The sequence below is a fragment of the Nuphar pumila genome, chromosome 2 (assembly GCF_984573655.1).
Source record: "Nuphar pumila chromosome 2, dmNupPumi1.hap1.1, whole genome shotgun sequence".
NCBI classification, from domain to species: Eukaryota; Viridiplantae; Streptophyta; class Magnoliopsida; order Nymphaeales; family Nymphaeaceae; genus Nuphar; species Nuphar pumila.
The window spans coordinates 125,857,344-125,929,432 of NC_143250.1; the positions used below are offsets into that span (position 1 = coordinate 125,857,344).

The 72,089-nt window shown below is 36.7% G+C and overlaps 1 protein-coding gene across 2 annotated transcripts; it reads left to right on the plus strand.

Moving 5' to 3' along the window:
- The first annotated feature begins 11,887 nt into the window (after positions 1 to 11,887).
- On the plus strand, positions 11,888 to 40,887 carry LOC149847029 (putative apyrase 6). 2 transcript variants are annotated; one of them, XM_089996753.1, is made up of 8 exons: positions 11,888 to 12,852; positions 14,108 to 14,220; positions 26,214 to 26,321; positions 26,774 to 26,828; positions 28,889 to 29,080; positions 30,322 to 30,419; positions 30,597 to 30,793; positions 40,351 to 40,887. In XM_089996753.1, exons 1-8 carry the CDS (start codon positions 12,192 to 12,194, stop codon positions 40,607 to 40,609), a joined length of 1,683 nt encoding a protein of 560 aa, XP_089852879.1. In that variant the 5' UTR covers positions 11,888 to 12,191; the 3' UTR covers positions 40,610 to 40,887. The 2 variants fall into 2 exon arrangements, with proteins under 2 accessions (XP_089852879.1, XP_089852880.1); XM_089996754.1 differs by lacking the exons at positions 26,214 to 26,321; positions 26,774 to 26,828 and having other exon boundaries at positions 14,108 to 14,203.
- Positions 40,888 to 72,089: the final 31,202 nt, after the last annotated feature.

The window sequence follows — 72,089 nt, forward strand, 5'->3', positions numbered from 1 at the left end:
TAGTTGGGATTCGAGAAAAGCTTTGATAAGGTTTAGAACAATTGGGTATAAGATGCTTTTGGATTTGAATATTAGGTTTAGTTGGACATGATTCATTAAGGCCTTGATTCAATAGATTTTGGGTATTGAGATTTTGGTCTTGGGTATTGGTTATGTTATAAGAAGGCTCTTTGTAGTTTGAATCAAAGTAGTGCAGGTTCAAGTTCAAATTGGGTTCATCTACGAATAGACCAAAAAATCCAAGATTGGCTTTTGAGGGATCCAATAAAATAAATTTAGGTCCATCATGAGATCTTGAATCCAAATCTTCTTTAATTTGATAGTCTTTAAGAAGGTTTTGGGTAAATTCTAATAAATATTTATCTAAATTGGATTCTAAATTAGTTTCACCTACTTGACTTTTGAGAATAGTTTTAGGAATAGGTAGGCTCTCTTAAACATACTGCTTTGAGGCTTTTTTAGCATGATTTGCAGGAACTAACCTGACACACATCAAACTTCGCATCTCCATAATTAGTTTGGATTGGTTATGTAAAACCCATAAATTTCTTAGAATTATAAATAAATAAAGTAACAACTTTATCATCGAGTTAGAAAGGTGTTTTAGGCTTTTAAATTCTATTTATTGATGTATTACATGTTTCATTACTCAATTCTAACCAATAAAGGTATAATTGGTATTTATAAAATTATTTTAGGCAATAACTATTAAATACATTTAATTTATACTCAAACATGTGTAATTGAGTGTGTCTATGATTTATCAAAGCGATTTCAGCATTTAATTAGCTCATGAATAAATTTTTATAAAAAGGGCATTTTGGTAAAAAATAATTCAAGCGGATATTTTATTTTAATATAGGGATTAATCAAAGATTTGTCAAAAAATACATTACTTTAATAGAGTTAAAATAGTAATTTTGTTTTAGCAAAATTTAGGAATATATTTAGAAATAGAAAATGGATTAATCTGACCCATCTTCTATATGAGCTTGGACCCAAATTACGATTTGTGTGGATTTTAAATAAAAAAATCATAGTTATTTGTATTGTACATTTGAAATAACATGAATATACTTAAAGATTTTATAAAAATATATATTTTTTAATATTGGATTTTTATGTGACCCGATATAGGGTTTTGGCGTGACATGGATCCAAACCATATTCGATTTGGACCCAATTTGGAGAGGCGCACATATGATCTATATTGAACCAAGTGGGGCCCATTAGGGCACTCAACCTCCCCTAGTCTTTTTTTTGCTTCCTCTATCATTCATCCAACCTCTCTCTCTCTCTCTCCCTCGTTTTTTGGAATTGAGCTTCCATTTTCACCCAAACTGTGTATCTCCCCTTCTACATCTTCTTCTCTTTTTTGGAATTGAGCCAGCCAAACACCTTGGGATTTGCACTATTGCAGTCAATCTAGCCCTCCACAACCCCCATTTGGTGAGTTCAATCTCCTCCTCACCTATCTTGATTCTCTTTTCTTTTCTTTTTGTTTTTTTAGAGAGTTTAATCTCTTTTCTTTTTTGTTTTGCATTGAACTTTGTGCTACATTCTTGGGATATGTGCCACCTACAACAATGTTCTTCTAGAGATTTATGCCTATCACCATACCATGGGATTCATGCTATTTTCAGTAGCTCCAGGAGCTCCAACAGTGGATTGACGCCAAGGCTAGTAAATCATTGCCATCACCTTCTTCGAGTTCTTCTTTCTTAGTTGATTTCCTCAAGGAAATTGATTTCCCTTGGGAATTGTGCTTCTTGAGAATCGTATGGCCTAGGGATCTGTGTTGCAACATGGAGTCTACATAGGAGTGTGTGCATACCAGTGGAGAAAATCCAGCTGGTTCTCTTTTTTCTGTTTGTGCAATTTGGAAAAATTTCCCCAAATCGCCTAAGTAGTGTCGATTTTGGTTGGTGTGGCATTGTATTTAGCCTTGCCTCGATTTTTATGTTGCTGCAGCTGTTTCTGTCAGTGGGGAAATGCTCTAACTGAACCCTCATCAAGTCATGTTTTGCGAATTTCTTGGTGTGGCATTCGCACACCAAGTGTTTGTTGTATTGCTTGAGAAGTGATCTTTGTAGTTTGCAAAACCCCAAGGATTTTTGAGTTTCGCTATACTCAATTTATGGTTCTACGAGGTAGGAACCCTTAAGTGAGCTTCTAAAATACTTATTTGGTTTGTTTTGCTGCAATCACACGTGTGTTATCATCAAATTAGTTATGCATGAAGCATAGTCTAAATTTAGCATAAATTAATCTTTGTATATGCTAAATTGCTAGATATCGATAATGTTAGATTAATTAGCAAATTGAATATATAATTAAAATGGTTTATTTAATAAAATACATTTTTTTACATGTTAAAAATTCTAAAATTTTTGTTTTTGTTTGGATAATTGTGTTGCAGGCTAAGTGGTCGGTGAAATGCTCAAGAGAAAAAAGATTTGAGTGCTATGTTAGGCACGCTTCAAAACTAATTATTTGGTGTTGTTTAAGCGTATTTAAAACTCAATTTTGATGTGATTTTAATATACGTTTATGATATGATTTTGATTGTGTTGTTGTGCATTTTAATGTCTATGTGCTTGTGTGAATGTGCATAGTTAGCGAGCTAACATGCATAACATATTATAAGTTTTGCGTAAGTGCTTGTGCATGTTTAATATAATGTTTTGAATATCGTTATGTGCACACACCCACTTAGTGGTGAATATCTAGGCATGTTATGTAAGCATAAATTGCCTATATTGTAATTCGACATCGCTATGTACACGTACCTACTTAGTTGTAGATATCTAAGGTTGTTATGTGTGCATTATTCGCCTACATGAAAATGTTTGTAGGAAATGCAAAATGTAATACTTATGCTAAGTATCAAAGCAGTTATAAGTCAATGTGCATTGAATAAAATGCAATGCATATGAAATTGAGTTAAGTGCTTGTGGTAAGTTTGTATGATGCGATGCATCATACAAATATTGAAAGAAGTTTAGAGATCATGTAGAGCATGATTTGTGTGTATAGGAATTAAAGTATTTTTCTTGTTGTGGTTTAGGAAATCATGCTTATCATGATTTTAGCATAGTGGAAATATAGTGCTTTTCTAGGTATACCTCAAATACATGTAATAGGTTCATGTGTGAACCATTATATTTGAGTGACCTATAGGAATGAAACATATCATGTTGATTTTATGTTGGGAATGTGTTAATGATGCATATGTCTTTGATTAGGACGTGTAAATGTATGATCGAAAATATGCATATACATGGGTCTATGCTCAAAATGCATTTGATTATGGGATATGTATTTGCATTTTGTTTTTTGATATAAATGCATTCTTGATCTATGTTGTATAGATGCAACGTGATATATGAGTATGTGCATATGAGGTTATGACATGCATAGGGAAAGATAATGTATATGCATTCAATTTTAATGTTTATATTTAAACATTTATGATGTGTGTACATCCTTGATTGAGATATATCTATCATTGGTTTTGTTGATATATGTAATTGCAGTTGTGTATGTTGCATATTCATTGGATTATAGTGCATGTCTGTTATTGGAGCATGAGTGCCTAATGAATGTGTTATCTAATCATGATTATGTGGCATAGTGCCTTGTGAGACAGTATGGTTTGTGAGGCGACCTGAAACGGGTCGGGCCTTTGTGAAAATCGTGAATGATGACTTATGAATTAAATAAATAAAAATAGTCTATAGTAATATTTGTGAGTTACAGAGTTTGCACTCACCTGAGAAAGTGTTTATGAGTTGCAGAATTCACACTCATCTGAGAAAATATTTGTGAGTTGCAGAGTTCACAATCACCTAAGATAATATTTGTGAGTTGCAGTGTTCACACTCACCTAAGAAAGTGTTTGTGAGTTGCAAAGTTCGCACTCACCTGAGATAATATTTGTGAGTTGCAGAGTTCGCACTAACCTAAGAAAGTGTTTATGAGTTGCAGAGTTTGCACTCACCTAAGAAAATATTTGTGAGTTGCAAAGTTCAAACTTACCTGAGATAATATTTATGAGTTATAAATTCGCACTTACCTCAAGAAGTGTTTGTGAGTTGCAAAGTTCACACTCACCTAAGAAAATATTTGTGAGATGCAAAGTTCACACTCACCTGAATTCATATTTGGGAGTTGTAGAGTTTGCACTCACTTGAAAATGTGTTTGTGAGTTGCAGAGTTTGCACTCACCTAAAAAAATATATGTGAGTTGCAAAGTTCACACTCACCTGAGATAATATTTATGAGTTGCAGAGTTCGCAGTCATCTGAGAAAGTGTTTGTGAGTTGCAGAGTTCACACTCACCTAAGAAAATATTTGATTTGCAGAGTTCTCACTCACCTAAGATAATATTTATGAGTTACTGAGTTTGCACTCACCTGAGAAAGTGTTTGTGAGTTCACAGTTCACACTCACCTGAGAAAATATTTATGAGTTGTAGAGTTTGCACTCACCTGAGATCATATTTGTGAGTTGCAGAGTTCGCAATCACCTGGGAAAGTGTTTGTGAGCTGCAAAGTTTGCACTCACTTGAGATAATATTTGTAAGTTGTATAGTTCACACTCAATTGATAGAATGCTTTGGGGACTGTGCCTCAGTAAGTTTATGGAACCTGACTTGTTTTGGTTGTTATGCAAAGAATGAATGCAAGTATTATAAACTGATATGGACTTGTAGGTCTTGATTGTTGATATGCTTGTGCATATAATTTACGCTGATTTGGTCATGAGATGGGTCATTGTTCTGATGTCAAATGAATTAACTAAATGCATATGAAATGCATGTGTGTGTGAGACACACTAAAAAGGTCATGATAATAGACCTGATCCTTAAACATGAAAATGCATGAGTGCATATTTTAGTCATGCAAATTGACTTGTTACTTCTGTATTTATTAAATATAGATTGCATGAAAAGCATGTAAATGAAATGTGAATGTCATATGTTGACTTGTCATATGCTTGATTTGTATATTCTTTTGTGAAAGGATGGTTGTAAATGCTTTAATTTAGGGTAGACTTGTATGTCATGTTTGCTTGAAAAGAATGCACGTATGACATATGCTAGAAGGGTTAAATGAGATTTTGGCCTATTATCTTTCTACAATTATATTTAATGCGATGAATAGTTTATTCATTTTGCAAATGGCTGAATGAATGATTGAACGAATGGATGAATGGATGTTTAAATGGGATTCCATTGACCCTTTATAATGATGAGAATTACATTATGATTGCAGTATTACAAACTTGATTTGTATTCTTTAAGTTCAATTTTGGGTATTTTGCAGGTACATTGTATTAACGCCTAAATAATTACAGATAGCATTATGGAGGATTGAGGTGAAGGACGGGTTGTGCGGCACTCGAAGGACACTCTTACCTTTCACAACCTCTAGGGGATCTTATCTTTGAATTCTGTGTTGCAAACTTGTAAAGACAATTAAACTTTTACTATTCTAGCTTATGCAACTACCCTTGATTTGGTTTATGAAAGACTTGTAAGAATTGAAACTTGTAAATATTTTAGAATAAGAACTACTCGGTGGATGTGCTTTCCATTTTATGTATGTGAATCAAAGTTTTATTACATACGACCTTATCCTTTTACTTTTCTTTTGTAACTCGCACAAAGTTTTGAACCTACTTGAGATAAATCATTTTCGCACTTATATTGTTAAATATTATTTTCTATTAAGGATTTCTATCTGTAATGAAATCTAATCGGGTTGGATCGTGAGTGGTCCTATATTGGACCTGGTGCTAAGAGTATAAGCTCACGCTTGCACTCAAGCAATTCATTTAGCACTTGGTACAGTTTGGTTATAGCTGTTATTAAATCTGTTGGTTAATTACAATTGGGGAGGTGTAAATCCATTAATGTATTATTAAAAAAAATGGTCTCAAATTTTCAATATATAAAGGATTATTAAAAGGTTAAATTTTGGGGGCGTTAAATGTTCAAGACCAGACCCTCCATCTTTTGGGGTCTAGATCAGGTTCATACCAAAATTATTATCCCCAAAACCCAATCCATGTTTCTTCCTACCCTATTCTATGTCTGATGAATCATCATCCTCCTGATCTGGTCCTTATATAGCATGGTAGTAAGAACCGAGTTGATGGAGTGAATTATCGAGAAGCAGAAAGATTATCCATAGTTCCCCCAGATGTTGAACCTGTACAAGCAAGATTAGGCAGCCCTACACCTAGAGGAAGACAAAAGCATTTGATTCAGACATAGATTATGGGGCTGAATGACCCACATATTAAAGGTGACTTATTGGATGAGGCTTATCATAGAGCAATTTCACCATCCACCCTGGTAATACTAAGATGTTCATGGATTTACAAATGAATTATTGGTGGACTGGTATAAAGAAAAAAGTTATTGCGTATGTATCTAGGTGTTGGACCTGGCAGCAGATCAAGATAAAGCATCAGAGGTCTGACGGTTTGATATAGCAAATAGAGATCCCTCAGTGGAAATAGGAAGTAATCATAATGAACTTTATGGTTTATTTATCGAGGACCCACAGGGGTAAGGATGCGATTTGGGTGATAGTTGATCGGCTCACCAAGTTGACCCATTTTCTTTTGATCAGAATTAGTCAGTCTTTCGAGAGTCTGGTAAACTTATATATGCAAGAGATAGTGTGATTGCTTGGTGTGCCACTATCGATTATATCAGACAGGTATCCAAGGTTCACATCCAAGTTTTTGGGACAATTGCAGAAGGCCTTGGGTATGGAGTTAAAGTTTAGTACAACATTTCACTCTCAGATAGAGGAACAGTCGAAGTGGACGATCCAGACTTTGGAGGAGATATTGAGAGTGTGTGTCGTGGACTAGAGAGTCGAGTGGAATAGACATGTTTTTTTAGCAGAGCTTGCCTATAACAATAGTTACCACACCATTATAGGGATGGTACCTTATGAGGCATTATGTGGACGATCGTGCTGATCACCAGTCTACTTGAACGAGGTTGGTGCAAGGACAGTTGACGCACCAATGGTGATTGATCATTACATTGAGCAGGTACAGAAAATATGAGACAAATTCTTGGCAGCTCAAAGCTGGCAGAAGAGTTATGCAGACCAATGATGTAGAGAGCTCATATTTAAGGTAGAAGATTTTGTTTTTATGCAAGTATCTCCTACTAAGAGTGTGTTCAGATTTAGTAAGAAGGGAAAGCTCAGTCTCAAGTATGTAGGACCATTTAAGATCCTAAGAGGATTGGCACAACAACTTACTCATTAGAGTCACCACCTCAGTATTCACAGATTAATAATGTATTTTGTGTGCCAATGCAAAAAAAATATGTACCTGACCCATAACACGTGATTTAGTACGAGGATATTGCGATTCTAGAAGATTTAATTGTTGAAGAACAACCTATTAAGATTGTTGATCATAAAGAGAAAGTATTGTGATCAAAGATCGTTTCCTTAGTAAAGGTGCATTGACAACATCACAGAATCGAGGTGTGCACATGAGAGCTTGAGTCTAGCATGAGGGAGAAATACCCTAATTTGTTCGAGTAAGTACAAATTTTGTGGACAAAATTTCTTTAAGGGAGGTAAAATATAACACTTGCGATTTTGTTGTAATTTTAACTTTTAAATTTGGGTTAAAACCAATTTTATATTCAGGCAAAATTCAAGAGTCTAAGCTATGTTTTGTATTCAAATGAGGTTCCATGAGAGTCTCAAAGAGGTCACGCCCAACTCAATAGGGTGCCAGGTACAATCAAGGTGGCCTACAGGTGTTCAAGGATGACTGAGGGTTATATGGATCTTGGATGGGTTTGGATCCAAACCTGAGTTCAGATCCAATATTGTTTTAGATCTTATGTTTAGATATGAATCTTTAAATTGATTTTGGATTTTGGATTTATTTGTTTAGTTCCTAGATCCAACCCAAATGAAGATTGGATCTGGACCAAACTTTTGGATCTGAATCATGTTTTGGATCTGTATTGAGTTTTTTGGATTTGGACACAAGTGGGATCTACTTTAGGTTCTAGAGACCTCATTAGGAGGGTCTTTAAAACCCTAGAGGACTTTTGAGAGAGTGGGACACCCCTTCTAGTGGGCCTCATAAGTAATTAGATTAATTAAATTAATTATGTAGTTAGTTAGAATTTTTTTAATAGAACTCTTAAGGATGAGCTTAGGTTAGAATGTCAAATGCATAAACCATGTATATTGCTGATTTTACGAGTTGATCCATGGTGGATCAGATTTGGAATAAGTTTAGTAAAAGGTTTTGTGTTTCTATATAATTTTAGAAGGTTATATCTTTGTTTCTAGCATGATTGGATGTATATTTGCTTTCTTGCGTATGTTTACAGTATGAATTATGTTTCTGTAAATTTATTTCATGTATTTTATGGTATTTTCACATGCTAATATCTTAAACTAATTATTTTGTGCAAAATCATGATTTGTTTTGATAGTTTAGATTTTAAAGCATGTATCATGATCATATGACGCCTCTTTATGACAGTAAATGGTGTTTAGATATTGTTCATGTATTGATGAATGATTAAAAATAAATATTCTATGTTTATGCTTGAGTTTTATTATTTTTATTATGATTTACATTATATTTTTTATGTTGTCTTGACTTTTCTTGATTGACTCATTACGGTAAAATAAATATAACTTTCAAATCAGAATACCAATGACCAAAACCTTTTATGAAAATCTTCTAAACATCAAGCGAGTGTCTCAGAAAAAAATTAAGCCTTATTGGTTGTATAAAAGTGAGGGTTATGACTGTTACAACTCAAGAAAAAAAATTTATCCTATGTGTAGAGCGATTCTTGCTAGTCAATTTTACAGAAAACTTAATAAATCAATAGTTTTGAGTTTATAATTGATTTTTGGATATGGTATGCATATTATATAAATAGATCTTAAAAAAATAAAATAAAAATATGTTTCATTTTTTGTAAATCTTGAGGACTCACACAAATCGTGTAAAACTTAAGATTCTGCTGCTAAATCTAGAACTAACACTTAAAAAGTCTAGTACAAAAAATCTAGAAAATTCATATTATAGAGTTTTTTGGCAAACTCAGATGATTCTGAAAGATAACAAGCAAACATTTTACCAAAAAAATTAGGAAAATGAAATCCCTCTCGGATTAGGTCTTGTGACTTCTTCTTTGGGAAGTAAGTTTTTGACAGGTTTTGTTAGAACAACAAAATAGTCTCGGGTCCATGAATTTCTATGATCAAACAGAATCATTTTTTTGAGATCTATCACTTAGATTTGAAACTACAATATTACTGTAAATTTTTATGTAGATATATTTGTTCATTTGGATGGTCGGTTAGACCCATGAACAACATGCACATTTTGATTTTATACCATTCTTAATCCTTGAATAATATCTTGGCTTGTGAACGTGTTTTACTAAAATCATATGCTTGCTTGTGATATGATATGATATGTTAATCATGCATATGTTGTATATAAGTATGTTGAATATTGGTGCATGATGATATATGAGACTGCATGTTACAATATGAGATTTAAGCATGATGATTGGATTATGTAGTGCGCATAAGCATGCATGCATTATTTTTATGAAATTCATGATTCATGCCAAATTGAAATGGGTCTCATGCATCATGTAGTGTGGTATGTGACATATGGTATGTTGTAAGTCATGTAAGGCATGCATACATGTGGCTTAAATGTGAGTCAGGTTCAATAGAACTAGGGATGCTAGTGAGCACCTAGTTAAGTTGTAATAAATATGATTATACATACCTTTAAGTTAAATTCTTAGGTATTCTTTAAGTTGAGTACGTACTTTAAGATACTCTTAGGTACTTCTTAAGTTGAGTATGTACCTTAAGTGGATCAAACGAGCTATCTTTAGTGCACCTCAATGACTTCAAAGGGTGTAGATTCTTGCCTTGTGAAGCAAAGAATTGAGCTTCCTATAGTAGAGCTCAGGGTTGTTGAGCCTGGTGCTAAGTGCACTCAATAGTGTAATTGAACTCAATATAAATAACACCTAATAGCTCATTTGTGTCAGTGACTTACTTTATAGAGGATTGGTGGTACACACGCTGACTGATAAGTTTTGAGGGCATTTACACCTCTTAGGCCCTTAGTCATCGGTGTAGGGGCTGAGGCTGACAATTTATTCTAGATAGGCAGTTAGGCTCTATAGAGTAAGAATCGATTATCTGAACTACAGTTAAGTCTCTCTCTCTTTTGTTTAAAGACCGCTTTAGTGGATGTTTAGTATGACTATTCAAATCGATGGGTTAATTAAAATAATAGCATAATAAACCCTCATATGATTGCTGACTCAATATTAGGTCCTGAGTGTGTACCCTTTAAGAAAGAAAAGAGAAACAATTCATTAGATTAGATTAACAAGTGATTAAATGATTCATTAAATGTTAGCATAAAATTCTATGCATGTCATGTATAATTTATATTTCATGCATATGTTGGCATATATGGATCTGTTTGATTATTATTTTTATTACTAATGATATGATGCAAATGAATTAATATATAATCATATATGATTAAATTATTATTGTTGTGATTATTAACTTTGTTGAGTTTATAAGCTATGACATGCTATGATTTTTTTGCCTTGAAAAATATGTATGCTTTGTGTATTTGCATTCTTTTCATGACTATGTGTAGGGTGTTTTCCTAGTTGGGTTATGGCAAATGATCGTATATTTTAATATTTCAAGTAATGAATAAGGTAGAAGGCAATGAGAGAAGGCTCAAGGTCACGTCAAGAGGGTCATATTCTTTTAGACGGTTAGTTAAACTAAATTATTTTATTTACTTTATTATTTTTTTTAGTCTTATAAACTTTGATATTTGGAAGATTAGTATTTGATTTATTGCAATTCAATTAATGGTTTGATTCAATTATTATAGCCTTATATGTGTGAGTTGTAAACTATAACACATCGAAGGTTTGAATCGTATTTAAAAGTGTTTCCACTGTTTTTCTAAAAATCATGAAAAAGAGATTTAAAAAAAAACTTCCTAATTTTTTTTTTTAAAATTTGGGGCGTTACAATATCGCCCAAACTTTAGGAGGTTTGTTTGTGCGAAGGGTAAACTAATCTTAAAGAAGTCAGATATTTGTAAATTTGGACTTGGAAAGAATTTCAAAATTTGTGATGCATTTTGAGAAACATGTTATTTTGCCATACTATATCATTTTACATTTTTAGTTTTGAGAAAATATATGGTGGTTCTCCAGCATGATACACTTTCTTGTTTGTATGGATCTAGCCATCAAATGATAGATTAAACTCCATGAATGTCTTTAGCATGATTTATTTACTATATTAAAAGGCTTTATTATTTTTAATTCCACACCAAGATTCATTTAGAATTAAAGAAAAATCAATTGCTCGCAATTCATTAAAATACTAGTGGTCAAGAAATTGTATAAAACTTCATGTATGAGTAAACTTTAACACATCAAAATAGTAAATAAAACAGGTTAAGCATGATCCCAATGTCAGATTTTGCATTTGGAGCGTAAATCTACCACGATCGTTTAGTTTTTAAGAATTTTTAAATATTTTACAAGTTTTTTAAACGAAATTTAATATTTTAAACGTTACAGTTCAACCTTAGTACTTCTAATGCATATGCCTTACATTTTATCAAAAGGTCTCATTCCTTTAAAACCCATCCACGTTGGACTCCTTCCTTAAACATACTGGTTTACGTTGCGTGCGTACCAACCCTACACATGTCTCATCAGTCACCGTTCATCTCCAGGATGAACGGGGAGAGAGACCAAGCACAGTACCATAAAATTGTCATCTTCTACCTATGGAAACTGTGAAACCGTGCAGTGCAGGTGCACCTTCGTCTTCGTTAGGGAGAGAGTGAGAGAGACGGAGAGAGAGGGAGCGAGTCGTCTCCCTCAGACCCTCCAATCGCCCCTCTCCTTCTCTTCCTTCTTGCCCTCAATCCCCTAATTTTGTTTTCTCTCTTCTCTTTCTTTCCGATCTTCATCTCTCGATCATGCCCTAGTGTTCAGGGGAAATGCCCTAAATTCGATCTGTTTTGTGTTCTCATTTTCGCCCTATTTTCTACGTTCCGCGATGCCCTAGGCCGCCAGGCGAAACCCCTGAATTTTGATGCGTAGATCCGTCTTGCACGCCCCTCAGACCATCACCTGCACCTCAGTTTCCGAGATGGAGCACTTCAAATTCCCGTCCCGCTCGACCCCCCCGAGTTTTCCTGCTCGATTCCAGCTCCTCCCTCGCGTTCCTCCAGCAAACATGAAATCCCCGAGCTTGCAGCCAACAAAATCTAGCGTTATGACCTTCGTCTCCGTCGCATTCTTCTTGTTTGGGCTGTTGTGCGTGCTGGCTGTGGTGTTCGCCCCCCGGCTCGATGTTGGGTTTCTTCAGCGGGGGGTTAAGGGGTATGGGATCGTTATAGATGGTGGGAGCACGGGCTCACGGATTCATCTGTTTGAGTTTCGCAACGATGGGAAAACACCTATTTTAGAATCTGTTTCCAAGGAGAATTTCGCGACTATGAGGACACAACCTGGTCTGTCGGCATTCGAGGAGGATCCTGATGGGGCTGGGAGGTCGATATCGGGGCTCTTGAAGTTTGCAAAAGAGAAGATCCCAAAAGAGCAGTGGGCGGAAACCGAGGTTAGATTGATGGCGACTGCGGGTCTGCGGAGGCTGAACTCAGAGTCGCAGGAACGCATATTGGACGCATGCAGAAGGGTCCTTGCATTGTCCTCATTTAACTTCAAGAACGAATGGGCTTCTGTAATTACAGGTCTGTCTATTCAGATCTTCTTCTTCTTCTTCTTCTCTTTTTCCTTTTTAATTTTTTTCTTCCCATTATTTGGTGCTGTTGAACAAAAGGTTCGACATGCTTATCGTTAACTCTTGCATAATCGAATGAATGGAGCAGAAACAAAACTAACAACCTCGGCAGGAGAGATTGAAGCCGATTCATGAGGAATCGTGATGAATTCAAATGTAATTGTGCATTATTTTGTGCTTCTCTAGTTTCCAAAGGCAAGAATGGTTATCTATTTTTAAAGCTCATCGGTATCATGAAATTTAGATATTCATTCTACTGTTTACATTCACTTGGGATGGCTGTTTTTTGCGATATGGGTATTCGTACATTCTTGCCAAAAATGAAAGAAACACGTTATCTGGTCATTGTAGTTTAAAAGTACTTTACTTTGGGATTGAATTTTTAGTATTAACAAAGAAGCCTTCTCTTTTTGTTAGTAGCTGTTATTGAACCTTTGTGTCATCAAATTTTTTTTTGCTGCTTGGTATGTTTAATTCCTCATTGAGTTGCTTTAATGCTATTCATTTTTTCTTATTTATTGTGTGAAAGGATGAGTATTTATTTCATAATGTTATTTCTTCTCCTCCAAGATTTAGTAAAATAGGCCACTTTTAATCAAACTAGTAGGACAACCCGCCTCACCAACAAGAGTGCACACACACACACACACACACACAGATAGATAGATATAGAGAAAAAAAATTACCTAATCTACCTATTAGGAAGGAGAGAGAGTAACCTTTATTATACCTACTTAAATGACACTTCTATTATTTGGAAAAATTACACAAGTGCTATGTAAGTAACACTTGGTTTCTTGTGATAAAAATACAAATGCCTTGACAAATTTCATAATTACATACCAAAAGAACATAACATAAGTCATTTAAAAAAAGATGATAAAAGATAAAAAATTTGGCATTGAATACCCTTGCATCTGCTTTTATATATTGTATGATATGAAAAGAAAAGGAGGTGGTATGCACATATGCTCTGACATATTTCATGATTACGTACCAAACAAATATATATATATATATATATATATATATATATATATATATATATATATATATATATATATATGTGTGTGTGTGTGTGTGTGTGTGTGTGTGTGTGTGTGTGTGTGTGTGTGTGTGTGTGTATTGCATTTTTGTAATGTATAGATGAGATATAATGCAAAACCTATTTGTATGTTAAAGGATAACTGTGTTGCTTGTTGCAGGAGCCGATGAAGGCATCTATGCTTGGGTTGCTGCAAACTACGCTCTTGGTACTTTAGGAGGTGATCCACATGAAATGACTGGAATCATTGAACTTGGTGGGGCATCTGCTCAGGTTTTACTTTACAGTTCCCCCAATTCTTTTTATATGCTGTTCTCCTTTAGATATATAGTTTTTTAATGTGCTTCTTTTTAGATGAAAGGTTTCTCTCAAGCAGAATCTTTTGTATTTTTTTTGTTCAGCAGTCGTAATTAGTGTCGAGCATTTGTATGGCAGTAGTTGTTGCTTTCATGAGAAACTACTAACACTCAAGCAGAGAGAGTGTGAGCACTTTTTGAAAAAAATAGAAGAAGAGAGGAGGAGAAAATAGTTGCAGCAAGCCCAGAACTCTCTAGATGTCATAGTGCTGGATGTTTCATTAAGCTTCTCTTATAATAACATCGAGTAGTTACAAACCAATTAGGAAACTGAATACATAACCAATTAGGAAACTTAATAGAAACTGAATAGGAAACAAAGATAAAAGATTCCAGCAACTAACAAAAGTCTTCTATAACTATGTCAAACACATCCTATCATCTATGTCACATAGGTGCAGGTGCGGATGCAGGTGTAGGTACGGGTGCGGATGCGGCACTCTAAAAAAACTTGGGTGCGGGGAGGATATATATATATATAATTTTTAACAGTTTTAAGTTAACACTACGTGTATTTGTGTGCATTTATGTATTTATATATATAATATAGATAAAAATGGACTTGATTGGGGTTAATTGAATCTACTTTTGGATAGAAATGGACCTCAGTGTGGTTGACTTCACTTAACACAAAGGAAGCTGTGTCCAAGTGTCGGGGTGTGGTGCCATGTTAGAAGAGTCCGTGTGACATAGCCTATCATGCTTCCAAAACATATTATGGATCTGAATCTGGATCTGGATCCATACCCAAATCTTGGTCACGTTCTAACAGCCCCTCTCAAGCTATACATAAGTGATGACCATGAATAGCTTGTTCTTGAGATACCAATGTCTCATCCTTGTCAATGCCTTGGTAAACAAATTCCACTTGATCCTTCCCATAAATAAATTGTGTTTGCAGTTCTTATGATCCAATCTTCTCTCTCACAAAATGGTTGTCAAGCTCAATATGCTTCATTCTATTATGCTGAACTGGATTTAATGAAATTGCAACAACACTTTTGTTATCTGAATATAAACACGTCTTCGAGATAGGAATGCCAAGTGTGAAAAGCAAATTCCTTATCCACGTCATTTCTTATGTCACCACTGCCATTGCCTTTATTCAGTTTTTGGGCTTGCCCTGGACAAACTTCTTTGTTTTTTGCTGCTCCAAATCAAATAGCCACCCAGGTAAACACTAACCAAATGTGCATCTTCTAGTTTTAGTATCTCCTGCCCAATATGCATCTGAAAATGCTATAATTTTCAATGAAATGATGGATAAACAATTTTCACTAGGAACCTTGTATACAATACCATCCATCAAAGTGTGGTTTGATACATCATAGGATCCTTTTGCCGCTTTCGTGTGAGGCACTCGAGGGGCACGCGTATAATGATAGGCTTGATTCACAACAAAAACGGTGTCATGCCCAGAGTTACCGGAAGCGCCTAGGTAAGTGGGGAAGCGCGGAATGTTGCGCTTCCGAATGCGTGGGGAAGCGCCCTTTTTAAATGGGAAGCACATTTCCCTTTAATGGGAAACACACTTCTCTTTAATGGGAAGCGCGCTTCCCACTACACTTCCCACTCGCTTCCTCCATTTTTCCAATTTTTTTGTATTTTTTTTTTTTAAATTTTTTTCGCTTCCCCTTCGCTTCCTAGGTCGCTTCCTAGACGATTCCCGATTCGCTCCTAAGTGGTCCCACACTTCCCGCTTCCTAAAATTTTGAAAGTACCTCACTTCCCGCTCCCACTTCCCGTATCGCTTCCCGCTCCCGCTTCCTCAACTGGCAACCATGGTCATGCCTCATAAAAGACAATTTTGTAGGGCAACAACGCGACTTTTGTAGATCTATGAACAATCTATGAGCATCATCTTCAATCAATTTTTTGTTCAAAGCTGCAGGTGTCCAAGAAGGTTTACAATCAGCCATACTTGACTTTTTGAGATGATCCCGTGCATAGTTGTGTTGAGATGGAACTAATCCATCTTTTCTTCTATTCATCAAGAGCAATCTTGAGTCTCAATAAGAGGACTCAAAAGTGAGGAAGGAGAGAAAATCATATTCCATTTAGAGAATCAAAGAATACAACCCTTTTAAAAGGGAACAACCTCTTTGTTACACTACAAGACAAAATACAACTAACTATAGAGGAATAACAAAAATACCCCTATAGATTAGAATATGTACACTTATGAGCGGTAGCACAAGACTATGAAAACTATATTACATGTCAACACTCCCCCTCAAACTTGGGATGATGTTAACAGAATCATTCCAAGTTTAGACAAAAATGTTCTAAAATGAGAAGGTGAAAGACTTTTAGTAAACACATCAACAACTTGCTCTTTGGCTCCCACATGTGAAAAAGATATTATGCAGTCTTTATAAGTACACTTGGTGAAATGACGATCAATTTCTATGTGCTTTGTCCTCTCATGAAATTCATGATTTTTGGTAATGTTGATTGCACTCATGTTGTCACAATAGAGAGGCATCTTCTCATGAATATTTGTGCCAAAGTCCTTCAGTAGTCATCTCATCGATATGAACTCTCTTGTCACCAATGCCATGACTCTATATTCAACTTCAGTTGCAGACAATGCTGCTCCTTATTGTTTCTTGCTCTTCCATGAAATCAACGAGCTTCCAAGAAACATGCAAAATCTTGATATAGTAAAACACACAAAATCTTGATGTAGATAATCTATCTCTTGTGGATCCCCCAAAATTAGCATCACAATATGCTCTAAGATCACATGAAGTAGATACTGCATTGTATCTCTCACATACCTAACTATTCTTAGAACTGCGGCCAGATGTACTAATCTTGGTGTACTCATAAACTGACTAACAAAATGTACAACATATAAAATATCTGGTCTGATGATAGTTAGGTAAACTATGCATCCAACTCATTGTCTATAAAGACTATAGAGTAGGATCTTCTAATGTTTCTCCATCCAAAGGCCTTAGTTTTGTATTTGCTTCCATAGGAGAGAATCCACTCCTTTTGTGTCCTCCATAAGTGTTCCTTTAGTTACAAGTTCTATGGCATACTTATGCTAGGCCAAATAAATTCCACGCCTTGAGTAAGCAATTTTAAGGCCTAGGAAGTATTTCAAAATCCCCAAATCCTTTATTTCAAATATTATGTGAAGCTTCTCTTTTGTCTCTGCAATCTCTTGAACATCAGAACCTGTAACAATCATGTTATCTTCATACAAAAGAAGTATACACTTTCGAAGATATGACGATGAAACAAGGCAAGATAATGATGGCTTTGTTCAAAACGCAATAGCTTCACTATTGAGCTAAACTTTTCAAACCATGCTCTTGAAGCTTGCTTAAGTCCACGTAACGCTCTCTTTAGCTTACACACTCTCCCTTCTGCGTAAGAGTATCCTTGAGGAAGAGCCTATTAAGATGAATATACTATTTTATGTATTATTTTTTAATACATATGTAGGGGTGGGCAACGGGCCAGGCAGCCCACTATGCTAAGCCCCCATGGGCTGGGTTTGGGCCATGATTTTGGGCCCGAGCCTGTTAGGTATTGAGTCGAAACCTGACCTGCTACATATGTGAGCCGGGCTCGGGCCAGCCCGATGGGCCTAAGCTATGGCACAGGGATTCAGCCAGCAGGGTGCCGCACCCGCGTCGACGCGAGTTCGGCACCGGGTGCGGTCAACCTGATCCTGGGTGCGTTGATTGCACCCAGGGTCATTTCGGTCCATTTTTTTGGATTTAAAAAAAAATTGCCCTACAAAATGGGCTGCGGAATTTAAAAAAAAAATCTGCTGACAGCTGCTTGATGCTGCTCTTGTTTTATAAAGGGGCAATTGTGTCCACAACATCTCACGAGCTTTGTTGGCATCCCAGATTCCCATGCTATTCCTGCCTCCAAACAATTAATTCGCAGCGTTGGAAAACACACTGTTAACTTGAAAATGATGATCCATCTTCCTAAAAAATTAAAACCAAAATTCAAGAGCCTTTTGAAGTCTTTATCCTTCAAGGCTTCAACGATCCAGATCCTTCTTCGTCAAGGATTTTCTCTCTCCATAATAAATGATAATGATGGTGGTAGCCTTGGTGGCTATTAGTATTCACTTTTCTCCTGACGAGATGTTGTAGCCTTGTGTAGACCTCTCTTTTCCATATGTCAAATCCAATAAATTTCTTTTAGCTGTCATCCGTGTTCAACTGTATATAAAATGAAATTTGAAGAACCCTAGGCAGTGGCGTGGCAGTGGAGCCGTAGGCCTCGTAAAGACTCTCTCTAACAAACCACATCAAACCTTTGCTAATATTTTTTTTCGTGAAGACCAGGGAATTTCAGACATGATTGAATCATGACAGTCAGCAGAACGCAACAGGCTGGGTCGATAACTGGACCCCGACCCGCGACGGGGGAACCTACGGTATACATATATATATGTATATATTACATTTTTGCCCCTGCCGCACCCCCGCACCCGGGTTTTTTGGAAGTGCCGAATCCATGCACCCACACCCGCACCCATGTGACATAGGGCCTGAGTTATTTATTAATTTTTGAATAATATAAAAATTTTAAAAATTAACTATTACATAGTAACTTGGATAACTATTACTATTTACCTAATTAGTTGCATGGTAATTTGCTATTTGTTAATTATTATTATTTACCTTATTACTTGTACTAATTAAGAATTAGGTTTTCGTGTTGTATCATAGAAATAAAGGGAAGTAAATGGGTTTGGGCCGGGCCAGACTCGGCCAACTTCATATTGGCCCGTTGGGCTAATGGGCCATGGGCTTCTCTTCAAACCCGAGCCCGTTAAGAACCGAGTGAAAACCCGACCCGTTAGTAAACAAGCCCGGTCCATTAGTGGGCCAGACCGATGCCATGTGTATGTATACGTATATATATATATATTTATCTATATTATATATAGTATCTAAGTCAACCTAGGTTGACTTTGATTAGCGGTTGGAGGCTAGTCCAACCGCTAGATATTCTAGCCGTTGGAATAGGTCCAACGACCAGAAAGGCTCTCATTTACTCTCTCTTCCCTCTTTATATATTGTGTATGTGTGAAGGTGGAGAGAGTCATGGGTAGTTTTAGGTATTTTGAGTGTATCTTGTAGTGAGGTTTTTATATATTTATTTTTATTTTTATGTATTTTATTGTTCATTATGAATGTATCATTTATTGACTAAACTTGTATTAATTTATATCTTGTTAGTATTCAAATTCATTTTGATTTGACATTTGAATTATGATATGGAATGCCTTGGGTTTCGTGCCACTTCATGACATGGTATCATAGCAAAGCATTTTGTTCGTGTTTGTGCTTCAAAAGAAAGATTTGAATTGATATGCGGCTTGGACTCGAGACTCGTATTCCGGTATGTATTTTCTTTGGAGTTTTTACTTTAAATATTTATGGCATATACTTAAAAATGTGTTTGAAATATTGTGGCTATGTTAGAAATGAATGTGTTTTGCATATGATTGCGCTATATTCATTCTAAGTTTTCCATCTACCTTTATTGGATTTGATTTGAAGCTTTGTTTTTCAAATCAATTCTTATATATAAACCCACCTATTTGAAAATTGATTTCCACGTGCTTATATGACCTTCATATGGCATTTGTTATTTGTCCATCACAAAATTTTATATATGATACATCATTTCCTTTTGGCCTTGTTGTTATTGGGTCGGAGTTAGCCATTGAGGCGAGTTATGTGTGCAACTCAACTCATCTTATTAGGCTGAATTATCAAGTTTATGAGTGTTGTGTTGACACTTGTCTTGGATTTGATTGATAGTTGATTGGCCTCTTGTTTCATGCTATTTTTGTTTAACCAAAGATGTTTGTTGGGGTGAGTTGTGTGTGTTAGATTTTCACCCGTACCTGTACGGAGAAAGAAGAGAGAGAGAAACGGAGAAGAGAGTGCAATGGGGTTCTGAGGCTGTCACGATTTCTAAAAAAGAAATCGTGACCTAACACTGTGTATTTATAATTTACATTACAGAAGTATTGAATCGGGTCTGGTGTATCCAGACCCGAATAAAAGGAAATGTTACATGGCTCGGGTCTTAATGTACTCAGACTGTACATAAGCATTACATGGATCGGATCAGATCTAGATCAGATCCTAATGATACTTTTTCACCTTTTTCACCCCCCCTCAAGTTGATCATGGCTTTGGACCATGAACAACTTGCCTTTAAGCATCCAAAAAAGATCCTTTGTTAACCCTTTGGTGAATATGTCTGCAACGTGTCTTTCAGTACTGACGAACTCAGGCTCAATCTCTTTTTCTTCAACCTTCTGTCTCACAAAGTGTTGGTCGACTGTGATGGACTGGATTGAATGACATGTTGATAGCACTTTGGTTGTCACATAGCAGGATAGAGTGAAAGATCTTTTCTCCTACTTCAGTTAGTAGATGTCTGATCCATGTGGTTTCGGCAGTAGCAACAGCCATGGATCTGTATTCAGCCTCAGTGCTTGATCTAGCAATAACTTTTTGCTTTCTACTGCTCCAAGAGACTAAATTTCTTCCAATGAAGACACAATATCCTGATGTAGATCTTCGTTCATCAGGATCTCCTGCCCAGTCTTCATCACAATATATAGTAAGTTCATGCTCATCCTTGCCATATGACTGTGGTGGATATATCAATCAATCCCCAATAGTCCCTTTCAGATATCTAAGGATCCTTTTGACCGCTTCCATATGTCCAGTACGTGGTGCATGCATAAATTGAGACACTTGATTGACTGAATAAACAATATCAGGTCTAGTGAATGTAAGGTACTGTAACATTCCTATTATGCTTCGATACCTGGTGGGGTCATCACACAGATCTCCATCATGAGCGCTAAGTTTTTGATGAAGCACACTCAGAGTTCCTAGAGGTTTACAGTCTTTCATGCCTGCCTTGCTGAGGATGTCTACAGTGTACTTGTGCTGAGTGAGTGTCAACCCATGAGCCTGATTATCAACTTCTACACCAAGAAAATAACACAAGATCTTTCATTTTGAACCTATGACCTAATAAGTTTTTTACTTCTTGGACGTGGGCTTCAGAGTTTCCTGTGATGATAATGTCATCAACATAGATTAATAACAGAGTGGTCACAGTCTGACTTCTAAAAATAAATAATGAGTGGTCCAACATGGAACATGAAAATCCATGTTTCTGAATTTCTAGTGAGAAGCTATCAAACCAAGAGCGAGATGCTTGCTTCAGACCATAGATAGCTCTTTTTAGTCTGCACACATGGGTTTTATAACTTAGTTCTTGATATCCAGGAGGTTGTTCCATGTAGACTTCCTCATTCAAATCCCCATGCAGGAATGCATTTTTCACATCAAGCTGACTCAACTTCCATCCATGTTCAACAGTCAGAGAAATAATAATTCGAATTGTTCCCATTCTCACAACCAGACTAAAAGTCTCATCATAGTCTTGCCCTGCTTCTTGGGTGAATCCTTTCGCCACAAGCCTTGCCTTATATCACTCAATGGTTCCATCTGGCTTGTACTTTATTTTGTAGACCCATTTACATCCGACAACATTTCTGTCAGGTGGTCTGGGAACAACTTTCCAGGTTCCACATTCATGCAAGGCCTACATTTCATAATTCATGGCTTCTACCCATTTGGTAGAAGTGGCTGCCTGATAATACATAATGGGCTCGTCCTCCTTGTTGAGAGCAGTTAAAAAGAGTTGAAGATCCAAGGAGAAGTTGTTATAGCTAACCCACTTGTCAATAGGGTGTCGTATGCAGTTTGATTTTTTGACCTCAAGAGTATGAGAGGAAGTAGGATCGACGATTGAGGCATGATTTGAATGCCTTGATGTTGTCGGTCTCTGTCTAGAATAGAAGATGCCTTTGTATCTACCCGGTACTTCCTTCGCATTCTTTGATCCCGACGTATCAGTGTTCTCAAACATCTCTTCTTCTTGCTGTACATAATCAGAGGAACATGCTTCGTTGGAGCCAGCAAAAAGTTATGAACTCAGCCAAGGATAGTAAACTTCAGTTGAGTTGGGAAATATATTCGTTGCTTCAGCTCCGTGATCAAAATTTCGTTCATCAAAGACAACATTTCTTGAGATTCTGATGCGTTTGTTGGTGGGATCATAACACCTATATCCTTTGTAGTCATTTGCATATCCCACCAATCTACACTTCTGGGCTGATCAATATGCATATAACAAACACATCTGAAAACACGCAGATCTTAATAACTAGGGTGAGCTCCAAAAAAAACAGTGATAAGAAGACTTATTTTCCAGAACAACCATAGGCAGTCTATTTATCACATGTACGACAGAATGGAAAGCTTTTGTCCATAGGTTGATGGGAAGATTACTGTCATGAAGCATACTTATGGCACTTTCAACAATATGCCTATGTTTTCGTTCAATAATCCCATTTTTTTGAGGGGTGTGTGGACATGATACCCTTCTTCCTATTCCGTTATTTTGGAGGAAAGAAATAAAATCACGGGATGAGAATTCTTCACCTCCGTCACATTGGAAAAATTTAATGGACTCAGAAAATTGATTTTTGACCAAGGAAAGAAAATTTTGAAACAAAGAGAAGACTTACGATTTTTTTTTTATGAAAAATATCCAAGTGTATCGAGAATAGTTATCAACAAAGATCAAATAGTATTTGCTCTCAGATCCAGAGGCAATTGGGGTGGGTCCTCATACATCAGAACAAATTATCTTAAAAGGTTTTGAAGCTCTCTTATTAATGGAATGAAAAAAAATACATGACTCTTGCATGAAAGACAACTGGAACACTTGTGATTGCTCTCATCCCCATTGAGACTTTCTTTTGGAATGAGATTATTAGAGACAAGTTTCTCAATAAAATGACTCCCACAATGTCCTAATCGACTATGCCATTAGAATGACTTATTACATTCAGAAATACTAAAAACATTAGCAGAAGAGGATGAACACGACTCTAATGAAGACTTTCCAATCAAGATGAACATGGCGGACAACATGACATGGAGCTTCTTCAAAGACATACATATTGCCTCGTCTCTTTCCTTCAACGAATGTTTTCCTCGTGCGTAGGTCCTTGACCTGCACAGAGAAGGGAGTGAATTCAACTGAAGCATTATTATCATCAATAAGCTTGGAAACAGAGACAATATTTTTCTTGATGTCAGGAGCATGAAGAACATCACAAAGGGTAAGAGTGGAATATGACATGGGAATGACAGTTTTTCCAATATGAGAAACAGTATGGTGGGATCCATCTCCAGTGACAATTTTACTTCTTCCAAAATAAGGAGTAGGGTTAGAAAGTTTACTCCGACCCGTAAAGTTGGGGTTGGGGTTGGGGTTGGGGTTGGATCTTAATCTTGATTCAGATCCTAATCACGTCCCAGATCCAGATCATGTCTAATGCGATTCTCAGATCTAGATCACGTCTAATGTGGTCTAATATGTTTATTATGTAAATTATGACTTATTCCTTAAATGCCACTTCACTCATTAATATGCCTTTGTATTTTATGTAGTTAAGGGTATTTTAGTCATAAAATATAATTTCAATTGTAAATTCAATATAAAATCATAGTGATAGACACAATTTTCCCATATTGGGAATCGTGTATGTTCAGCCCAAACTCTATCGTCATCTTTTCTCTCTGTAGGGAATTCAAAAACCCTAAATCTAACATTTCTAACCCAATTATCGAAGCAATTGCTGCATACCATAATTAGCGTCAATCGTAGTGTTTTGTATGATACGCCACAATATGTACCTTATCTATTTTATGTCCCGATACATACCTGTATGGGGTGTATCTTACAATAGGCAATAAGTGCAATTTATGCTAGTTTATATTCATTCCTAGAGAGCATAAGTGTGATTTGGGGGAGATTTCTTGTAAAAAAAAGATGGTGATGATAATCATCAAGGTTGCAAGTATCGTATCGTTACCTGTATGGGTCGAACCCAAAATAACACTATATCGTATCGTAAATGTATCGTAAATTTTTAATAAAAAATTCTAAAAATTAAAAAAAAATCTAAAAAAAATTAGAAAATTTGAGCATACATTATAAAAAAATCATCACATAAAAATGATGAATTGCACAAAATACAACCATAAATTCACATATGAAGGCAACTACATAATTTAAATTAATAAATCCTTTATGCTTTTTACTAAAGCATTTGCTCAATAAATTGAATACATTTTTTATCCTCTTGTGTTGCCCTTTGTTGGCTATTGTATTGTCTCTTTAGTGGACTTGTGTTTATGCACGTTGTGATTGTGATCTTGTAAGCCCTTAGTGGGATTGGTTCTATATTTTTTTGCTATTTCATTACAATATGTGGATAATATATTTTCAGTTCATGGTTGACTTCTTATTTTTTATTTAGCTGATGAATAAAGTTGTTGATCAGTACCTGTTTCCAGTATCAAAATATCAATATAGCTCTCAATTTGGATGGTCTGTTGGCCAAGGTCATGTCCCATGTGCGAAGATGTATGTTCTTCCATGCATGTTTCAGCAAAGGCAGCACACAATAGATGATCACATCATTTGATGCATCTCAAGCTTCTATCTCCACCCTTCCAACAGCTGGCTTTCTGTGTGGAAGTACTGATTCTAATCCATGCCTAGGTTGCAAATATTTGATGTGCAAGCCTTTATTGGATCTAATAGAATTATGGTTAAATTGTTGACTTGGTACAGAACTATAGTTTGGATTTAAGCATATAAGTTTGGCTGTGTCACAGCATGTTACAAAATATATTTGAACTTGATAGTTTAACTTTAATCCTCATCACACATCCTCATATTCACGTGTCTTTGTGACATAGCTGAAAGGAAGCCTATAGAGTCAGTTAGCTGATATAAAGGTTCAACCAAGTCAAGCTAGTTTTAGAAAGTCATCTCAGAATATGACTTGCAAATAGGAAGTTAACAAGGTCAAAATCAGCTCATGCCTAGGCAGATCTAGAGCGGAAGTGGTTGTGTGGGTTTAGGGGGTCTCTGGTTGGGGTTTGGGTCTACTCTCTTTGTGCATGTTTTGAGGCTCTTGTATTTCATTAGGTCTTGAACTGGATCTTTTCAAGGTTGGGTTGTCCCTATCTTAGGTCTTGGTTTGGATAGATTTTCTTTCATCAGTTTTGATCTCTCTCTCTCTCTCTCTATATATATATATATCTGAGATTCACATTAGGACACATATTATATGATTCAAAACCATTGTATGGAGGTTGGAAAATGCATTCATGAAACTATCCTCTAAATGGGTTTCACTTTTTCATTGAGTTTGTGAAAGTGAACTCATATCTGTATTCGATACAGTGCACTCAATTAGGGAGTTCAGTTTTCTATGAAAATGAATCACAATCTATGATGAAACAACTCCTTTGGTTTGTACAGAAATTTGGGTGTGTACTTGTTTCTTCCTCAGATTACTTTGGTCCTTGGCCTGTTTGGTGTATTCACTAATATTATAGGGAGAATTTTAGTCATTTGCACGTGCTGAGCATACTGATGTGATGCAAATTTCCTTTTCATGTATTAATAAAAGAAGATTATCATGTCCCAAAGCTCATGATGTTGTCCACCTTTTGTTGTCTCTCTCTACCCTTTCCATATTTTGTCTTGAACAGTTCAAGGTGGTCTTCACCATTTTGGACTATCTTTAACACAATGATTTATGTTCATGTGTGTCTCCAAAGGTTTTTTTTTGTTTTTTGAATTTATGTATGCCTAAAAGAGGAAAATGTCCATTCGTCATTTGAAATAGCAATATTTTCTCGAACACATTCTATCTGTCACTAAGAGTAGCAGTCTTTTTCTTGGACAGACATAGTATTTAAAATGTTTATGAAGTTTTGAAGTTTTTTGTTCATCACATGTCAGGTAACCTTTGTTCCTAAAGATCCACCACCTCCTGAGTTCTCACACATGCTCAGTTTTGGGGGAGTTACCTATAAATTGTACAGCCAGAGTTTGCTTCATTTTGGTCAGGTAACTTGAATGGTGTAGTTGCTTTTTCTTGCATTAGGTGCGCTCTTTTTGAGCTAGATGTTGATATTCTTTCTTTGCACAAGGGTTAGCATTGATTGAACTTTATGAAAGATGCAGTCGTGCACTACCTGCACATGAGTATAAAATGTCGTGACTGCCTGAATGGATGCTTGATTGGGAAGCCAAGCAAAATGAAACTTATTTGGGTGGAGAACAGAATAAAATAGGGGATCCACCATGGATTGACTAGAGATCACCAGATTTTATTTTAAACTAAAGGAGCTGCAGCATTTTATAATCAGAGTCAATTTTATCAATGTTAAGTCATCCAGTGCATGCATGCGTGCATGTGTGTGTGTGTCCTCTTCCTTCTTGGCATGTGATAATATCCTAACATACATTGTTGATGTTTGTTGGAAAAGAAGGCTTCATATTTGAATGTTTGCTTGCAGAATGTGGCATATGATTCAGTTCATCAGTTGCTTATTTCAAGAGATATGGTACAATGTAAGTGGCCTTCTAGTGCATGCTGCCAATAAATTGGTGCATGTTGATGTGCATCTTTGGTCTTTAATGAACTTTTAGTGAAATTCAAAAATTGGACTACCAAGAAAGGTTTAAACTATAAAGGTTGTTGCAAAATTCAGTTTCCTGTAATGAAATATTTTTTGTTTTCTTTAATCTTTTCATTTTGAAGACAAGAATCTTAATCAATTGATGGATGTTTTCCTTGGTTATTGCTTGTCAGTTGTCAGAGTTACTGAGCTGTGTGGTTCCAACATTTCAATGCTTCATGTCAGTGTACATTTTAGCTAATTATTCACATGTATATGTTTGTGCACATGTGGCTGTGCTACTTAGCTAATGGAGTGTTTCTGCTAACATTGGATATGACACTGTTCATGAGAAACTGTAAATGTGCAAGTTCAAGTGTACCTTCTAATAACTTTTGGATAATAGCATCAAAGTTTCCCTGTTTGAACTTTCACAAGGGAAATGTCCAACCAAATATGTTTTCATTCTTGCTTGCTATTGAAATGGATGGACATTGGGTGTGCACCTGATGGGCTTTTTGGGTACTTTGACCTACTGTCCAGGTTTGGCTGTCTGTGCAGCTCGAAACACAGTAAGACCCAGGCGTAACCTGGTCCAAACTGTAAACAGACCTTGGCTAAGGTCTGGGTAAAATAAATGTTCAATGGGCCCGATCAGCCAGTTCTGAGCCCAGCTGTGTTATCCATATATTAGGGGTTTCCAACTCTAGCTATAAAATAGCAATGCATTGTGCTTTTTAAAACAGCCTATCACATTAAGAGAAAAGAAAAAGACAGAAAAAAGTGAGAAAAATATTGCATTATGGTTTGTTACCTGAAATCTCTTGAAGTCCTTAGTCACAGAAATCCTATCTTGTATTATGTCAAGGAAGTTCTCATGCAATTCAATTGAATGAGCACTTTTGGTTTACTTGCTAATTTTTTGGCCCATTTGCGACTTTTGTATTCGCACAGATGTCCTGATCATAGTCACAAATCTCATTCTCTGGATATTCTCGACAAACGAATATCTTGGGAGATTTTCAAAAATCAAGGCTTTCTCGGGAAATTCTCGGTCATAAAAATGAAAATATTATATATATTTATTGAGAGCTCTCCCTCTCTTTCTCAAGAGAGAGACAGTAGGTTGTACTTCATAAGAAGAAAAAATACTCCCACATGGAAGGGATTGAAGGAGGGAGGGCCCTTTGCATGTTATAAAAGAGGGGCTCCTCAGCATGGTGGAACGTGAGCCTATGCTGCTGCCTGTCATGCAGCATTCAATGCTGACAGGGCAGGTTTGCAGCATTGAATGCTGTAATATTTTAAAAAAAGTGCAATGGTACCATCATAAACTGTCACGGGCTTAGAAGCGAAGGCCCTTGCGACGTAGCTTCGGGTAATCACAAACACGGAAAGCAAGCCTTTTAAGCGCACAAGCAACTCACAACACATGCGTAGGAGCAGAATCCAGGATGCAAGGATGCATAAAACTTCTTTTATAACATCTTGTAAGTAGAGTACATAAAGAGGGGAATAGAGGGGCCCGATACATGGGGTTCTTAAGCCAAAAGGCCATTTATGACACGAAGAGTGCCGAAGAGGTATCTACATCAGAAACAGAAAGCTGAAAACATGGCGGTCCAGAACGTAAACGATGGTACTCTTATTTCTCGCAATTTTTTAAAATACGCAGTAAAAAAGCGAGATATTCAGTTTAGGTGATATATTGAATATCTCATGTTTTTATCGCTAATATTTCGTTTCATGATTTTCTTGCATTTTTTTTCACGAGAAATTCAAAATACCACTGGGATTTGTGACGATTGTACATTCTGTATTTTAGCAGGACCAGTTATAAAGTGTCAAATGTTTTTCTTAAACCTTCCTGTATTCTATTTGGTTTAAGGCAGACTTACTTTTGATGCTCCAATAAATTTATGGATTTTTGGTGTCATTATCAAAATTTCTAATTTTGGAATCAAGTGTGCACCATTTCTGTTTAAAACATCTGTTAATCTTTTGCTCTCACAGATTCAGAATCTCTTGGAGAGATGGTCCTGAAAGATCCATGCATTCCTAGAGGATACATAGATACATTGAAAAAAATGGAGCTCTCATCTGCTGTGAAGGGCAACAATAATGATAAGCATGTCTCAGTTAATGCATTGGGAAACTTCTCTGAGTGTAGATCAGCTGCTCTGATGTTTTTACAGAAAGGAAATGGTAAATGATCACTCTTTGTATTTTGGCTTTAGCTCATTCTTCATGCAGAGTTATTGCATCTCCATTGAAGCTTTAGACCTCATATTCATTCTTTGATATACCTCATTTATCATATTCATCACTTGGCCTATGATCCATATTGGTTTCATTCATCTATAACTGTGTGTGAAGTTACATAGATCCAACTAAAGTTGTGGGTATCCTTTTGTTGCTATCAGATTTTAATTCTATAAATTGCAGAGAAGATTTTGACATGTATCTCTTCATTTTCATGCTTGATTAGTACTAGTTAGTGGGGCTGCACAACAAGCCGAGCTAGCTTGGGCTCGGCTCAGGCTTGACCTGTTGAAGCTTGGCTCGAGCTCATCCTATATATAAATGAGCGGAGCTTGCTCGGGCTCGACCTGTTGAAGCTCGGCTCAAGCTCGTCCAAGTATATAAATAAGGCGAGCTTGAGCAAGGACTTAGGCTTGGCATAAATAAACGAGCTGAGCTTGATCTGGTGATCGATCTCAAATAAGCTTGATTAGTCCAATTAAGCTCGGTTAGTGTACATATGTAAGGGAAAAAATAGCATATGTATAGTAATTGTTCATTAAATAAGCAAAAAAGGTGACTGTATCCCAATGGTTAAGGTGTCTTTCTGCTTTAAAAGTGGCGGGTGCAAATCCCACTCCCGCCCTGTATACTGCCACCTTTTTTGCCAAAGGTAAGCTCGAGCTTGACTTGATCTGGGTTCGGACAATGGTTGATCAAGCTCAGCTCGAGCTCGAGCCAAGCTTGAACAGCTGCTCTGATTAATGAGCCGAGCTTGAACATGCCAGGCTCGGCTTGTGTGCAGCCTTAAATAGTTAGTCACTCTTAGAGAAGTGATTTTTTTACTCTTCTAAACAGCTGGAATTCTAACACAAATATATCTTGGTTTTTGGCTTGCACAAGATTCTAAAAGCTTCTGCTGATTGTTTAGTATACAAGTTCCTTTAGCCCCAAGTATTTTTGCTGTTTGTTTGCATACAATATTATTTGAACATTGCAAGCCTCATGACTGCTTCTTGGACTTTTGTTGGTCTATCTGTGCACTTTTTACAAGTTTTGATCGAGTGACAAATTCTGTCTGTGAATGCTTTTCCTATGCTTTCTGTCATGCTTGATGTAGATATCATGTTGATCCTGTTTCGTTGCAGATCTGTCTTCTCGGCTAGCTGTCTCTTCAATCTAATGTTAATTCACATAACATGCAGATGAGTGCTTGTACCGGTACTGCAATGTGGGTTCTACTTTTATTCCTCGTTTGCATGGAAAGTTTGTGGCCACAGAAAATTTTTACTACACTTCAAAGGTTGGAATTATTTTGAGCTTCACATTTGTTAGGTCATAAGGACTTTGATTCATGACAGTTCCCCTTTGGAACCATGAATTTTGATCTTTAGTGTGCTGAAATTTTATTGATGCACATCTTAGCAGCTAATGACACGAACAGTTTCTATTTGTTGCAATGTGTTTCTCTTTTCAACAGTTCTTTGGCTTGGCTCCTTCGGGCCTCCTTACTGATCTCATGTTGGCCGGAGGAAGCTTCTGTGGCGAGGATTGGACAAAGCTGAAGAATAGATATCAGTCAATCGATGAGGAAGAGTTGGTTAAATATTGCTTTTCTTCAGCATACATTGTTGCGCTTCTGCATGATAGCCTTGGAATACCGATGGATGAAAAAAGGTGATAGGCATTTGATATGTTGTAAAGAACATCAACTTTCTCTCATATGCTAGTATGACGCAATTGATCTTCTTGCTGTCTGTTATTGTTTAATATACTGATAGTGGCTTGGATAGTTATCAGTAGGGGGCCACCCCAGTCGACTAATGGACCAGGCCAGGCCCGGTCAAGTCCAGTCCATCAATGGACGGTCTGTGCCCAGGCCCGGTTTGGGCCAGCCCATTGGCAAATGCTCGGCCCATGGCTCGTCTATTAGGCCCATGGGCCTAATTAGGCTGCGGGTCAGGCCTGTCTAGGCTGGGAATATACATACAAACTATAAATTATATATGATAGAAATATAACTATATATATATATATATATTCGGGCTGGGCTGGGCCTGGCTGTGGGCTGTAATGAAACAAGCAAACATAAATATAAATAAATATATAAAAATATATATATAATCAAACAGTTAAACTGTTTGATGATACGTCTGACGAAGCATCACCGTTGATCGCACTTGATCAATGGAGACAATCACTTTTTTTTTTTTTGCGTTTTTGGACCCTTTAGCGGCGGTTACTGACCCGCTAAAGGTCATTTTTCTGCGCCCAGATATTTAGCGGTCAAGAACCGCCACTAATTCCTTTTTCTTTTAACGCTTGGACGAACGAGCATCATCAGACGCTTGTTCGAGGAACACCTGTTTGACCTTACTGGTTTTCATATATATATATATATATATATATTCACACATGTATTTAGGCTGGGCTGGGCTGGGCAAAAATACAAGAGAGAAGCGACGTACGAGAGTACAAAGAAATGTGCACAAACACAAGTCCACCAAGCTATGTCACACGGACTCGGCTCCAAGGTCGACGCACCCGCGTCGACACGCACCGACACGGGTGCGGCTCGGACTCGGTCAACCCGACCCTAGCTGCGGTCAACGCACTCAGGGTCATTTTGTTCCATTTTTGGATTTTTTTTTAAATTTTCTGGGCTACAGAATTTAAAAAAAAATTCTTGGGGGGGCGGGGGGCGCTGCCCTCCCTATACCCCCCCGCTAGGGGCGCCCCCCCGGACCCCCGCTCGCTGACCGCGCAGCAGGACCCGCGTCGGGGGGACCCCCCCCCCCCCGGTAAGGAAAAAAAACCCTGAATCAGGCTTCACAACTCATCACCTGTCCCCTAATGGGCACAACTTTGACCGAGTCTTATATATATATAGCCGAGTCCCTGTGTCCAAAATTTTTGAAATTGCGCCGCACCCGCACCCATGTGACATAGACACCAAGGCACAATACAAAAACCAAGTAAAGGCAACTACAAAGCACAAGAGTGCAAACAATAGCCACTATGGGCAATCACTAGAGAACACAAAACATAAAAAATAAATATTTATTCACTAGAAAATATGCTTGAGAAAACATAACAGGAGAGGGGGCTTAAGTCCCTTTAAATAGGCATATTGGACCTCTATATAGTTGTTGGAATGCTTCCAACGACTATATTGGACTATGTCCAATATGCCCTTACATTGAAAAGAAAGGATAAAAATACAAAAAGTATTTACAATGACAGATCTGCCCATAATGAGCAGTACCTATTACAATAATTTAAAAAGACAAAAAATACCCAACCCATTTGAGAATATCTTTGGCCCTCACTGTTGGTTCTTGGAATGGACTGGACATGAGACATGCCCTAAACCTAGGGAGAATGACTTATAAGATACAAACCTATAAGGAGGTCTAGAGGTTCTATTAGATTTCCTAGCAATAGGTTCTTCAAAGGATTGCTTTTGAGAATACCTATCAAGTGCACATTGAGGGTTATCAACAATTCTTCTAGAATAAGTTTGAATATCAGGATTCAAAACATTCTCAATAGAGGTACTAGAATGATCAACATGCATAATTTCCTCATGCTCATTTTCTAGCTTTTTATCAACAACGTCTTTCTTAGGTAACAAATCAAATAAAAAAGAATACTCGAAATCATCCTTAGGCTCATCCACATTAAAACCATTTTCTCTTTCAAGAAAATTCACATTTTTGAAATATATAATTTGTCAATTTTCAAATCATAACATTTACACCCCTTTTGATTTTTTTGCATAAACAAGAAATACACAATGGCTTTAGGGGATAATTTATCTCATTTTTCAAGTACAAAACATTTACATCCAAATACTTTTAATCTGCTTAAATTGGGAGTAGTTTGACAGAGTTTTACAATTGGAGATATATTTTGCAACGAAGATGCGGGCATTCGGTTAATAAGATATACCGCGGTGAGCGTGTCTTCAACCCAAATTTTATTTGGAACATTTTTTCAAATAAACGAAGTTGCTGTTTCCATGATATGACGATGCTTTCTTTCGGCCAAACCATTTTGTTGAGGAGTATTTGGACAAGATCTTTGATGTGAAATTTCAATTTCTTTTAAATATTTTGAAATCATTAGATAAATATCCCCCCCCCCGATCGAAAAATAACAATATTGGCTTGAAATTGATTTTGCAAAAGTTTGTAAAATTCTTTAAAGTATAAAAAAACATCTAAGAGAGTCTTCATTTCGATATGATAGGAGCCGGTCCCATACATCTTAATGCACAAGCTCAAAAGGTTTTGACGAAACAAACATTCTAGAGCCAAATGAAATAGATTTCATTTTCTCAAGAATAGAGTCATTACATATGAACTCTTTTTCAATACAAAAGTCCTTGAAAATGTTAAAAGCAATAATTTTGATATATTTGGATGGCCAAATCTTTGGTGCCATAACTCAATATCTTTTTCTTTAACAAAATTACAAAATGTATCTTTTAGAATATGAAGAAAATCCATGTAGTAGGGATCTTCCATTCTATGGCCTTCTCCAATCAACTTCTCTGACTGGCAATCCTACACCCAACACTTCGTGGATGAAAAGGCCATACCAACAATCCAAAATTTGAGATATCGAAAACAAGTTTAGATTGAGCATTGGAACAACTCTAACTTTACAACAACAACAACAACTACGCCTTCATCCCAAAACAATTGGGGTCGGCGATATGAACCAACAAAGAAAATTAGATTGAGCATTGGAACAACTCTAAATTTAGGAACTTGAAAATCTTTTGAAATGTTTTAAAGGTTCAAATGCTTTTGATTTCCAAATTGGTTCCTTCGGCAGTAGAAACACATGAACTATAAAAGGGTTTGGTGCTATGTCATGGGGGTTCGACCAGCAGGGTGCCGCACCTGTGTCGATGCGACACAACTCGGGTGTGGGTGCAACACCTGGTGTGGTCAAGCCGACCCTGGGTGCGGACCTAGGGTCATAATTGGCTAGACCTGGACCCAAAAAAAATGTTGTTTATTTATTTCATTAGTGTTATTGTTAACCGTTAAATTTTTTTTTATACACACACACACACTCCCGCACCCCCGCACTCAAGTTTTTTTAAAGTGCCGTATTGCCGCACCCGCACCTATGTGACATAGGTTTGGTGCATTCAGATAAGAGATATTATAAAGGAGTCATGTGAAAGGAGGCACTGAAATCAAGTATCCATGAGAGCGTACCCGGAGGAGAGGAGGTGGAGACGACAACACTTGAAGCATGTTTAGAAGATGTCTTCAGGAATTGTTGTAGTGCCTCCGTTAGTTGGTTGATAGCATCCTTAAGATCTTTTTTATTTGCTTCTCCTTTTTGGATGACTCTTCAACGGCCACCTTCTTTTGAGTTTGGGACAATCTGGTTTGATATGTTCCGGCTCATTACAAAAGTGACATATTACTCTCCTTTCTCCACCATTGTTGTTCCTTTCAAAATGAGGAGGTTTATATGCCTTAATATTGTTTTTGGGTCTTTACACAACAAGAACTTACTCATTTCCCTTAGTCATGATGTCGGGTTTCGTCTTAATATACCTCGGCAAGGGAATCATCGAGAGTAGTATCTATCTTATGCAAGATAGTGGACCTCACTTGCTCAAATTCATGTCTTAGGAACACAAATAATTGTTCTTTCTGTTGTTGCTTTTGCCTAATTTCAATAGCGGGGCATTCCCACTTAGGCTCAAGCAAGGCTAACTCGTCCCAAAGTGGGGAGAAAGAGTACCATAGTACTCTCATGCTTTTATCTCCTTGTTTAGTGGTCCAAATTTTTTGCATTAACATATTCTTGAGAAAGTTCCATGCATTACATGCCTTCGTCAACTTCAATATGTTTATGGCTATCTTAAGTTTCATGCTATTTAGGAACTAAGATAGGATTTGGGCATTCTCCGCTTCCCAATCCTCTACCTTCATGTGATATTCTTTGATTGCCTTTTCTCTTTCATCATCATTAAGTGCCTTGATTTGATCTCCATCTTTCTTGGTGAGCATGAGTTGTAGTTCACATGTGATACTACTCACATTCCCCCATAACTTCTTACCCTTTATATGGTTCTCCATAGCAGCAGCCCACGTTAGGTAGTTTGAATATTTTAGCTTGAATGTGATCACCGTTATAAGTTCCTTTTCACCCATCAAGAAGGAGAATAATAGTTGCTTGTTGAAGATTCTTTCTTTATCGCAACCACGGACCTTGGCGACCTAGTTCTCTGATACCATCCCAATAGCCTACGACTCTGATACCATGTAATGAAACAAGTGAAAATACAAGGGAGAAGTCACTAAGGGCATATAAGAGTACAAAGAAATGTGCACAAGCACAAGTCCACCAAGGGACAATACAAAAGCCAAGTAAAAGCAACTACAAAAGCACAAGAGTGCAAACAATAGCCACTATGGGCAATCACAAGAGAACACAAAACATAAAAAATAAATATTTATTCACTAGAACGTCTGCTTGAAAAAGCATAACAAGAGAGGGGGCTTAAGCCCCTTTAAATAAGCATATTGGACCTCCTTATAGTCATTGGGATGCTCCCAACGGCTATAACTATAGCCGTTTGGGAAGTTATAGCCATTGGGGAAATCCCAACAACTATATTGGACTATGTCCAATATGCCCTTACATTGAAAAGGACAAAAAACAAAAAAATATTTATAATGACAGATCTGCCACTAATGAACAGTAGCTATTACAATCATGTAAAAAGACAAAAAAATGCCCCTACATGGTAAAACCTATTACAATAAAAAACTGTTAACTATATGTATAGGTAAATACACGTATATAAATACATGTTTATACCGATACATCTTAACATGGGCCTACCGGGCTGTTGCTCACCCCTAGTTGTCAGAGCACAAAAAATACTGCATATATTTCTCAATCTTTGAAAATCTCTTGCTAGTTCAAAGCTTCTTTCATCTTTTTATTGTTATTATAGAAGTTACCCTCCTAATGATATGTGCTGGCTTGGATTACCATGAATCATTTTTAAATGCATGTGGCAGCTGCCAAAAGTTAAGTCTTTCCTTGATATACCCTTATTTTCTATAGGCATCGGTATTTGAAAAAAATAATTATATGTTGAAGCAGGTTACCGGAAACACTATATGACTCAGGGAAGCACATTTCGGGAGTGTGAAATGCGGCGCTTTCAAAATGCATGGGGAATCAACCATTTTAAATGGGAAGCACACTTCCCAATCTTGAGAAGTACACTTCCTTTTTTTGGGGCTTGGACAGTTTTAGCCTTCGATAAATTTTTATCGAAAAATACAACTTGTTTTTAAAAGGGTAAAGTAGTAATTTTTGGTTTTTGTGAAATATCAAAAACAAAAACTGAGTAGGGTTTGTGGTTTTCGATTCCCAAACCCTACCCACTCCCTCCCTCCCTCCTCTCCAGCAACCTTTGGCGAGCTTCGACGACCTCCATGGGTGTCTTTAGGTACACTCTCTCTCTGCCCCCTCTCTGTTTCTTACTCTCTCCCTCTCTCTTGCTCACTCTGTCTCTCTCCCTCTGACTCTCCCTCTCCCTCTCTCACTCTGACTCTCTCCCCCTCTCTCTGTCGTCCCTATTACTATCTCTCTCGCTCACTCTCTCTGTCTGTTTGTCTCGCTCACTGTCTCTCTATCACCATTGTTCTGTTCGTCTGTTTTTTTGTTTGATTTGGCTAAAATGGTTGGTTGCACTATGTCTTGCATAGTTTTGCTTGTGCTTTGATTAGGTCATCATATTAGATCGTAAAAAATACTTAGTTGTATGAATCATTTTCTTTTCCTTCTATTAGTTTTCTGCATTTTGAGATAAAATCCAGCAAATTTGATAGTGTACTGTGTGTATACTGTATAATGATTGTTCTCTAAGCTGATTTAATGTTATATTATTTGAGAATTTGGATGCTGATAGCAATTATCCTTTTTTAATTTTTAATTATGATTTTTTCTTGATGTATTATTTATTAAATGTTGCAACAAGATGCATTTCTTAAATGGTTGCAACATGAATATGAATTATAAATTTTTCTTGATGTTTTATTTATTAAATGCTTGCAACATGATGCATTTGTTAAATGGTTGCACTTATATATGATTCAGTTTTCAGGTTAATAGATCATCTTTAAATGCTTTTTACTCGTGTTTATATTTTGGTAAATTAGGAAAATATAATTACATTTTCGCTTTCTTTTTATTCTTATTCGCTTCTCTTTTGCTTCCCACTCAAATCCTAGGTTGCTTCCCCTCTGAATCTTGATTCACTTTTATTTCGATCCTGAAGTCGCTTTCGGTTCGCTTCTCACTTTTGAGATGATTCACGGTTCGCTTTCAAGGTAAGTCATATGGGTACGGGTGCGGGTACAACACAACAATTCCAAAAAAATGTGGGTACCGACAATATATATATATATATTTAATATTATATAAATATAAAATAAATTTAAAAAATCAAAATCTATTATTCCAACAAGACAACATAAATTAATTTAACATTTAAACAATTAACATTTAACAACCAACTAAACTAGTAACAGAACATGCGAACAACTCTTATTCAAAGAATCAAAATTCAATAACAAGTAAATCTACAACTACAACTAACAAATTAACACTTAATAAACAAGTTATAACAAGCTAATAACAATTTTAGATAAATAGATAATAGGCATTAATACCTAACAATTAGCACTTAGCAAACAAAACTACAAAAAATCATCATCAACAATAATCCCTCTTTACATGAGGGACAATCTGTTGATATAAATATGGTCTCTGTCGAGAGGGAGACGGAGATGAGAGAGGTGAGTCGAGAGGGAGACAAAGGCGAGAGGAGTGCCTGAGTTGCGCAGAGAGGGCGACACTGCGAGGGGCTTATAGAGGTGACATTGTGAGGGGTAGAGTAGTGTTGTGAGGGACTGTGCGACGCTGCGTTGCAAGGGGTAGAGAGAGCCGAGAGATAGAGAGCGAGTTAAGGGGTTAGGGCAGAGAGAGCAGAGAGATAGAGAGGGAGTCGAGGGGTTAGGGCAAGGAGTATGGTTGTATGTATCGTACCATATCACATGATTCATATCGTTACTTTTGTGTTTTGTGGTACGATACACACTCGGATCACAATACGAGTGTATCATATTCGTATCGGGTGTATCGTACGATACACCCATGTATCGTACGATACACCCATGTATCGTACTGTATCGTACGATACAATGTCAACACACTTAAAAAAGGCCAAAAGTTGTATTTTTTTCATTTTGGGTTTAAAAGTCCTCTTGAGGGTCAAGTTCTCCATATGTCTAGAGTCCGTTAGAAGGGAACCCACACACCTTAAATTTCATGAGATTGATTGGAGGTCGATTTGTGCGCAAGAGGGCTTTTTTTTATTTTATCAAGAGTGCATTTCTACTATTTTTTCACTCAAGGAAGTGGGTTAAACCGTTAAGGTACAAAATCTCTATTTTGTGCTTCTTATCGAGTATTTTTTGGAGAAATGTGTGTTTGGTGCTTATTGAGTTTTTTAATTGATTTTGTTTTATTTTAGATTCGTCGATGTCATCTTTAATGTCATATTAGAGATGATCCTGCATGGCAGTACTGCAGAAGCATTGATGATGTACTACAGATAGGGTTACCATTGAATTTGAGATATTTATTTTGTGGTACTATTATTAGGGGTGAGCTGCATAGATTTAAGCAACATATTGCAGGTTAAGATCCAAATGTACGTCCATGTGATTCTCCATTTATTCTTGCAACTTTTTGTGCTGATGTTATTGTTGAAATAAAAGAAATTCGAAGATTTTTGCAAAATGCAAAGATGAAGGACTTCCAACCATTGTTCCATATTCTGAAGATGATGATGATGACCAACTTGCTAAAAAAATGACCCAACATAAAAAGATCATCGAGCGATAATTAGATGCAGAATTGAGGAAATACTATCCTGATGGTTTGTTATTAATTTAAATTATGTAGTTGCCTTCGTATGTGACTTTATGGTTGTATTGTGTGCAATTCATCATTGTTTTATGTGATATGATTTTTTTTATATTTTATGCTAATTTTTTCAGAGTTTTCTAGATTTTTTTTAATTTAAAAATTTTTTTTTTATTAAAAATTTATGATACGATATGATATGGTGTTACTTTGGGCCTGACCAAAATGAGTAATGATACAATATTTACAACCTTGGCTGAGAGAGAGAGAGAGAGAGAGAGAGAGAGAGAGAGAGAGAGAGAGAGAGAGAGAGAGAGAGGTTCTTTAAAAAAGCAACACCAGTTGGGTTTTTTTGGACCCGACCCGATGCAGTGTGGGACCTGATCTGCGGCGTACCTGCACTGCGTTCGGTGGCGGTACCTGTGTCAACACGGGTACGACACCCCAAATGGAGTGTCCGTGTTATATAGCTTCTTAAGTCGCTTCCCACTTCCTGAATCGCTTCCCACTGTCACTTCCTCGTGTTGAAGTATTCTATGTGGTTGCTTGGCAATTTTCTACATCCGATACTTATCATTCATCTCTAAAAAGTGGTTTTGAAAAAGAATTTACTTCTAGGTAGTGACAGAGTCATTAAATCAGGCCCCAGGCCTTATTGATTGCTCTCTCTCTCTCTCTATATATATATGAGTTTTTCTCCTTTATTATTATTTTTTGCTCGTTTTTCTTGAAACTAAACTTACATATGATCCACATGGTTTCGTTAGTGGGTATCGGCTCTTGGTTTGTCTGACTACAACATGCAGACACGATTTTATGAGCCTTGAAAAATCCACTGCCTACAATGTGTGCTATTTTCTCAGCTCCTAAAATTGTATTTTTTTCATCCAAACAACATGGTCCAAGAGCATTTGACCATACTGAATCCATCTATGAGGTCTGATTGGGTTGTCAACTATTTGGGCGGTCAGGTCGACATGACCAAATAATATTCCTCTGCTTAATTGGTAGACAGGAGTTGAGTCATGGTCTTACATGTTAGAATTTATGGTATGCATGTGGTTTATTGTGCATTTCACGTCATTTGTCATCAGTAGCCTTTTCCTTTTGACCCAATCATCAGTATGCTATTGTGAAGTTATGAATGTTTATTTACTGTGAATGGCTGAGAATTCCATCAGGAAACATGTTGCTCAATGAAATGGTCTTGTCAGCAGCATCTGATTAATATTGTTATGACTGCTTTGCTGCAGGATTGGTTTTGCAAATGAAGTAGGTGAGATTCCCCTTGACTGGGCACTGGGGGCCTTCATCATGCAAATGAAGGACAACTCAACGCCAGGTTCAAATTGGATCTTTGCAGATGACTCGCTGACCCTTTTTTCGGTTCTCGCTGTATCTGCAATCTTAATTGTCACAGTATGGTCAGTGTCAAAGTGGCGAACACCACAAATGAAGACTATATATGACCTTGAAAGAGGGCGTTACATTGTCACACGCATCAGCAGGTGATCTGGTCCTTGTGCTCTTAATAGGGGAAAATTTCAAGTATTTTTCATGTCCATGGTAATATGCTGTCACAAGTGTTTTTGTACATTCATTAGTACTTGTGCTCGAGTACAGGTGGGATTACCCACCCAAATAGGAAACTAGAAATTGGTGCTTCCAACTATCTTCTCTGTACATGCATAACATTGTCCTGTAGTTTTGGACTATAATCTGGGACCAGAGGGATTAAGACGATTGTACTATTTGATTTATTGATTAAAACTTCCTGTCTCTTTTCAGTATCATGATATGCAGGTTCGAATTAGGCTTTATTTTTCCACTAGATCGTGCAATAAACTTTTTTTTATGTGATTAGTAAGCAGGGGTTAGGCTATCAGTGATTACATCGAAGAATCAATTAGATCAAACCAATTCACAAACTTTCAAAGTTGAGTAGTACCCCTTTCAGATTTGACACTAATCGTGGCCAAGGAGGCTAAAGGTCTGGCCACAATTCTTTTTTTTTTTCCATCACAAGCCCGCATTGGAAATGATAAAATTTGTAGATTAGCTCCATCAGATGCTCGTCAGTCGCCTCAGGTTTTTACCTCTTGTTTTTTTTGTTTCGACATAGAAAGCTGGGGTTAGGCGGACCCTGTTTAATTAGAAACTAACTATAAACAAATTTACAGAGAGGGAACCCAATCTCGGTTCATATTACACCATTGCTTGTTATCATCCGTAGTTGCCATTATTGCAAGAGACCTTGAATTCTTTCAGTATAAACCGAAGTATGCACCTTTCCGACGCCCGTAATCTCTTCCCCAGATGCTGCATTTAACCCATTGAAACACCTATTGATTCTGCTCACTTGGTCTTTCCTTGGGGCCTCTATCACAATGTGTGACGAGTCAGTTACGTCCGATGCAATTTTCACCCATCATCGATATTCTCTGTCCATGAAACCAGACCTTTTCCATCTTCCATCCTGCTGTGACGATAGTCCATGGGAGTCACGAGCCATCTATTGCGCTAAATGTCATAAATATTTATTTTGATCCAATGATCTGGAATTGGATTCCGCTGACCAGCATGACACCCACCTCCATACCGATGGATGGTCTGTTTCTTTGCAAACACCCAGAATGCGTTCTTTGACAGCATGAAAGCACTGGTTCTTAATCTGATGTCACTTTTGCTTTTCGAAGATAATTTGATTGTGCAGCATCCAAATTTGCCAGATAACCACTTGAAATGGAAGTATCCAAGACTGTTTTAAGATATTTAGGAGAGAAGCTGCTTCTTCCCCATCGAAACAGGGTGTCTTGGGGAGTGCTGATGATAAGGTAGAAGCTGTGATTGTTGGTCACAAGGTCAATCTTGTGATCAACTTTCACAAGATTCCAAGAAAAAACAATCACAACAGGTAATCACAACCACTTGTACTTTTTCTCATGTTTCACTAACCTCAGGTCTGCATCTTCCTTCCACCATAGCATTTAACAATGGCCACCACATCCCTTCTAGATGATTCAACAATTACCTTAGATTGAACTGGTATGTGACACTATTTTTCCAAGCTTGACCCTCTCGATCAAACTCTTCCTTGGTGTTTCTTATAAAGTCCGCAAGGATGTTCCATCCTACCTCAATTTTTTTTTGGAAAATAACCGTACTGTCTTTGAAAAATGACACGTTTCTCAAAATACCTCACAATTTGTGAAATTAGTCTCATGTCTACAATCACAGATGCTCAATTTTTTAAAGACATTTTTACCCTTTACACAAGCGAAACTCTTGAGGTTCACGTGATATATCGGTACACTGTTTGGATCTCACAACCTCTCACTAAAAAGTAGATTCACACGATAATTTTGTAGACCTCACGAATTTCGCATAACCAAATTTATGAACCTGACTGTTTTAATCTACAAAGGAGATTCACACATTAAACACACACATCTTCTCCTTTTCGCAACCCCCATACGAACTTGCTCTGATTGAAATGTTCTACCTTAGATGGTTCACACCATGCATTTGCAGAATCCAAAAATTTGGGCATAGGCCATGCAAACCTCATGTAACTGAAAACCTTCATAGATTTGCAAATACTCTATGACATCCACATATATAGTATGACATTTGCGAGCTGCTATGTGTAAGTTATGCTAATGATAAGTTAAGTTGTCATCAGAGGTAGGCGCTAACGAGAACTCATGGTTTGAGCCAGTTTGGTGACATATTATGGGTTATGATGGAGTCCTGATGGTAACTTAAGGTGTTGTTAGGGATGGATGATATCACCTTCCAAAAGGGAGGTTCCTCTAACGCTAATTTGAAGACACTGACAATAATTTAAAGATTATGGTGACAATGCAAGGATATTGGCGACAATTCAAGACAAGGCTGATGACAAGTAAAGTTATCGTCAAAGACTGAAAAGTTATTTTGGCCATAACTTTTGATCTTGATATCAGATAAACCAGATTTTTAGCTCGTTGAAAAGTTAAGAACCTCCTTTTTAACTCTTATTTTGGTGTCAAAAATTGGATTGAAGTTATCTTGCTTTGGGTAGAAGACAAAAAGACATGATTTTTTGGTATGAAAACATTTAAGTCAAAAATTAGGTGTTTATAGTTGTTCCTTTTTGTTGTTAAGCATTCGAAACTCGATCGATAACAACTAATTAGACACACCGGTCTTTGAAAAGAGAAAAAGACGGGCTCTAACAAAACATTTTCAAAATGAGATATTTGATGAAAAGACATATATAACTTGACACTATAGACAAAGCTAGTACCTTTTTTTACAAAAAGGCTTTCCTTTAAACTTGGTGAATGTGAGAGAGGTCTTCCTGGGCGAGGTCCGACAAAGATGAAACAAGTGCGTTGTCACTTGAAATCGCATGAAAGTGACTGATGATTTTGACAAAGACAAAAACTTATTTTCAAAAAGATGAAGACATAAACAAATTTTTTTTTGGGCAAAAACATTGAAGAGATACATTTTTTACTTTTAATGGGATGCAATGATGTCTTTTTAAGAAATGCGCATTTAAAAATAGGTTGGGTTTAGGACGGTGTTATCATTGCAAAATTTTACTTTTGCAAGTCAAACTGACATTTGAAAAAGATTTTGAAAATAATTCTCCTTCATTTTAAAATGCAGGATAATTCCGAAGAATGAGACTCACCTGTCGGTACAAGGTTCAACCGTTCCTGGCGCCTTAACCAATGATAATCAAACCAATGATTAATCATGTGCTTTGCTTTGCTCAACTTGTGTAAATCGATATTCTATTCTTAAATGCATAAAGAATCAAGCATGTGCTATGAACTTTGAAAAATGCATAATAAAAAACATGACATTTGCTTTAAATATTTGAAATACTTGAAAAAGAGAATACCTTGAAAATCGTGAATTGCATTGAAAAAATATTTTTGAAGAAAAGGGAAATTGTTTTTTGAAGAAATCCTGAGTAAATTTTGAGAAAATCGATTTTGAGGAAAAACCAGAATGACTTTGAGAAAATCATTTTTTCTAGATTGAATTTATGAAATAGGTCAAAAGGGATGAGCATGTGTCCCTGTGAAATCTTTTTATGATGCAATCTAAACCTAGATGAATGAATGAATGCAATTTGCAAAAATATTTTTTAAAGAATTTGAGAAAAATCTTTGAAAAAAAGATTTTTGTGCCTCATAGAATTTAGATGAAATAAATTCTTTACATATCCCTGATGATGGCCACGAATACATATTGAATATATCGCAATTGATTCTAAAAGGAGAAAATACTTAGAAAAGTTTAGAAAACATGCTACGATTTCTGAAAATGCCTAAGAGTGTAGGCCATTTGTAGCTTACAAAAAGATGATAAATTTGAGTTTCGTTCGTATTTTGACTATGACCATAAATATGAAACCCACCGAGTTTATCAACTCCTTAGAAGCCAGTGCACGCGCCATTCGTGTAGACCATGGTGAGTTTGAATATGCATGAATCATCATCCATCACACGAATCATATCATAAAAGAATAAACTATATGCAATGCAATCCTATTCTAAGCGGAAATTTAAATTTTTAGTCTAAAGTTTAATTGCATTTTACATCAATGATAAAATAAAATAAAATAAAAATAAATAAATAAAATACAGTCTTGAATGTTCCTATAAAACTAGCAAACTTGTGAGTGAAGGAATGTTAGCTTTTCTGAATTTATCCAATAATATCTAGAAATTACTGGATTTATCTAGATATAAGCATTTTCCATATTTTTCTAAGATAAACATAATTAAACATGATATAAAATTAAATAAATAATAAAAATAAATAACTTTAATATTTGAAATTTAGAGAAAAATGATAAAAATACCCCTAAAAACAAGACTATGGCCTTGAAATTAGGGTTTTTAGAAAAGATTTTTGTAAAACTTTGGGTTTAGGGCTCAAATGGACTCAAATAAACACCAAATCGGGTGTGAAGCACCCTAGCATGATTATAAACAAGATAAAATATTAAAAACATAACACTTTTTATAAAAAAATTAAAATATCACAAAAATCATGATTTTTGCCAGTGTTTTACTCGAACCAGGACTCCGCGGGCATCCTATTTTCATGATTTAATCAAATAATATATCAAATGAATTAAAAAATTTGTAAAAATTGATATAAATAGTTATGATAACCCTATAATTAAACTGCATTCAAAAAAATATATATTTTAACATTATTTTAATATGAATTTTGAATAAAATCCTAAAATACATGATTTTTCCCGCAGGCACATACCTATCATAGTGTCAAACCCTAATCAGGTATCAAATCACCATAAAAATTTATAAAAATTTACAGATAGGTACTAGACAAAAAAACAAAGATTTCTTTTTTTACAGATCAGAAAAATTATCTTCGGTTAGAGAGATATCATTCCGACAATATATGCTCCATTCCGACGAATATATAACAGTTGAAATAAATATATCTAGTTTCAGGTACAAGGAAATACAACAAATCATATTAAAAAATTATAAAATTTTAGCAGATGAAAGTAGACACACAAAGAAAGGTTTTCATTTTTACAGATCATCAATCAAATTTCTGGTGAGGGAGATACAATTGACACAAGTTGATCTAGGGTTTAGACAATGCAAAACAGGCTCTGTAAAACTAATTTTATTTTCTGACAAAGTAAAAATAGCAAACAGATGCATAAAAATTCAAAAAATTTACATAAAATACTAGACATGATAACAAAGACACTACAACTTACGAATCATCGATCGGATCTTCGACGAGAGAGATATTACCTTGGCAAGTCATTCTTGAATCCATATGGCAATTTTATGGTTTAAAAAGTAAGGTTCAGTTTTCTATTTTTTTGACAGAGTTACAAAACTCAAAGTAATCTATTTTTTTACAGAAAATCATTGGCATATTCAGAATTTAATCCTAAAAAATTCAGATTTTTTGATAGAAAAATATACATAAAATAACACTATTTCCATGTACTCGAGATAAAAAATTGCCTATTATCGATGAAACTTGAAAAACCCTAATCTAAACATGAAAAAAAAAATATGCAAATAATATCATAAATTTGGATTTGATGCTTGAATGACCAAAATAAATATTAATATGATAAGAAAAAATTAAAAAAATAAAAAATCAGGGAATACACAGTTAGAATTTGATTTAGCCTTCGAAAAGAAAGATTCAACCCATTTAACGGGAGAATCTCATCTTTTATTAGGCTTAAACATAAAAAATAATATTTCTAACTATTTCAACGTATTGAAATCATAAAAAATTCCCTCAAACAATGTTAGATTGCTTTCTTGAATCAATTTTATAATTCTTGAACGAAAAGGAAGCTTGATTCTCATAACCAAAGGGCGGTAATGGTGAAATCCATGAAAAAGCATAAAAAAATTAATAAAAATAAGATAAAAAAGACTTACCTTGGAGGTTGCTGCAATGGAGGAGAGCTTGAAAGCTGCTAAAGGAGAGATAAGAAGCAAGAAAAAGAGAGAGAAAATCCTAGGGGTCAACCCCCATAGAGCCCTTTTTTATAGTTTTTTGAAAAAGCTATTAATTAGGGCTAATTAATGCTCTTTTGACTTTTCAAAGTTTTATCTAAATCCACTAAGGGGGGGGGGTATGAGAACTCCTAACCTAGTCTAACTCTAGTTAATTAGCTTAATTGACCTAATTCAACTAAGAAAGGTCTCAAATGTGGCGCCACTTAGGCAGGCCCACACTTGGTTTTTTAAAACTTTAAATAAAACAAGGCTAAAACACTAAAATAAAGATGAAATTTTAAAATCGATTTTGACTCTTCTAACTCCTAACCTAATTAGGGTATGGACTAACCCTAGGCTAACCCTAACTCTTTCAAATGTGATGCCACCCAGAGTGTGCCCCACTTGATTTTTCAAAAACGATTTTAAAACTTGAAAATGAAGGTTTTCAAAAGAGATTTAGAATGAGAATTGAAATTGAAGTTTTTTTGAACAAAACAGAGTTCTGACTAGATCAAAACTCTTCTAGATGTGGCGCCAACTGAGTGGGTCTCACATCAGGGTTTTAAAAAAGTTGAAATAAAGATTAAAGATGGTTTAAAAATAGAGTTAAAATCACCAGATGAAATTTAGAAGTTTTCAAAATAGAGTCCTAAATGAACTGAAACTCTAGACTAGAGTCCTAAACCAATTAAAACTCTAAAATTTATATTTTTGAAAGCCAAATGAAGAAGTTTTTAAAAGATTCTCTCAAAATGAGTGAAAATAAGTCAGAAAAAGCAGTCAGGGTTAGAGTTCTAACTCAACCAAAACTCTGAAATAGAGTCTTGAATCAACTGGAACTCTGCGAAATGGACTACTTTTTAAAAAACAAGTGAAGAGAATGAAAATAGAAGTAGAAACAGAAATCAGAATGAAGTCCTAACCGGATTAGGACTCTGGGACAGAGTCCTGATCGGACTGAAACTCTAATTTTTTTTGGTTTTTCTGACAATAATTGAGAGAGTTTTTAGAAAATAGGTGGAAATAAAATGAAATTTGAAATCAAGATTAGAGTCCTAATCCAACTGAAACTCTAAGACAGTCTAGTTCAACTAAAACTTTAAAATTTTGGGTTTGTTTTTGAAAAACAAGTAAAATAAAGGTAGCAGATGAAATCATGGTAGAGTTCTGAACCGATTGGAACTCTGGGACAGAGTCTTGATTCAACTGAAACTCTAGAATTTTGCTTCTTTAAAAAACAGATGAAAGGATTTTCGACAAGTGAAAATAGCGACAAGCAGTGAAATCAGAATAAAGTTCTGACCCGATTAGAACTCTGGGGACATAGTCTTAATTCGATTAAAACTCTAGATTTTTGGCATTTTTGAAAGATAAATAAAAGAGTTTTAAAAGGTTTTCTCAGAATTTTATAAAATGAGCCGAAAAACGAAGTTAGAGTCAGAGTCCTGATCAAACTGAGACTCCGAGACAGAGTCCTAATTTGACTAAAACTCTCAGAATTTTGAACAAATAAGGAGGTTTTAAAAGTTTTTTTGTAAAAATAGATGAAAACAAGGTGAAAACTGAAATCAGAATTAGAGTCTTGATCCAACTGAGACTCTGGGATAGAGTCCTAATTCGAATAAAATGCTTAAAATTTAGGGTTTTCTAGAAAACAAATGAGAGTTTTAGAAAATAGGTGAAAATAAGATAGAAATTGAAGTCTGATTCAGAGTTCTGATCCGACTAGGACTCTGAGAATTTTTGGTTTTCTAAGAAGTAAATGACAAGATTTTAAAAGGACTTTTGAAAATAAGTAAAAAATAAATAAATAAATAAAATCAGGATAGAGTCTTGATTCGATTAGGACCCTGAGACAGAGTCCTAGTCTAACTAAAACTCTAAAATTTTGGCCAAAATGAAAGGTTTTGAAAGATTTTCTCGAAAAGAAATAAAAATAGAAGTAAAAAGTAGAGTCCTGATCTGACTGAAACTCTTGGAAAAGAGTCCTAATCCGACTGAGACTCTGAGATTTTGGCCAAAATGACAGAAATGGACAAGGGATAAGACTACCTCTGATTTAAACGCAAAATAGAATTTTAAAAAAGGTTTAAAAAGTAAAAAGATAGAGTTCTGATCTGAATAGGACTCTGAAAATTTGAGAAATTTAAGGAATGAAGAAAGCCAGAAGTGACACCACCTAGATGAGTCTCATCTGAGAACTGAGATCAGTCAAAATTTGATTTTAAAATGAATCCAGATTGTTTTATAAAGAAAATATTTTGAAATAAAAGAATATAAGATCCTGGGGGTTAACAAATGGCAAAATATTGACTTAAAATCTAGGTATTTGGAATTGATTTTGAAAGAAAAGTTTTAAAATTGAATTTGGATTGAATATTTTGAAAGACTAGAGTGTTGGATCTCGAGAATGAGATGTAATGCCATGCAATGCAATAAAATTACATGAAATGACATACATTGATGTGGGATAATATGAAATGATATGCAATAAGATGGAAAAGGCAAACCCTGGATGAGGGATTTGAAATCCCGGACCCTTGGCAGATACAAAGATTGGAAATTCTCATCTGAGGATGAGAACTAATAATTGAGATTGAGCCAAAATGAGATTGAATCTTGATTGTAGGATGAAATATTGAAATTTATTATAAAATTTGGGTTATGAACAACTCTGGCTCAGATATCGACCAGTTGGTTCTCTGAAGGCTTTAGAGGGCAGGCCTCAGTAGCAAGAGGAAAGAGTTTGTGAATGAAGGTTAAAAATTTGGGGTGTTTACAAATGGTTTATGCACTCATTAGATGTGTTTCAGATTGCTCCATTAATCTGTGAGACAACCTATGAACGTAATGTCTATCTATCTGTAAGATGATCCAAAGATAGGTCTGGGTAGACTTTTTCTAATGGGACATGGGACAATTGGATTCGTAAGAACTATGCCAATTGCAAGAAAATTTGTTAGTAACATGTAAAAAAATGCATATGACACAACATGATGATGCATGATGAAATGCTTTGACTTGACCCATTTTGATCAAGATGATCCCAAATCAAACTATTAAGACAAAATTTTTGATGCACAAAAGAACAAATTTTTAAGAAAATAATGCAAAAGACACTTGGCATTAGATTGCTTGAAGTTAATATTATCATCTTTGATGAAAAATGATTATATTGACAAAATGCATTTTCAGACATTTCTCACTCCATAACTTGGTGATCAGCCATTCAAGGTGGAAGGATTTTGCCTACGACCAACCATCGGTCTCAAGACAAAGTAGAAACCTGATTTCATATGAGTGTCTCCTGATATAATGAATAGTCATGCAAAGTGAGAGGTCTTGCCGACGACTAACCATCGGTCTCAGGACAAAACAAGCAAGACAAAATGCTACTAGATAAATGCATACTTTTAAAAGATTGATTCAAAATAACACTTCTTACAAAAACTATGACAATGATTTGTGCATTGTGAAAACCCAATTTGGATAAAATCGATAAATATTGCAAAACTTTTTTGTCAAAATAATCTTGTTATAAAATCAACTTATAGACCTTTATAGGTCAAATGGGACAACATGAATGCGTGACTGCAATATAAATGCAATTGATGAGACAATCAAGTTATGAAGTTAAAGAACTTCATGACAAACAAATGACAAAACAAAGATGATATTTGTGAATGATAATGGTGCATGCTATAATGCTAAATACCATGATGAGACTTATAAAATTCAATGACCTCAGATTTATGAGCAAACACGAGTCCCAATCAATCAAACAACACATAGAACAAGTTTTGAAAAATAGGCTTTCTGGATCTCCTCGAAAGCTCTACAATTTTGCGAGGGTGCTTCAAATATGATCTCATAGGGAAAGTCTTTCATTGTAATAGACCTTTCACAATATACCTAAAATATGACTCCTAGTACGTGCGAGTGGGTTCATGATCTCCTTGGTCTATCACTGATATACTCAAGCTGATGGCTTCTGGTACTAGTGGGAGGATCCAAAGATCAAAATTATAAGACAAGATAGGTATAAAAAAAATCAAACGGGAAACAACTCTACAAATAGAGTCCTAATAAAGTGGAGATACATATGAAAGGATAACCACAGAGTAAACAATGTCTAATTTTTTTGTTATTTTTTCTAAGAACTAAGACAAAAAACTAAACACTAAATCTACATAAGGTATCTTACTAAAAAAAGAATCACATAAGAAAATGCTATGGTTTTGTATCCAAAACAATTTTCACGTAGGAAAGGAAGCTCTAACGAACGATAAAATTTTGGATCCGAGATGAGACCTTGTTTGAAAGGCCTATTTAGATTCGAATACGACAGACAAGCACTCAAAAACAGGATGCACACACGAGTCTAGAAACCATGGGGCTCTGGGACCCAAAAACAATAACCCAATCCAAAGAAACAAGGTTTTGCCATATTTTCTCTGGATCAAATATCAATAATAGATTTTGCTACTGATTTTTAACCCAAAAAACAAAGGAATCTGACAAAATTCAAAACAGAGCAGCGACTATGATAAAAGACCTTTCCAACGATACTTTACTTGCTGAGATACAACCCTTGGAATGATCCTAAAATAGGTGACAAACAAGTGCAACTGCACCTATTTTGTCTGATATATGCTATTTTCAGAGTCCTGTGCTAGAAATTCAAGAAATAGTAAAAGTAACAAACGAAGATCAAGACATTAGCTTTCTAACGACAATAAGATCATGCTAGTCTAAGGGATCGTTGGAGAGAGATGCCTCTAGGAATACAAACTTCTTGACTATTTTAGTCTACTAGATAGATCCCGATTTCGGTTTTAGATCTAAAATATGAGAATCTCAGTTAGATTTTTGACTTGGGCCAAAACAGAAAAGTTTTAGATATCTGTCTCAACATTACAACAAATGCAAAAACATAGATTTTTGTTGTCGGATCATAGAGATACAGATCTTAGCAAAAGAATTGCTCTAAAATAGATAAGTGATCGACCATTTTTTGTGTGCACACACTTTTTCAAAGCCCGTAAATCTAGAATCTGAGATTGTGCTGAATATGAGACAAAAAGAATAACGTGTCCGTTTTCCAACGAGCCTTGGAATCTTGAAAATTGACTTACAATCAGAGAGATATGACTCTGTCAATCCGACAATGTTCAACAAAACAAAATAGAGAAAAACAGGATTACAAATCCAAGGTGGATCCAATATCAAAAAATCATAAAAACAACAAAACTACTAACCTCATAACGTTGATTTTTTGGAAACTTAGATCTTGGAGTTAAGAGAATGGTCCCACCGTGATCTTTATTATGTGGATCCTCAAATTTTTAAAAACAAAATAAGGTTTTTCAATAAAAAAATATATTTTTGAAATGGGTCCGAAAACCAGATTCAAATTTGAGAGTGTGGGGACCGTTCTTCAAGGTCACACACCTTTTCTCCTCTATTGAGCTGGGATCAACTGAACTAGGAACCTTCGATCTTCATTTTTGGGAGGAGTGACATTATGAAAGCTTGTACCTCACATGTGAATCCTATAAAAAATATGAGTTTGGTGGTGGAAACCACAAAAAGAAAAACATGAAACAAGCAACATACAAACGCTAGGACTATCAATACTTGAAAAAACATACTAAATAAACAAAATATGAATAAAAAACAAAAAACCAAGTCTCTCATCAAGCTTAGGTAGCTCTTTCTACGGTTGACGAGCGCGGAGGAGCATGAGTGGTACTTCGGCTAGTTGCGGGCTCCAAAACTGGATTGAGACATGGGATCTGGGTCTTAGACTAGGCTAGGTGGAGGCTTGATTGGCTAGGCTATGTCGGCTAGGCTAGGCCTTGTAAAGACTCGAGCATAGTAAGGATATAGACACAAATGAACTCCAGACAAACGTTACATCCTCAAATAGGCACGAAATGAATCAAAATATGATGAAATGCCTCTTTATTTATAGTTTTTTAGGTGAATTTAGATACACTTTCTGTGTATCCATGATTCATCTAGATGGACGACTTCTAAATGGGTTACCTTTTGATGAAAGACTATAAGATCTGTCCAAGGTTTATTGCTTTGGATAGAAGATTTTTGTAAGTAAAAGGGTTTTGGAATTGGAAAGCTTTCTAATTTCAAGTTTGAAAGGCTGAGGAGGCGAAATCTACCCAAAAGACACATAGAAAGAGGTGACTGATATCAAGTTGCTCCAATGACAATTGTCGTCAGTGGTAGATGCTAATAACAACTCATGGTTTGAGTCAACACTGATGATAGATTATGGGTTAATTATGACGGGTCCTGACTACAACTTAAGGTATCATCAGATCTACAATTCAAAGATGACGGTGACAATCCAAGGATATTGACGACAATTTATCATCAGACTGAAAAGTTATTTTGGCCATAACTTTTGGTCCTGATGTCAGATAAACCTAATTTTTGGGTCATGGAAAGCTAAGAATCTCTCTCCTTTTTTAACTCTTTTTTTGCTAAAAAAATTTGAAAGATGCCACTTTGAAGGCCAACAATTATATTGAAGTTATCTTCCTTTTGGAGGAAGGAAAGACTGATTTTTGGTATGAAAAACATCTTGGTAAAAAATTGAGTGTCTACAGTTGGGTGCTATTGGTAACATTATCTGTAAGTCTTGTGTTGGTTTATTGTGTGCCCTTGAGTGGCCAGGTGCAGTGAGCAATGAAGTGAAGTTGTTTGCTACGACAGGTCTGATTTTCAGAACAATACTAGATGAAGGATCCCACCCTTATCTATATTCGGTTTGCTTCACTTTCGTTTAGAGGATATGATTTAGTGTCCTTTGCTGCTGATAAATTTATGATTATTGGTGGATTTAAAAGGCTGGGTAACAGAGTTAATAAAAGCTGAATGTGGAGGTGTCTTCTCTAAGATTCAGGGGAATGGCAAGGCACAGTTAGTTTCTAATTCCTCCAAGTGGTGCAGGCTTATCACAACAGCAAGAGAGGGTTGTCGGTCTTCGGTCATGCTTTTCATTTTGAGGTGCTTCGTAAGGGGCGAGTTCTTTTCATTTTACTCTCACGTAATGATTTATTGTTGAAGGACAAGCCACCTGATTTCTATTAAAATCTAAAACTACACATATATTATATATGTAATGTTGGCGATCACCCTGTGTAAAAACAAATAGACAGGGAGCGTACCTGGATTCACCATTGTCAGTGTAGGCAGTTCGGCGTTCTCCTCAGCCGCTCGACGCCCACAATGAGCCCATGCCTAATGTCGACGGTGAGCAGGACCCGTTCCACTGAGCCTGAATGCAGAACTATATTTTGGTATGGAAAAGTTACGAAATCTCATCATTTTCGTAACCCCAAAACCACTTTATATAATGGAGAATTGGGCAGTTACGTGAATGTGGTCTCTCCACATTCACGTAACTCCCACCCACTACCTCCATCATCCAGTCACTTACGTGACCCACTAACATGGTGTCAAACCGGGTCAGACTGCGGGTTGGACCCGTAACCCATAATGTCCAACATTCTCCCACTTGACCCATTGACACCAAAAGTGTACTAAATCGAGGTGTATACCGTTATCTCAATTTAATTCTTCATGTGGGTTCACATGCCACCCTTTATCACAAGGATGAATCGTATGAGTCAAGGATATAAACATCCCTTTATGAAATGTCATATTTTCTTGTACTACACTACAATTCACCTTCAGTGCTTAGGCATGTAAAGAAATTACCTTTATGAATAGGTTGGTCTCTCACCTATTCTATTGGTCCTTTAATATTGTTATTCTGCTATTCTCTCTAACCCATATGAGAGATTCTTTATGCAAAATCAACAATAACACAAAACCTTAGAGAATCAAAACATAAATACAAATGTGATTACATAATGTATTGTCATACATCAGAAGGAATAAAAAAGACCCATCCCCTTTACATGTTGGGAATACAATCCCGGTGCTAGCCCTTTAGTAAGGGGATCCGCAGTCATTTCCTTCGTCCCAATTGTATCAATACATACCAGATGATTCTCAGTCCTTTCTTTAACAATAAAATATTTTAACTCCATGTGTCGACACGATGTTGAGCTCTTGTTGTTATTTGAAAAGGACACGGCTGCTTCATTATCACAAAAGATCTTTAGTGGTCTCTCAATAGAATCCACTATACCAAGATCCATAATAAAGTTCCTTATCCAAATGGCCTGTGATGAAGTCTCGTATAGAGCAATAAATTCTGCCTCCATGGTATGAGCAACAGTGGTAGACTGCTTTCCGCTTCTCCATGAGACAACACCACCCGCTAGAAGGAAAATGTATCCAGTAGTGGATTTTCTACTGTCAATACACCCTCCTAAGTCCGCATCAGAGTATCCAACGACCTTTAGGTGGTCAACTTTCCTGTAGGTCAACATATAGTCTTTCGTTCCTTGTAAATAGCGCATGACCTTCTTCGCTGCCTTCCAGTGCGCAATGCCTGGATTTGACTGATATCTACCAAGCATTCCCACAGCAAATGCTATATAAGGTCGAGTGCAGGTCTGCGCATACTGTAAACTCCCAACTGAGCCTTCGCAATATCATCCTGAGGACAGTCCTTCAAGCTCAATTTATCCCCTTTCACTATAGGTGCCGAACTAGGAGAACAATTCTCCATCCCATATCTTTTAAGAACCTTAAGGATATAGGATTTCTGAGATAGGCCAAGGACACCCTTAGTTCTGTTACGACGGATCTCGATTCCAAGGACATAAGTGGCCTCACCCATGTCTTTCATATCGAAATGAGAGGAAAGAAAGTCTTTTGTTTCATGTAAAAGACTCAAATCATCAGTTGCAAGAAGAATATCGTCAACATATAAAACCAAAATTATGAACTTACTCCCACTAGTCTTAATATAAATACACTGATCACCAATGTTTTCAGTGAATCCAAAGTTCATTATTACCTGATTGAACTTCTTATACCATTGGCGGGAGGCCTGTTTAAGTCCATAAATTGACTTATTCAATTTGCAAACTAAGTTATTTGAGTCATCTATTCTGAAACCAGGAGGTTGTTGCATGTATACCTCCTCATCCAGATCACCATTCAGGAAGGCAGTTTTCACATCCATCTGATGCAGCTCTAAATCAAAATGAGCTACGAGGGCCATGATTATTCTTAATGAATCTTTAGTTGAGACAGGAGAAAAAGTCTCATTATAATCAATGCCCTCTATCTGTGTGAAACCTTTTGCAACAAGCCTAGCCTTGTACCTCTCCACATGACCTTTAGAGTCTGTTTTGGTTTTGTAAACCCATTTACAACCAACAGGTCTAACTCCATCAGGTCGAGGTACAAGATCCCACACTTGGTTCTTTGCCATAGAGTCAAGCTCTTCTTTCATGGCATTAATCCAATGTGTTGATCTTTTGCTTTCAATGGCTTCTGCAAATGTGAAGGGATCTTCATCAATGTCTATGAAATCATTTGACTCTTGTAAATACACCACATAGTCCGGATGGATAGCAGATTTCCTAATTCTGGTGGACCTCCATACAGGTGCTACAGGTGGGTCAAAATGAACCTCTGTATCCTGTTGTTGTTGTATATCCTCATCAACAACCGGATCTAGTTGAGATTAATGTTCATTGACTGGACTTTCTCTTACATTACTCGAAGGAACAATGATAGAGAAAGTTGGGTCATTATCCTTAGCAGGTGAGAAACCTGAATCCTGCATTTCCTCAAAATTAATATTTTGAGATGCATCTATCCCAACAGAACCATTTTCAAGAAATTTTGCTTTATCTGTTTCCACTATCTGTGGTGTATGAGATGAACAATAAAACCTAAAGCCTTTCGATCTTTCTGGATAACCAATGAAGAATCCACTAGTTGTCCTAGGATCAAAAGCTTTTATATGTGGGTTATACAATTTAGCTTCTGCTGGACATCCCCATATGTGCATATATGACAAAGAAGGTTTTCTACCTGTCCATAACTCATAAGGAGTCTTTTGAACAGCTTTCGTAGGAACCTTATTCAAAATATGCACTGCAGTCCTAAGAGCTTCACCCCACAAGGTTAAAGGAAGGTTTGAGTGATTCAACATCGCTCGAACCATTTCTTTAAGCGTACGGTTTCTCCTCTCAGCTACACCATTCTGATAAGCACTACCAGACATGGTATACTGAGGTACAATGCCTTCCTCTTTTAGAAACCGCGCTAATGGACCTTCCTTTTGTCCCATCTCTGTGAAACGACCATAATATTCGCCACCTCTATCTGACCTGACAACCTTAATAACTTCACCGGTTTGTTTCTCTACTTCTTTCTTGAAGTCCTTAAAAACCTGAAAGACTTCTGATTTTTCAGATAATAAGTAGAGATACATATACCGTGAGTAATCGTCTATAAAGGTGACAAAATACTTTTCACCCGTATAACACGGTGAAAAAGGGCCGCAGACATCCGTATGCACTATTTCTAACTTTCCATTGCTGTGTTTGGCATCTTTCTTGTATGTGTTAGACTGCTTAGCCTTTATGCAGTCAACACATGGCTCTATATTCGTAAAATCAAGGGATCCAAGGATTCCCTCTTTCACGAGTCTTTGGACTCTCTCTTTCGAGATATGTCCTAACCTCTGATGCCAAAGCAAATAGGATTGATCATCCTTTAGACCACGTTTATTGCCAATCATTGTGTTCTCAATGGAGTGAGATTCCTGAATTTGGAGTTTGGTTCTTAATCGATACAAACCATCACACATATATGCAGAACCTATATTCATTGAATTTTTCATAATAATAAGTTTAGATTTTTCAAATTTAAATACAAAATCAAACTTATCAAGTTTTGAAATTGAAATTAGGCTCCGACTATAAGATGGAACATAAAATGTATCGACCAAATCCAACATGAATCCCGACTCCAACACAATTCTGCAGGTCCCAACGCTTTTGACATGAGAACGCATCTTATTTCCTGAGAAGATGCTTCTTTCATGCTCCGTTGGTTCCCTTTTGTTCAGAAATGCCTGCAAAGAGTTGGCAATGTGCACCGTGGCACCAGAATCAATCCACCAACTATGCAATGGAACATGAATTAGATTGCACTCATGAGAAACGAATGACTTATTACCTTTATTTTCGAGCCACTTCTTGAACTTCAAGCAGTCTACCTTCTTATGCCCTTTCTTTTTGCAGAAGAAACACTTTATAGAAGGGCCACCAAACTGAGATTTGGCTTTCACCTGAGAGTTTGAACTCTCCCCAGTGGCTCTCTTCTGATTCTTCTTTTTGAAGGAGCTTTTCTTTGGCCTCGACCTCTGTTTATTCTTATGAGAGGCCATATGTGCACTTGGCACCCTCTCACCCTTCAATCTCTCCTCTTCCTCAACACACTTACTCAAGAGGTCATTAAAAGACCACTCATCATTATGTGTGTTGTAGGAGATTTTAAAGGGTCCATACTCAGTAGGTAACGAAGTTAAGATCAGATGGACTAAAAACGAGTCAGAGATGGCGAACTTCATGTCATTTAGTTGAGTTGCAATATTCCTCATTTCCAAAATGTGCTATCGGATGTGACTATCACAAGCATATTTCATAGACACTAATTTGGACATGAGGGTACTGGTCCTTGCCTTATTAGAAGTGACAAACTGAGCCTCAATGGCTCCCAGAAATTCCTTCACAGTCCTACATTGGGGAATTGCGCCTCGAATGTTCTTAGCCACCCGAGATTGCAAAAGCAACAGGCTAAGTCTGTTCGAGCGCTCCCACTTCTCAGAGGCAGCCTTCTGATCGGCTGTACTCTGCTCTGTAAGAGTGGGAGGTTCGTCAATTCTAAGGGCCAGATCTAAATCCATATAGCCCAAAGTGAATAACACAATTTCTTTCCAATCAGAAAAAATTGATCTGTCTAAGATAGGGATACTACTAGAACCGTCGATATGGAAGGAACATGATAAAAGGAACGAAAAACAGAAAGATGTTACTATTATTGCTCAAACGAGACTTGTGTTGAAAAGGTAAAATTGAGACCCTTTATTTTCACCTTTTCTGAGACAAGCATAGTTGAGCCATTATCGTTTCACTTTGGTGAAAACGATAATACTCATGATTACTCCATCTCTTCAATTCCCAAGGAATTGACTTCAGTTGGTGAAACTAGTAGATCATGAATCCAGAGGCAATTCAGCACTGTAGCTTTGGGTACGAACATGCTTCATGGGCTGAAATTCATATCTACTATCACACCCTGTGTAAATTTGGAACACAACGACCTACCTTTGGGTAGAATCGATGTTTCATAAATTCACACACAATCATAATTACGAATCTTAATACGGTTCAAAAAATCCTCAATTAACATGACTCAGATCACTTTGGTGATTGATGAATCGGTTAATCAAAATCTTTTACCGAAAAACTTATTCGTATTATGAAGCACACCCATGCACACATTTTAATGCATGTATATTCATGACCTAATATCAGTTTATACTATAACAAAAATGCATAAACTAATTGTCATAAATTTAGTCATAATTCATGCTTCAAATCATCATGCATAACTTAACCAACGCTAAATACATGAATTAGCATGCATAAGTCATGCATTATTCAAAATAAATACTTTATAAAGCATGAAAAATAACAAAAGCAAGCTCATATGGGTAAAACCCAGGGTCCTCATGTAGGAACCGGTCTTAAAACACTCTGAACCGGTCTGAAACCGCCCCGAACCGGTCATCTAAGGGTCCGAACCGGTTCTGAACCTTATAAACCGATACTTAATATGAACAAAAGTTCATAAAACCCAATAACCGTATGCCAAAATCCCTGTATTTCTTTATATTTATGAAAACAGAGTCTCAGCGTCCCGGAACCGGTGAAAAACTGGAAAGAACCGGTCAAAAATGGCTCCGAACCGGTTCCGGAAGGGGTCGGATCAGGTTCCTGATCCGATTCAGTCTCAATAGTGTTTGGATCCTGCATTGCATGGATCCGATCCGGTTTAAATGGGATCCGGGTCTGACCCGATCCATACTTAATATGGAACAGACCCGGCCCGAACAGAACCCGGGTTAGACCCGGTTTGAGACAGACCCGGGTCGGACCCGGTCCAAAACAGACCCGGGTCGGACCCGGTCCATAACAGATACCGGGTTCGACCCAGTCCAAAATGGACCCGAGTATGACCCGGTCCTTCATGGACCCGGGTATGACCCGGTCCTTCATGGACCCGGGTATGACCCGGTCCAACATGGACCCGGGTATGACCCGGTCCAGACCGGATACCAGGTTCAACCTGGTCCGAAAAGGACCCCGGGTACGACCCGGATAAAACCGGATCCGGGTCCGACCCGGTCCTTAATGGTTCAGGATCGGACCCGATCCAAAATGGGTCCGGATCGGACCCGATCCTTTCCGGATCAGACCCAGACCTAGTACCTTTATGGGTCCGGGTCAGATCCAAAAGAAAAGAGCAGACCCGATCCACCCAAAAGGGTTTGGATCGGGTCTGTCCACGGGTCAGCTCGCCGGACCCGATCCGGTCTTATTTTTAAAAACCTAAAACAGAAACCCGATGGTTTCTGTTTCGGTTTTAGGGAAAAAACCCCAAAAAGGTTTTCGGTTTCCCCCTTTACCGATTTCACGACGACCCACGTCGCCGTCACGGTGACCGGCGCCTGATGGCCGGCGACCTGCGTCACCCCACGGTGACGCCGGTCCGGCGTCAACCTCCCTGTCAGACAACGTCGCCCCACAACGACGATCCACGGCGTTGCCGTCCGATGGAAGAAGGGCATGGCCGGAACAGCAGTGCCGGCAAGATCGCCGGCGACCGACGGATGATTCAGCCGACATATCACCCCACGGCGATGGTCCAATCCGGCGACAGCCCCGGCGAAAACCCACCCCCTTCTCGGCGACAGGTAAGGGTTTAAATAAAATTATATATATATATATATATATATATATATATATATATATATATATATATATATATATTTTTTTTTTATTGTCGCCGGTTTCGCAGGATGCTCCGGCGATGAGGTGGGGTATCTAGGGCACCGACAAGACCGTCGATGACAGCTTTGCTGTTTTCCGGCAAAAGCCTCTCGTCCTATGACGAAAAAGGAAAACAGAGAGAAAAGGGGGTTTTTAAACCCCTTTTCTACATCTGCCGGTTACAAAATCAGGCGACGGCTCCGGCGTTGTTCCCGGCGATGGCAAAAACTTCCCTGCAGCCCAACGGCCACAGGTTTTGCCTGAACCGGGAATAGATGTCACCCTTTACGGTAACATTTGCCGGTGATGACTGTCGCCCCACGGCGACAGTCTTCGGCTAATCGGTGGTTGTCGCTCCACGGCGATTCCACCGACGCCAAAAACACCGAAACAGCCTACACGGCCACACGCGCAGTGGAAAATGCGTGGCTGTGGGCCCATAACCCAATGTTGGCGATCACTCTGTGTAAAAACAAATAGACAGGGAGCGTACCTGGATTCACCATTGTCAGTGTAGGCAGTTCGGCGTTCTCCTCAGCCGGTCGACGCCCACAATGAGCCCAGGCCTAATGTCGACGGTGAGCAGGACCCGTTCCACTGAGCCTGAATGCTGAACTATATTTTGGTATGGAAAAGTTACGAAATCTCATCATTTTCGTAACCCCAAAACCACTTTATATAATGGAGAATTGGGCAGTTACGTGAATGTGGTCTCTCCACATTCACGTAACTCCCACCCACTACCTCCATCATCCAGTCACTTACGTGACCCACTAACATGGTGTCAAACCGGGTCAGACTGCGGGTTGGACCCATAACCCATAATGTCCAACAATGTACACTCTCAAAAGAAGTTTGTATTTCAATCATACGGTACATAGACATGGTTAAACTGTGTTCGGATTTATTAGAGGGACGGAAGGCTTGCCTCCTTTGCCCTTTCATAGGTCAATGGAACAACGAACAAGTAGAGCACCACATCCAAGCTCCTGGTCCGTAAAAGAGTCCAGTTCAGGTCCCAAAACCACATGCTCAGGATTCAGGACCGGGATCGTAAAATCCGCTCTACTTCACATGACTACCACCAATGGGCTGTTTGATAGGTAGGGCGCCTCATCAAAGAAAACTCATATTCAATAAGTGTCTTACACTAAAGTGTCGGACACCCTATTGTCTCATGCTTTTGTCCCAGAGCCGTACCTGTGTTTTATGGGGCCTGAGGCGAAGGGAAAAAATGGCCCCCCTATTAATAGTAGGAGTTCGGTGGCAGTGCCTCCGATTTTTTTTTAAAGAATCAAAATATCAATAAAATTTGCATTCACATTAAACAAATATAATATTCCAAATATTTATATTATATTAAATAAAAATGTATAAAGTATTTATATAAACTACCCAAACAATGGGCCCCTAAAATCTTTTTGGGCCCAGGGGCCCTGAGGCCCAAGCCTCATTGGCCTCTTTACAGGTCCGGCTCTGTTTTGTCCCCCCCCAAAAGTTTGATAGGTAGGTCCCACGTTTGATTAGGACATGGGGTTCAAGTGAACCACAATGGTACGAAAGTCTTTAGCAGCTCTTTTTGACCTCTCTCTCTCTCTACATATATATATATAGTCACTAGAATATGAGAACTGTAATATGAGAACTAGAAATATAGGCATTTCCAATACTTTGTTTGCAAATACAATCATTTGGATGTGCTTGGCATGGTGAATTTGCTAGGAATCAACCATTGGATCGTGTATTTTTGATGAAAAATGTAATTTTTGAATGCTTGAATATTTATGAAGATTATGAGCCATTGATTTTAAAGCCTTGAAAAAATCTTGTTTATGCATCAAAATGGAATGATTCAAGAGCAAGTTCTTATAAAACCAATCATGTAGATCACATCCGTGCTGTTAGATTCAAGAGAAAAGAATAAAAAATTCATAAAAATCATGGTTCACACATTAGTTCTCATATTCTCTCTCTCTCTCTCTCTATATATATATATATATATATATATAATAGCTTATGGTGGTGAACATTTAATTTACCAAGATCTAAGCTCCAAACACAAAATGTAACCATTGAATCATGTTTAGCATATTGTATTTTATTATTTTCATGTGTTAAAAGTTGACTCAAATATGATGCTTTGATGTTCTTTTTCAATGACCCTTATTTTCATGAATTGTGAACCATTGATTTTCACTGTCATAAATATAAAATCTTATTGTATATTAAAAATGATATAACCTTCTAATATAGTAAATAAATCATGCTAAATATATATGTATGGTTAGATTTACCATTTGATGGCTAGATCTACGCAAACAAGAGTATGTACCGCCATATGGTATCATGGTACATAACTATTATATGTTTTTCCATACATATGTATGTGTAAAAAAATGTATGGTGGTTCTATATTATGATACTATATAGTGGTAGCACAGATCTATCCAACAAATAGTAAATCTAATCATATATATATATATATATATATATGCATTTAACATGATTTATTAAGTATAATAAAAGGTGTCATCACGTTCAATGCATCTAAAAGTCTATTTTTGAGACGATGAAAACCAAGGGTTCACAATTCATGAAAATAAGGGTGGTTTAAAAATGATATAAAATATCATATTTGAGTGAACTTTAAGACATGAAGATAATAAAAAGAATATGCTGAACAAGATCCAATGGTTAGAATTTTCTTTTGGGGCTTTGATATTTGTAAATCAGATGTTTGATGCTAATGAAGATATGGAATTATTGAGTAGAAGTAATCACATTTCTGTAACTATTATTATTACTTTTATTTGTAATTGGAACTCATGGATGTGATCTACAAGGTTTTGTTTCATAGAAAATAAGTTTTGAATAATGTGATTAAGATATATAAGTGGTTTTTTTTAAGAGCTTCAAAAATCAATGGTCGATAATGTACCAAAATTTTATGACAACTATAATCTTGCATAAAGAAAAAACATGATCAAGGTCAATTCTTAACAAACAAAGCATGCCAAAAATAGCTATATGGTCAGACGGAGTCGATATAGCTTTCATATTATGGTTCCTTGCTTGAGAGTTTCATACCTTCATTAGTGTGATGAACAAATCAAGAAAGGAGGAACCCACGATATAACGTGGTTAGGGTCAGATGCTGAGACTACATCCATCAAATTGGTTCCTCATCCCCAAAGTCATCCCTATCTTCATACCCCTCTTTTATTTTTTTCTCAAATCGGACTCCATAGTTGTGATCTACATAATTCATTTAGTGAAGATTGACATTTAAATTGCTGGAATTTGACTTGAGTGCAAGATTTTTCGGCAATTGAAAAATCAACGGTTGAAAATTACAAGAAAATGTGTTTAAAAGCCATATTTTTATCCAAAAAGTACTATCCAAGGGTCGATTTTTATTAAATCGACTATGCTGAATTCTGTTTAGTCAAAACAGCTATATTAATAAGATCTAAAAGGACTATGAAGATGGGGAATGAGAGTTCTAAGTCTGAAAATTAGACCTGCCACAAAGGGGTTAATTTGGCATAGTAGGATTGGGCCTAGGCCACTAGGCAGGCAGTCTAGCTTCAAATCTCATGGATGAAACCCTTGCACAAGCCAAAGCGCGGTGACTCCGGGGCAAGGGCTATGCTGATAAGTAGGGCAGGCAGGGTCACCTGTGGGTGGCTTTTATATATATATATATATATATATATATATATATATATATATATATATATATATATATATAAAAGTCTGAATATTAGACCTGATCCAACTCATGGGTCAATGAGAAGGCTGGCTTGGGTTTACCTTTGGTTTGACAATGAGGTGGGGGTGCTTGGGTTTGCCTACTCTGGACCACTTGTATCCGTATAGAGAACATATTGCCTTCAAATTGCTCCTGCATCGATAAATAGCTAAAATACTATAAAATCATGTTCTGTCATGTCACCGTCTAAACATGGTAAGAAAATGAACAAAGTTAATCTTCAGTAAACGTCCGACGAATCAGTCATAAGCCTTGCCTTATGTATGCACTGTGCCACTAATAATCAAATGTCAGTCTTTCTCGATGTCATGACCATTCATTTGCCTCTCTTATAAAAAAGCAGTCTCAACAGGTCTTCTTTTCACACGGGTTAATCAAACAAATAAAACCTGAAATGATTGTATTGCAAGTCTTGTTAAAGATTGCTTACAAATTTGATCATCTTGACCATACCAGGTGTTGGTAATGGCAAATGACCAACAAAATGCACTGTCCAATTGGCTTAGGATTTTGCTTTCAGAGGTTATCATCTATATTTCTTGCATTATATGTTGAGAGAGAGAGAGAGCCGAACTAAGAATATCAACATTACGACAGGTTCAACAGACGTTGAACCGGCAAACAAAACACACAGGACCCAGACTGACAAAGAACAAAGAACAGAGAGAGAGAGAGAGAGAGAGAGAGAGAGAGAGAGAGAGAGAGAGAGAGAGAAAATGTTGACCACTGTATTAGAGGAATGAGATGAGCAAGTTGCCTACTTCGCGTTTATTTTCTGTGACCATTTTGCTCGACCCTTCAATTCCAGCAACAACTTTGTAGACTCCCATTAAAAATATCCCCCGTCTCCATTAGAGGAGTGTCCCGTAATTCTCGAAAAATCAATGACATAATGCTCATCTAGGGCCGTCAACTTGGATGTTTCTTACTCAAAGATCATGTCACATTATACTAAGTTGGGTTACATGACATACTCTATACATGGGAAGCAGGTAGGAATATTAATGAAGTTTTTGCTCTCTACAAATAAATTGATGCATGAGTTACAACGAACTCCATTATATTGACCGACCTGAATTATATTTGTGGCATTGATTCTATTTTGAAATTGAATCTTTAAACAAAGCCATCAAATGGGATTCAACCACATGTAAACTTGAAAATCACTTTTTTTTCTTTCAAAAAGTCCTTGTTTCATTGATTTCCATAGTCCTCAACCGCAGGCTTAGGGAGAAGTGCAGTCTCCATTGTCCCAGGTTGTCTTTACCTGGTGGGCTCAGTAAGTGGAGCAGGTTATATGTCCCCCCCCCTCCCGAACAGGGCAGTTAGCTACATCTTATGTTCGGGGGTCCCAAAGAGCACCACGTATGTAAGCATGTGCGTCTCGTATCCCCATGTTTGTCAGCATTAATTAGCGTTGGAGTTTGATGCGATTGCAAAGACTTAAGTACCCTCTCCTCCATTGGTGCAAAAAAAATGATGATTTTAGAAAATGAGTGGTTGTAAAGAGTTAAGTGCCCCGAAGATGATTATTTAAGACACAGTTTCTGCACTGCAGGATTATCCGAGAAAGAAATCTCTCCTGGAGGAGGTCATGAACATCAACCCTCTCACTCTCACTCTCCTTTCTCTTTCTGCTTCTGTGCACATCCAACAGAAGATCCAACATTGCTCCATCAAGCACCGACTGACCTGCACATTGAATGTTGTGGAGCCTGATTCAGAGTTTTTACCCTTACAAAAGGAGGGTTTGGGGGCTCCTCCCAGCGTGGGTAACATCATTCAACTAAATGAGTTGTAGATCCTGATTCAGAGTTTTTACCTTTATAGGAGAGGGGTCTGGGGGCTCATCCCAGCGTGGGTAGCATCATTCAACTTGAAGAGTTGTGGAGTCTGATTCAGAGTTTTTACCCTTACAGAAGGGGGGTCTGAGGGCTCTTCCCAGCGTGGGTAGCATCATTCAACTTGATGAGTTGTGAAACTTGATTTGGAGTTTTTGCCCTTATAGGAGGAGGGTTTGGGGGCTCCTCCCAGCGTGGGTAGCATCATTCAACTTGAAGAGTTGTGGAGTCTGATATAGAGTTTTTACCCTTACAGAAGGGGGGTCTGAGGGGATGCCCCCCAGCACGGGTCCCGGGTGTCGTGGTTAGAAGGTTGGAAGAAATCAATGGAAAATCCAACAAGGAGCATGCCAGAATCAAGATGTGGATGTCAAGCGAGAATAGTGTTGTGCAACTCAAATAACACAGAATAATAGGGGTCTGGTTTTAGTTAAAATGGGGAATGAAATGACAATAGAAATCATTGAAAATTTACAGGAATAAACTAGACTCAATAAAGAAGACAACACTTTTTACGGATTTGGAATATGACCTCCGGTTAGGGAGATATGGTCTGACAAGTTGGTCCTAATTTGGGTAGCGATTTACAACGATTTGCTTACTGAATAACACTACAAATCGATATAGTGATTTGCGGAAGACACTACAAATCACTATAGTGAGATCCAACAACACTATAAATCACTGTGGGGCTCATTGGAGACCCAAAAACACTATAAATTGATATAGTGATTTGCGAAAGACAATACAAATCGCTGTTGAAAAGCCGAATAACACTATAAATCGTTGTGGGGCTCGTTGGAGACCCGAAAATACTACAAATCGCTTTAGAAAAGCCCGATAATACTACAAATCGCTGTTGGAAGGCCCCAAAAAAATTTTGTTTGGAGAGCGCTGCACCCCGCCACGGGCACCCCCCCTGGACCCCCGCCCGCTGACCGCGCAGCGGGATCCGCGCCGAGGGGGGGGGGGGGGAGCCCCCGGACCCCCCTTTTGTAAGGGCAAAAACTCTAAATCAGGCTTCACAACTCATCAAGTTGAATGATGTTACCCACGCTGGGAGGAGCCCCCAAACCCCCTCCTGTAAGGGCAAAAACTATGAATCAGGCTCCGCAACTCATCAAGTTGAACGATGATACAGTCAGTGTGCAGGTCAGTCGGTGTTTGATGAAGCAATGTAGGATCGTCTGTTGGATGTGCACAGAAGTAGAGAGAGAAGGAAGAGAAAGTGAGAGGGTTGATGTTCATGGCCTTCTCCAGGGGGAACTCTTTGCCTCCCTTGATTTCTTCTCTAGAGAGAGAGAGAGAGAGGGTTTTACAGTGTTTTACGAAGAAGGAAGAAGAAGATGACGATGAAAAGTTCAAACGAACATTTTTGATGGCTCAGGTTTGTTTCGTCGGATGACCATCGGATCACCGGCTCACCATCGGATCACCGGCTCACCATCGGATCGTCGGCTCACCATCGTTTCGCCGGATCACCATCGGCGAAACGATTAAGGTTCGTTTCGCTGTGTAGACTTTGAAGAGTCAACATCATCCTCGACTTTCTGGATGGAGGACATGTTTGTCCTTTTTTTGAACTGTTTGTTTTTTCTTTTTTGAATGAAGGGCATTTGTTCATTTTCTCAAACCATTGCTTTATGAAAAGAATAGCAAGAAAGGGTACTTAAGTCTTTGCAACCACACCAGACTCCAATGCTAAGTGATGTCAACATACACGGGAATACGAGCCCCATGTGCTTGTATACGTGGTGCTCATTCAGACCCCCGAACACAGACGTGGGATTTAGTGAATCATCGAGGGTGGGGACATACACCACCCTCTCCTCAGTAAGGTCTTGGGTGTTGGTGACTCCACTCGGAGTTTACCTCATAGGGAGCAGGGCCCATTAAATGATCCGGTTCTCCGCGTCGTCATAAAAAAAAACTTGACTGCATACATGTAGGGCTGGTGAATAAACCAAGCTATTCATCATAAATTGGCTTGGTTCAACTTGGGAATCAAGTTTGCTTAAAAGCTTGAGCTCATATGGGCTAGTACAGATAGAATGTGTATGTATTATATAAAATATGTATCATGCAAGAATTGAGCCGAGGTGCTTGAACATTAGGTGCTTGTGATACGTACTTGATGGATTTTTCTGCTCTTATGGTGTTTTTTTTTTGCAATTCGAACCCCATAAATGTGTTGGGTATGGTTGATTTATGATGAATCCACACATAAATCATGTATTTTCGATGAAAAAAATGATATTTGGAGCCTAAAACATTTACAAAGATTTTGGACCATTGATTTTTTGAACCTTATAAAAACCCATCCATGTTTGGAATCTAACACTTTAAGAGCTCATCCCTATAAAATCAAGTACATAGATCACATCTGTACGGTTAGAATTTGAAAATAAAACAAAAAATACTTGAAAAACCCATCAAGCATGTATCGCAAGCACCTACGCTCTACTCATCATGCAATATAATATGGAAAAAAAGTTAAGAGGGGCTTGGATACAATACAGAGGATATCTAAAGTTCATTTCTTCTTTGTAACTTGTAAATATGTGAACTTGTGTGTTAACCAATTTTTTTTTATTTTTTAGGTCTGATGATATAGATGTGATCTACATGTTTGGTTTTATAAGAATAAGCTTTTAGATCGTCCACTACAGCAAGTCAATATAATTTTTTTGGGCTTGAAAATCAAAGTCTCAGAAATTTTTACAAATGTTCAATCATGCAAAATTCATTTTTTTTTTCAGTTGATTTGTATAGAGCAATGGCACATCTAAAGAGTGGGATTTGACAAAAAAATATTGGAAATACCCATCATTCACAGTTCACAAAATTCAGTGCCCCCAACACACACATGATGACGAGTAGCTCCTAAAGAGTTTATGTCAGATAAAGTCTCAAACACTTTTAAAAGTTATAGTTGCACATGTTTTGTGCTTAATTCTAACATGTAGATGCATTCATCATTGCTTATTCATTAAAATTTTTACTTTTAGATCAAATTGATTTGATGAAAAATCTTGATTTTCATTTCACCAAGTTTTGGTGCAATATGATCCATTGATTTTTTATCACTCTAAATACCAATATAAGCATAAAAAATGTGCTAATCTAATGCTGATTTTCTACTAAGTAAGCTCCAGAGAATACATCTATGAGTTTTGATTAAGCAAACACTTAGGATGCTTTATGTTGGAAGTATAAGCCCATTTTGGGTTGTAAGCTGATCTTATGATTAGGTGTTTTGGGTAATTTTGTGAATGTTTAATCTGAAGAGATTTCATGGAAAGAGTTAGTATTTACAAAATGTTGTAAGGGTGCCATAGGCATGAGAAAAAAGTTAATTTGTGGTGGTTGTGAAAGCTATATATGCACATAGCAGGTAAAGCGAAGTCTTGTAATGGTTTTATGGCTTGCATGTAGTGGTCGTTAATGTGGATGAAGTGGGTCAAGTGTCTCAAATGTAGTCACTGTAGAATGTGAAGAGTCTACACAAAACATGGTTGTCAAACTCGCCCGTTTGAACTGGCCAACTCGGTGACTTGGTTTAAGTGTGGAGTCAATCGAGACACGGATTTTGTTCAACTTGTTTTCGACCTAAACTTGGTTGAGACCGGTCTAAATCGGTCTACTTGGTTGGGACTTGATCTAAACTAGTTCACTCGATAAGTTAAGTCCCCTTTAATTATTTGATATTTCTCACATTGTTTTGAAAAGGCAAGTAGGAATCCCAATCCAAATGAGGGATCCCAGCCCATGAATTTTGGGATTCTACCTCATGCATAACTTTTTTTTAAAAACAAAATTCAATGCAAAAAAAATATAGGGAACCCAATCGAAATAAAATACAGGTTCGAATTCCAGCCTACACAACTTTGAAAGGTTTTTACCTTCTCCTTTTGGCCTCTCATACGGTCTTCCTTCAATGATCACTCTTTATGCAGCCTTTGAGAGGAGCCAAGCCACTAAAACCTTTCAATTGACATGAGTGCTAATAATATTTCTTTATATTTTTCTAATTTTTATTAATCAATGAGGCTAATAAATTATATAGTATAACAAACACCCATTGGATTGGTTGAATCATAGTTAAGAATCTAAGTGTATACTCTTTAGGGTGAGAAAAGGAAAACAAAATATTAAGTACTGAATCACTGAAATTACTATAGTTTATGCGTGATTGTAGGGTTATTGTGAATTATCTATTTGCTTTTGAAATTATACATAGTAGGACAATTGTCATGAATATTGATTATAAGTATGATTGGCTGTGAATATCTGAATTGGGATTAGATTGATATGTTAGTGTTGCATGTTTTAGTTGCTTGTCTGAAGATCTACCAATGTTTATCTCGTATGTTTGGGTTATATCCGTGTTTATGTGTATTGATGCATCCTATTAGGGTTGTGGATTAATGCCCCCTACTTTTTTCTTCTTTTTTTATTTCTTTCTTTACTTTTACCACTTTCCTTATCTCTTTTTCTTGCTTCCTATCTTCTTAATATTCAGCCCATCCTAGAAGGTTCTAGGATGGGACGTCCCCCCCCCCCCCCGCCCCGGGAGGTCTCTTATCTTTGCTATATAACAAGTTTTGTCTTGCTCTATATGTTTTGCTTTTTAGTAACTATTTTAAACTTTCAATTTAAAGTTGCAAATTCAATTTTTTTTCTTAACTATAATATGAGGTGCCACATAGGATGGGATGACTCACCTATGGACCTCTACCATTTTATGGATTGTAATTAAATCTAATTTTCCATTCCACCTTTTTTCCTTATTTTATAAATTGGTTTTATTTTATATTTTAGATTTTAAAATTTTTAAAATTATATTTCAAATTTAAATGAAATGACTCTACATATAAACCAAATTATTTTCAAATGCATATAAAATTCTTTTAAACACCAATTTATGTAAATTATTTAAATTCTTATCTACAAATGTCATTTTCTCTAAGATGAATTTCAAAAGCGGTTTTCAATAGGGTAGACAGGACCCATTGTCATTTTTATTTTTTTGTAAATTAGATTTGAAACTCATGAAACTAAATTCAAATTTATGGAAATTCTATTACATACATATCAAATTATCTTAAATTCGTCTGAAATCATACTCCACTTTATTTCAATAAAATTTACTAATTATTTTATTAAATTCTATCTTTTTCATAAATTCAATTCTGAATGCAAATTTCACTAAAATAAACTTTAATCAGCTTTAATTTTTTATAAGTTATTTATTATAATTCATTTTAGGTTAATTTATATTTTTATACTTCTTTTTTTATAAAATTTCATTATTAACATTATTTTATTCATTAAAAATACCCTAAAGAATCACAAGTATTACCTCTAAGCTCAATTTAAAAGTCTAAATTCAACTTTGATAAAGATTCAAATTATTGTATAATTCAAACTTGAATTGATAGTCAATTAAATCTTAATTTAGATTTGAATCAAACCCAAATCCAATTATAATTTTTGAGACATTTATTGAATTTGAATTCAAATCCGATCTGAATTCAATTTCTCAAATCAAAATCCAAATTTGATAAAATTTTAGAAATTGAAAACGAAATCCAAATGAGACTCCAAATTCAAATACACACTCAATTAGAATCTGGACTAATATTGAAATTCAAATTAAATTTCATTTAAGTTCAACTTAAATCTAGATTAAATTCGATTATAAATCAAAAAACTGATTCAAAATAAATTCTCAGTTTGAAATTTATTCTGAATCCAAATTAATGATCGAATTACAATTTAATTCTTATCTTAATTTTAAATAATATTTTAGCCTTAAATTCACCATTATTTTTTGTAAAAATATCAAAA

Coding starts and splice junctions, on each gene's coding strand:
- LOC149847029 (XM_089996753.1), top strand. CDS start 12,192: ATGCGTAGATCCGTCTTGCACGCCCCTCAGACCATCACCTGCACCTCA. Junction 26,829..28,888: donor TTCAAGAGATATGGTACAAT/GTAAGTGGCCTT, acceptor TTGCTCTCACAG/ATTCAGAATCTCTTGGAGAG. Junction 30,420..30,596: donor ATTTTTACTACACTTCAAAG/GTTGGAATTATT, acceptor TCTTTTCAACAG/TTCTTTGGCTTGGCTCCTTC.